The sequence below is a fragment of the Myxine glutinosa genome, chromosome 2, assembly GCF_964187855.1.
Source record: "Myxine glutinosa chromosome 2, kmMyxGlut1.1, whole genome shotgun sequence".
Taxonomy (NCBI): Eukaryota; Metazoa; Chordata; class Myxini; order Myxiniformes; family Myxinidae; genus Myxine; species Myxine glutinosa.
In genome coordinates, this window is record NC_136262.1 from 213,960,470 (window position 1) to 214,032,558 (window position 72,089).

Sequence of the window (72,089 nt, forward strand, 5' to 3'; positions counted from 1 at the left end):
ATGGCATTAAGAAAATCGAGGTCGAAGAGGGTCCACGAGGCATTGCCCCCAAAAATAGGTATTTGCTTTATTCTCAGAAACTGCACTTACCTTGTATGGTTACCTGCACTTACCGATGAAACTTGACAACAACGTTCTGTTCATCACCCGTGATGTATCGACATTTGTTCACATCAGAAAAATTGGGGTCGAAGGGTATGTACAGAGGTGAGTTGGAGTGGGGGGAGGGAGGTTGGCCCCCCAAAATAGGAATTTGCTTTTTTTCTCTGAAATTACACACACTATTTCGATGTAACTTGACCGCAACCTTCATCACCCATGATGTACCAAAGTTTGTACCAAAGATGTACCAAACCCATGATGTACCAAAGAGGGAGGGAGAGGCCTTCATCTCCTAAGTCACCGCCAACTGCCAGGTTTCGGGATGAAATTGGAAATGAAAATATTATCCACTGGATAATTGGCGTTCAAAACGTTATTGGAACGTGATACTCACGATAGTTGAAGAAACGCCTTTTAATTTTATCTTTCAATATACCCGACGAGTACTGTACATATAATTAGTACTAAAAAAAAAAACTAATTTATACACTTATTTATTGAAAGATTAAAAACATAGTTTCTTGGACTATTGTGACTATGTCGTGAAGTTTTGAAAGCCCTTCATAACTTTATTGTTGAAATTCAACATAAATCTGTTTCATCTTCAGTCTTACGTGTAGTGGGGCGGCTTAGCCCAAATATTCAAAAGAATTGTGCATTTTGTGATACAAGCACCAAATTTGGCACACTAGTAGACTATCATATTATGAAAAGATCTGGATATTGGGCCATCTCAGATTCAGAGATTTGATTTTTGCAAGATTTGCAGATTTTGCAAGCTGAGATTGCAACGCGAGGGACGGCCGACTCCTTCCTACGAGCTGCCCACGTCACCCGCACAAGAAGAGCTCATCAAATCACTGCAGCGGCACTGCACATCCTGCAACACCGTGCGTATGAACGCCACTGTATGACATATGCTGATGATGCAGAAGACCTGCCTGAGTTCGAAGACTGGTGTCACCAGAGAGGAGAAGACATTCCCAACTTTCAGTACTGGGCAACTGTGCTGGAACTAGAGATGTTGGTACTGGTCTACGTGCGTTCTCTGCGGCAGGCTTCATTCACGACGTACCTTGATGCCCTGACGGAACTGGTCCCATGGTTCCATGCCTTAGACCACACACACTATGCCAGGTGGGTCCCTGTTCACCTGAGGGACACGGTTGCACTCCCAATGAAGCACCCAGATGTAGCCAGAGAATTCAGGGCTGGCAACTTCACTGTACAGAAGACGAAGAAGGTGTTCTCTTCGATCCCAATCGAATCGAAATCTTGCAAAAATCAAATCTCTGAATCTGAGATGGCCCAATATCCAGATCTTTTCATAATATGATAGTCTACTAGTGTACCAAATTTGGTGCTTGTATCACAAAATGCACAACAGGATTGCTATGCTGCTACACTAGTGCCCCCTTTAAGCTTTCCCAGTTTTAAGTGTTTCAGCTAAATACTGTTTGCAAGATTTATCTTTAAACAAATTCCGAATGTTTGGAAATCGGGATATTTTTCTGGACATGCTTCATATGGTAAAGTCCTCAATGTACAATGTGCGCTGAGTGGGTTCATCAAAAATGTAGTGGTCTGAGAGGGTCATTAACCAGTGTGGCAGTTACATTCAAATGTAAGGTGTGCACAGAGGGAGCTGCAGATGGAGGAAATGTTGAGTTGGATCTTGGAGACGGCGTGAAGCTGGAAGGTGTGAAAACATTTTGCTACCTCGGAGACATGCTGGATGGAGAAGGTGGATCAGACTCGGCAACGGTTGCTAGAGTGAGATGTGCATGGAAGAAGTTTCAGGAACTGAGTGGCGTGCTGACGAGGAGGGGAGTGTCGTTGAAACTGAAGGGAAAGGTGTATGCTGCATGTGTGAGAAGTGTTATGATTTATGGGAGCGAGACATGGGTAATGAACGAAGAGCAGCAACGAAGGCTGGAAATGCGAATGGTTCGGTGGATGTGTGGAGTATCGTTGAGAGAGAGGAAGACAAATGATGAATTGCGAAAGATGATGGGAATAGAGCCTGTGATTGATGCTGTGAAGAGGAACAGGTTGAGATGGTTTGGTCATGTGTTGAGGAAGGATGAAAGTGACTGGTTGAGAAGAGTGATGGAAATGAATGTAGAAGGAAGTAGAAGACGGGGAAGACCGAGAAAGACTTGGCTAAAGATGGTGGAAGAAGAAATGCGAGCAAGGGGGTTAACACGGAGAGATGCAGAAAATAGGGCAAAATGGAGAAGATTGTCATGGGGACCGCAAGGCTAACCCCCGCTCCAGCAGGGAAAATGGCCTTTAAAATGCATGTTGTTGTTGTTGTTGTTGTATGCGTCCCGAATAAAATTACAAAGCTTGAAAACTATGGTCTCGTGTCAATGAGACCTGCAAGAGAAACTTCTGCAGACAGCTGCAAAAAGCAACCTTAAAAAAACTTCCCCACTTGTGTATGCAAGTTTATGAGCTAATTACATATATAATAATGAAAAAAACCAACATATAATGAGAAGTCAAAAGCAGCTGTCAAGATACGCGAATATGAAGATTTAAAATACCATCACGTGCCTTGTGCTCAGGAAATAAGATGAAATGTAACTCAGAAAAGCCGCAGCCGTGAGATGTGGGGACAAGTCACAACCGAAGAGATTTGAACCAAGACAAATGCTAACGGTTCGAAACTCCTCAAAGTTCTTCCAGCAGCCTTCTCCTATTCTCCACACGTATCCAGGGCAGCTAAAGAGTCACCAATTCATGATGGAGTGGCGGTTGAGGGTCATGAAGTACACCTGACTGCTTCCTCCAGAACGGACAGACACAAAGAAAACCTGTATGGGAGAGGGTGAAGAATGATAAGTTGGAGTTGGAAGAGCTTCATTGTCACCACTTCGTGTTTTTATTCATCTGGCAATGATATAACAATTTCAAATAAACAAATAAATAACAGATGAGGGGTGCACATATATTCGGCCTGACAAGATGAACTGGAGGTAAGCACACCCACCTCTAAGCCATCTAGCCTGGATTTGAATCTCAGCCCAGCTATAAACTGTCATCCTGGTGTCTCGCAGGCAGGGCAAAGCATCCTTGTGTGTATATCCCTTGGATGGACGTCGAACGTGAGTCCCATCTGCAGGGATTATCCTGGAGGATTTTGGCAATGGGAGAAAAAAAAATGTTCAAAACAATGTACAAACAAAAATGCTGTGTACAAAACAATGAGATTTTTTCCAAACACGATGGGATTATACAAAATTGTTTTGAGATAAAATTTTACTCGCGCTCGTCAAATCATTATTCTCGGGGTATTAATTAAAAATAAATATGGTGAAGAAAACAAAGACGTGTGTTTCTTTCTGTATTCAAATCGACTATCTCACTCCCTGTGGCTTTTATTGCGTAAATCAGTGGTTCTCAAACTTTTTTGGACTACCGCCCCCTTCTGCCCTCTTGGACCGGCCCAATGACCCCCTTGTCCTATCGTTCGTGGTCGGCCACCCAGAATGTATGTAGATAGGAAGCAAAAATAACAGAAGCCAAATATTTTCTGAATAATATTTTACTTTATTTTACTTTACTTTTTATTTTATTTTGCACGACCTCCAATGTTACAGCAGAACAGGCCCAGGTGAGGCAAACTGGGAATCTGTTATCACAGGCCCAAATACCGTTAGTGTGAAGAGTGGGCCTGGTGACTCGCTGCGAGATTACGAACGTCTGGCTCCATCTCAGTGAGGTAGAGACGCAGATCACCCCTCTTGGTAATGTCAAGGCGGTTTCGATACTTGGTCAGCAGCACCTTCACGGCGCTGAACCCTCTTTCAACGAGGTATGATGTGGGGACCGCCATCAGCAAAAGTTCTGCCTCTGTCCACATTGCGGGGTATTTGCCCCGCTCCAGAATCCAGAATTTGCCGTATTCATGCTGCGACAATCTTGCCTTCGCCTCTTCATCATTGTGGAGGTTGATAATTTTGTCCTGTAATTCGCGCTTCACATCTTGAATGTCACATTTGAATGGGTTGATCATCCATGCTGGCACCGACAGTTCTAGCATGTCTCTGAAACGCTGCTCCATATCTCCACGAATCTTCTCAAGGTGATTGCAATAAACGAGCAGCTCTTCATCAGAAACAGCAGTTTCCTTTGCCAACTGGGGAAAGTGGTGCATATCTCTGCGGCCGAGGATTTCCCTGTGCAGAGTCGCCTTGGTTAGGAACGCGCCGATCACTTTCTTTGCTTTAATCAGTGTCATATGGTCACCCTGGAGTTGTTTGTTGACATCATTCAGGATACTGAATATGTCCGTGAGGTAAGCCACATCATGCTCAATCGCATTCACTTTCTCCGATAGCTCCGTATCAATTTCCGACAGAAACTCGACCACTGTTGAGGAAACGGGTCAAACAAGCGCCTTTGGACAACCATCGAACTTCGGTGTGCAAGAGGAGCCGCTCGAATGCCTCATCGTTCTCCTGGCAAAGCTGACGAAACAGCCGATCATGCAGAGATGACACCTTGATTTTATTCACTGCTTTGATTACTGTTTGGAGTGATGTATGAAGTCTGGTGCTGAGAGCTTTTTCTACAAGATGCTGGCGGTGCACGACACAGTGAATGGCGAACACGGACGGTACCTGGTTCTTCAGAAGCGCAATAATAGCACGCTGGCGGCCAACCATCGCTGGTGCCCCGTCCGTCGCGCAAGCGAGAATGTTCTCCATCGGTATGTTCTTATCAGTAAAGTACTTCTCCAATGTTTGGAAGATGGAAGAACCCTTCGTATCGGTCTGGAGAGAGCGGGCAAACAACATTTCTTCCACCATTTCCTGATCATGGATGAAGCGAACGTAGCAGAGTAACAGAGCTACACTGTCACGCAAAGTTGACTCATCCAGCTGGATGGCGAAGTGTGTGCTTCTCAGCTCACGACACAGCTTATCTTCTACATCTGATGACATTTCATCAATCCGCCTGGCCACGGAATCATTGCTGAGCGCAATCGACGAGAGAACTGGATTCGGATCCTGGCCCATAACGGTTTTTATCACTTCCCCAACAGCTGGTTTGATCAACTGTTCGCCGATTGAATACGGTTTTCCAGATCTGGGGATGAGTAATGACAGCTTATACGACGCTTCCAGTCCTTTATCCACGAGCTTTTGGCTGGCTTTGAACATCGTCGTTACAATGGATCGCTTCTCAAATTTCTCTTTCAGCGATTGGAAATAGCTGACCTCTGCGCGAGCGTTATCACTGTGCTTTTTACTCAGGTGCTCGCTCAGTCGAGATGGTTTCATTGCTTCATTGGACAGCGTGATACCCCACCAGAAACACATCGGTAACTGTTTGTTCGTCGGAGATGGAATGAATCCATACTTGATGTATTCAACGGAATACTGACGACACTTTTTCTTTGAGGCCGACATCTTGAAGCCGACCGGACGTGAAGCTTTTTTGAATAACGAAATCAACACGCCAAAATGTCGAAAGACTAACACCAGCACTAACACTGACTGTTCATACCTTGCCCAATGTCTGTGCTGGCAAGGCCAGGCTGTAAAGTTGAACCAGGCACGTTGAATAGTCCAGCACGAATAGAGTGTATTATATCCCACATAAAAAGATTCTTTCAAGCCGATTGGTTGAAATGGCACCACGTGACAAAAATTAGTGTTGTAATATTGGCCGCATTGGCGGCCAATAGTATTTCGCTGGTTTCATACACTATCATGTTTGTTGCATGAGCATGTATGGACAACAAAATACCTACACGACATCAGCGAATATGTGATCATAAAAACCATGCGAAGGGGGAAAGAATCTGGTCGTTGATTGGATGGCCAATTTGCCGAATGGTGCTGGGTAACCTGTTCAGACTGCAGGAAGCCCAATGAGCGCTCCAAATCGCCGCTGCTCCTCTAAATCGCCAGTGCCCCCCCAAATCATTGCCAGCGCCCCCCTACCGCCCATGGACTCTCGAGCACCCCCCTGAAAGTTCCCAGCGCCCACTGGCGGGCGGTAGGGACCACTATGAGAACCTGTAGCGTAAATGATGAACCATGCCACACATAAGTTTAACACATAAGTTGCCATGAATTAGCACAATTGATCACATTTAATAATACTGATTGAAAACATCAAAAGTCATGTTTGATCACATGACAATGTCCGCCTCCCTGAAGATAGATTATCATAAGACAAGAAACAATGTTCTTAACCTTAGACAGTAAATCATCAGCTTTGCTGAAAAATCATGTCAATCACAATGTCCTTGGTGATGGTGTTATCAAAACCAAGAATGTTCAGTTCTGAATAAATATTGCTCTCTGCTTTGCCCTCCTCGACTCCTGTAGGACAGAGACAAAGTCGAACTGCTGTCGTACAGGACCCTGCTGCATGACTCGCATCAGTTGGTCACAGTGCTCAGCAGAGAGTCTGTTCCTCAATGGAGTGGTGACCCGATTTTGAGAAGAGAAGGCCCTCTCACAGTCTGATGTATGAACGGGATGGGTCAGGATAAACCCTGCTGGTTTTAGCAGTTTGGGAAACTGGGTTGCATGGTACTCATGTATTAGAGACCATAGGGCTGCTGTTGAATTTCTGGGGTAACCTTGAGTCCTAACAACCTGCTTCAACTGCTTCCACTCTTCTATGGTTTCCTCCCAGTTAACAATAGTATCACTTGTAGAGGTCTTCTGTTCCCCTGAAGATGTATCTCTGTAGGTATGATTCTGTGGAACAGAAAAGTGGTCCAGAATCACAGAGAGGGACTGGTCACCCCACACCCTCAGCTCCTCCTCTGGCAGGAGAGAGACTGGTCTCATACCAAAAATGCACATACTTGTCATCAGTTGTTTGTCTGGAAATCTGAAGGAAAACAAAACATTAAACAATATGAAGGATTTATCATTTCTGTAATAAATTAATATATCATGAATATGTTGGTACCTGACTCCGATGTACCTGTAACCATCTGGTGTTGATTGTGCTGTGAGCGGCAGAGTAAGATTGATTTGACTCATTCATTTATTTATTGGGTTGATTAATTTATTGGATTGATTGGTTGTTTTTTTGCCATTGGTAATCTGGTCACAGGTGAGTAAATTCACCTATGGAGATGGTTACTAGCACCATAAATTGAATATAATAATATAAATAAGCTCATTCTAAACTGAACTGTTTCATTACCTCTTGCTCACATTTTCTATGAGAGCTGTGATAAAATCGACCCTGGCCTTTTCAAAGCTGCAGCAAGACTTGGTGATCGCATGGTTCCCCTTGAATATACCATCTTTCAGATCTGCCTTCAGTTGCTTGTCATCATGTTCGTCCAAGAGTTCTCTCAGTTCACCGATACATGAATCAACAACTGTCTGAACAGTGAAGTAAACGTTACATATAAATTATTATCAACTGGGTATGTGAATTTAATGCTGGTTCATTATTTCACACAAATCATAATTACTACAACATGTATTCAATAATAATTATAAAAATCATATATATTGTTGCGAATATGGAATTTGGCCTCCATATCCGCTTGTAAATATTCCCCTATTTCCCCAATACTCCCCAACTATCCCCAATCCCCCATTCCCTAGTCCCATTGTCTGTAAACAACACTCTGTAGAACCGACCTTCCCCTTTTTCCCCCATTAAATGTCGTGCCCAGGTCCACCGCATCACACGTAGACAACTTTCGGACATCTTGCTAGTTATTCTTAGTCTATGTCAGTTAAGGACTCGTTTCCATTAATTATGACTCTTCGTTGCACCAGAATGTGATTATATGGCACCAGTAGTGAGTTTAGGACCTTTCCCATGCCTCCTCCCATCTTCTTCCCCAAACAACAACAACAACAACAGAGGGGCACGGCGCTGCGCGGGGGGGAGTGTGCGTCCTGACACAGGCTCGGTTAGCCGCCATTGACAATGCGCTCCGGACCATGCGCTCCACGGGGTTACCACAAAGGGGCTGGCTGTCAGCTCCTCGTCAAGGGCGGAGCCTGGTAAACCCCCCGCACGCACCCAATGAGAAGCAACGTGCCGATTCCACGAGGCGGAGCTAACGAGCCGAGGGCGTGTCACTCCCCGCCGGATATACGCGGCCCCGTACCGGACGTGACGTCAGATGCGCCCCCAGCTTGAGCAGACAAGTCACCATCTCCGAGCGCTGTGACCTTCCCGCATCTCTGGACCGGACCGAGTCGATTCTGCCTCGAGCCCAGGTGCACCTGGAGCCATCGCTACCTGCTTTTCCTTGCCATCAATCCCCGTGTGAGTCAGCCTTTTGTCCCGTTTATCTGTCGTCTGTTGGGAATAATATAAGAGTGTGTCTAAGTGCTTGTCTTTCTATGCTGTACCTCTCGTCCCTGTAATCTAACCTTCCGTAACAATATAACCTCCTCCGGAGGTCTTGAGAACTGAACCCTGGGTGTCGTGTCATTTTAATCCAGCCGTGTGTCTTTTCCTTCAATTGATCTAGCGTAGCGCGATTAGTCAACGTTCGGGTATAATCGGGTAACTTGTGCGGACACGGCGGCCATTCCGCTCGGCCCACCTTAACATCAAAGTCGTGTCTGTAACAATTGGTGTCGAGGAGTGGAATTCGAACCCGGGACTAAATTTATTAGGCCCAAATTTGGAGAAGAATCGATTCGGAGCGCGTTTCCCGCGCGTTGTTAGGCCCAAACCTTGGGAGGTAGAATCGATTCGGAGCGCGTTTACTGCGCTCGACGAAATTATAACGGCCGAAATTTGATTTTGTTATACGAAAATAAAAACCCGAATTTTGAAAGTCGCGCTATGGCGGATCAAGACAGCTGGGGTCCGGTAGGGGAGAGTGAGGCAGGGTCGGTCCAGGACCAAATTGAGGGACATGAGGGACAGGAGGAGAGCGAAGCAGTGAGGGCGGCAGGGTCGCAAAATAGCGTGGTCGCGCACGTGGGTGTAGCGGCACCAAATTTAGCCGCGGCCGTGGTCGCGGTAGCCGAACCCGAGATGCCAATGGATTGGAACCTGTTTATGAAACAGATGATGGCCTTTATGGTAAAAACAGACGATAATTTCAAAGGGATGGAAAACAGGATGGGAAACCAAATGGGGGTAATGGGAAACGAAATGGGGGTAATGAGGGACGAAGCGAGGGGTACCAGTGAGGGATTAGACAATAATTTTAAGGGATTAGACATGAAATTTGGGAAATTAGACGATAGATTAGGGGAAATACAGGAGGGGTTAACGGGGGTAGAAAACAGAATGGCCGCTCAAGAGAATCAAATGGAAGGGATGCAAAAAGGGTTAGAGGGGTTAGAAAACACCATGGAAGGCAAATTGAGGGACATGAGGGACCAAGCGGAAAGGGAAGTTAACCAAATGGGGCAGCAGATAGAGGGGGTCAGAAAGGGGGTAGAAACCAAACTGGATGCTCACAGGGAGGAAATGGAGCAGATGAGGGTGGCATCTGGGCAGGAGATGCAAGTGATGGGAGAGGAGATCAGAAGAGGTGTGAGTGAGGAGGTCGGAGGAGTGCGCGAGGAGGTGAGGCACTGTAAGGAGCGCATGGAGAAAGAGGTGAGAAAGGGGACTGTAAAGTTACAAGGGGGCATAGAGGACCTGACGCAGGAGGTGGAGCAGCTGACGGTGGGACAAACGGAGTTAGTGGAGCAGGTTCAAAGGAACACAGCGGTAATAGAGGGATTAAAATCGACACAGAAGGAGATGAAAAAGGACGTAGGGGTAATTAAAAAAGAGTGTCAGACGGTACATGAGGACCTGACGAGGAAAATGGACAACGTGGTAGAGGTGATGGAGGTTAAAGAGCAGGAGGTGCGGGAGCACATAGAAAAAAATAAAGTGGAGTTAGAGGAAGAACTAAAAGGGGCGCACGAAGAGATGAAGGAGATGAAGCAAAAATTAGAAGAAGTGGAAGAAGGGATGAGCGAAATTAAGAAGCGACGGAGAGGGGAAAAGAAAGAGATAAAAGAGGAGATAAAAGAATTGGTCCAAAGTCTGTGTTTGGATCGTGATGATGTGCTCATTAACCGGATGAGGGATTCGCAGGTGATGGAGGAGAAGCGAAGAGGAAGAGGACCCGGTGTAAGTGGTGACCAATATGGTCGTGCGTATGATGCGCCAGGGGATTTAAGAAGCTTGGGGGTCGAGATAGACCCGGGTGTTCGTGAGAGGCCGTGGGTGAAGTGTGCGACAGGTCTGGTGTGCGAAAAAGGAGGTGTGCAAGAAAGTCCGACTCTGGGGTGTGTGAGGAAAAAGTGCGTGCCAAGGAGTGAGGGTGCTGGCGAGAGTGAGTCGGTCGTAGCGCGTGTGCGAGGGAGCGCATGGAAGCGCGGTGTGGTAAGTGTTACAGAGGGTGTGACGGGAGAGTGTGCGCAGGAGTGTGCGCGAGAAAGGTGTGTGATGGACAGGTGCATGAGGAAAGAGTGCGCTGTCAGAAGTAAGGAAGAGTGTCCACCTGTGGTGAGTGTTACAGAGGGTGTGACGGGAGAGTGTGCGCAGGAGTGTGCGCGAGAAAGGTGTGTGATGGACAGGTGCATGAGGAAAGAGTGCGCTGTCAGAAGTAAGGAAGAGTGTCCACCTGTGGTGAGTGTTACAGAGGGTGTAACGGGAGAGTGTGCGCGAGAAAGGTGTGTGACGGACAGGGGCACGAGGAAAGAGTGCGCTGTCAAGAGTAAGGGTGAGTGCGCTGTCAAGAATGGAGGTGAGAGTAGTGAGAGTGACAAGGAGAGTGAGTTGGTTGTGACAGGTGAGCGAGGATGTACACCTGGGATGGAAGGATGCACACCTGGAATGGTAGAGCGTGAGTGGGAATGCACGCTGGAGTTGGTGGTGAGGCACGTGGTTGGGTGTGTGAATGAGGGCACACCTGTGATTGTCACAGAGGAGGTGACCGAGGAGGGGGCGCGAAGAGGTGTATTGGTGAGGTGTGCGAACAACGAATGTGTGCCAAAGTGTTCGGTGGTCAGGTGTGTGACCAAGGCTGTGAGTGGAATGGGTGTACCTGGGTGTGTAAGGAAAGGTACGAGGAGCATGGGCACGGCGGGATGTGTGAGCAAGGAACGGGCTGCGGGGTGTAAGCGTCCAGGTGAAGCATCGACGTTAGACGGGATAGAGTTTAGAACGACTTATAGCCGAATCGGGCCCTCGGTGCGTGCTGGGCCTCGCTTTGAACGGCCGCGTCCGTGCTCCACTAGGCGGAGCGGGCAGCCCGATAGGAAGGGTCGTTATGGCGACCACGTTTTGTTGAGACGTGCCGGCAGGTCGAGATCGGGACATTGGATGGCTCCACGCCGAGGTGATGCGTGGGATCTCGGCCCGGGTAAACCTCCGTCCCTGCACCGAGTGCCGGACGCATCCAGCCGCTGGCACAGAACAACCCGCATTCATGGCTTGGCTTTACGAAGCCTGGCTTTGGACAGGGATTGGCGCACCGAGAGGTATTAGTGAGTAGACTGGGTGATGAGCTTAGTGTTTTGGCCCCAAAATTAGAGAAAAACAAAATTTGATGATTGGCAAGGGATTGGCAGTAGTGATTGGCAGATGATGGGCAGTGATTGGCCAAATTTTTGATTTGTTGAAATTTGATGTGCAAAATTGGTAGTGAGCGATGGGCCCGATGGGTAAGGGGGGCATCCCTGCCACCCTTCCCATAATGGGGGCAAAGGAGCAATAGTTTATGGGGTGTATGGCAGTGAAAACTAGCCCGGGTGGGTTAGGTTATATTGTAGGGATCTAGCCATAGAAGATGACATTAGGTGACGTTAAGGTTAGTTAGTGACTGATACCTGTAGTGGGGACGCAGGTAGATTAGTATGGATGATAATGACGAGGGAGCGCAATAGTTTAAAGGGACGACTGGGAAGCGCAAGTTTCAGAAGGGAGTAGTTAGCTGAGATGATGCCGTGTGTGTGAGAATTGAACAGGTATGATTGCACAGGTGTGCAACTGGACAGGTGTGTGGAACAGTGTGTGAGTAGTGAGTGTGTGGATCAGCGCTAATGCGCTTGGGGAGAGAAGGGTGCAGGTGGCACCAGGTGTGAGAGCACAGGTGTGCAAGTACAGGTGTGTGGAGAGAGTTGGAGTAAGTGGTACGGAGTGGTGTGCATGGTGCGAAGGTGTGAATGGGGGAAGAGTGGACCCCTTTCACGAGTACCCGGGGTGGGTAGTGTAAGTGTTAGGTAGAGGGTATAGGTAAATTGTGGTTGGATATTGGCATTTGTGGTGCGGTTGCAGAATGGTATTGTGAATGGGTGCATTAGTGTTGTGGAAATGGCTGGGCGTGTAGCCTGTTAGTGTGTGTAGTTGGTTGGGCACTCCACCACTGTGAGGATGTCGGCCAGGTGAGGCCGCAGGTGGGCTCTGGGAGCCGGTAGTTGTGAGTGGGTGCCTGAGGATCCCGGGTGTGGATCGGGCAGCCCAGTGCCAGAGAGGGCACCGAGTGGGGAGAGCGCCAGAGGGCCTGCCCCAGGTAGTTAGGTTAGAGTAAGGAGCAGGTAAGCTCGGAGGCAACTGCAGTGGTGGAGGTGTGCAGGTGGGTAGACCCGCTGGGAGAGGTACACGTCGCAGCCCAGAAATTGTACGAGGGCACCGGGAGATGAATCGGGGGAGTGAGACCCCAAATTGAAAAGCACCACAGTTTGGCCAATGGGAATTGGTTTTTAGAACCCATAGTGTAAGAGGGCCAATGGTTTGGCCGGAGAAAGACCCCGGGTAGTGTAAAGTTGTTAAAGTCATTTAGGAAATAGTTAGGATTGATGAACCTGTCGCACCATACGCAGCCACTTACCTGTGGTGATGATGATGACTCCACACCTGTGTTTTCTTTGTTTTGGTGCAGGAAATGAGAATTGCTGTGAGGATTTGTGAGACGCATCACGACGTGGATGAGACATTGGGGTGATTCCATCTCTCCCTCCTTAGGAGGGACTGATGATGAATTGGTAATGGCAAATTATGATGTTGAGTTGGAGATGGCAAATTTTGAGGAAAGTTGGAAATAGCAAATTTGATTGGTTAGGAGGGAGAGAAGACGAATTTGGTTTATGGGAGGAACGGGGAAGACAGTAGGGATGTTTGTTGATTTGTAAAGTAGATGTTTATGGGTAGTGTTGTGTTTTGTGGATACAGTAAGGGGTAAGGGAGGGGCCATGTAGGTTACCTGGTGGGGGGGGGGGCGTACGGTAGGAACGTACCTGTCTCACCTGGTTCCCATGTGCCCCCAGTGTGCATCACCTTGTATTGCGTGCACTTTTGCGCCCTTACCACCTTACTCACTTGTCTGCTTCTTTTGTCTCCCACCTCCGAGGATCTGGCTTTGGGGTAGAGAGAGAGGAGAGAGAGGAGAGAGAGGTGCTGGCTACGCAGTTGTGGGCCTGCACTTTCGCTGCTTGCTGCTTGGATCGATACACCATATGGACCGCAATGTTTGTGGCCACCCACAATGGACCGCAGTTCTTTTGCGGCCAAGCACCACCCGTGGATGGACCTATGGGTCAACGTGGCACCTATGCCATACAAGGTGAACCACTAACAGTTGGCCCCCTGATGGCCACAATAAAGAAATGGACGCGGTTGGCGCCTTTCTTTATTTTTCTAAGGAAGTAAGAACACCAAGTGCACCACACGAAGGCAAGACCAGCGGCAGAACATCGGCCGGCTGCGACACCACACAATGATTCATAAACACTTTATTGGTGCACCGGATGGTGCTCACTGTGTGATGGGGTGGTGCTTTTCGTGCTGGGAAAGGGTGCTCTGCACGTTATTAAAGGCCGTAGGCCACAGAGCACTCGTGGGTTGGTGTATCGATGCTGGCATGCGTGCTCTCTCTATGCATAACATCTGCATGTGTTCCTCCAAAAACAGGTCCTGGATCGTAGTGTAAATATCAGCGTAGTCTTGTAAATAATGCTCCCTACCGGCTGTATGTTTAGTTTGAGGATTCTTTCCGGATTCGGTTATCCTGTGGGTGTGTTTCTGTGAGGAGAAGGGTGCAACGTCGCAGGGGGACATATTTACTCATTTGTGAATATCTGTAAAACTGTCGCACTCAGGGTAGAGTTAATAGTAGAGGGAACTACATTGCGTGCCACACTAAAGTAGGTAAAAATTTATCGGGTCGGGACGCCCCGAGGGTAGAGAAGGGTGCAATGTTGCGAATATGGAATTTGGCCTCCATATCCGCTTGTAAATATTCCCCTATTTCCCCAATACTCCCCAACTATCCCCAATCCCCCATTCCCTAGTCCCATTGTCTGTAAACAACACTCTGTAGAACCGACCTTCCCCTTTTTCCCCCATTAAATGTCGTGCCCAGGTCCACCGCATCACACGTAGACAACTTTCGGACATCTTGCTAGTTATTCTTAGTCTATGTCAGTTAAGGACTCGTTTCCATTAATTATGACTTCGTTGCACCAGAATGTGATTATATGGCACCAGTAGTGAGTTTAGGACCTTTCCCATGCCTCCTCCCATCTTCTTCCCCAAACAACAACAACAACAACAACAGAGGGGCACGGCGCTGTGCGGGGGGGAGTGTGCGTCCTGACACCGGCTCGGTTAGCCGCCATTGACAATGCGCTCCGGACCATGCGCTCCACGGGGTTACCACAAAGGGGCTGGCTGTCAGCTCCTCGTCAAGGGCGGAGCCTGGTAAACCCCCCGCACGCACCCAATGAGAAGCAACGTGCCGATTCCACGAGGCGGAGCTAACGAGCCGAGGGCGTGTCACTCCCCGCCGGATATACGCGGCCCCGTACCGGACGTGACGTCAGATGCGCCCCCAGCTTGAGCAGACAAGTCACCATCTCCGAGCGCTGTGACCTTCCCGCATCTCTGGACCGGACCGAGTCGATTCTGCCTCGAGCCCAGGTGCACCTGGAGCCATCGCTACCTGCTTTTCCTTGCCATCAATCCCCGTGTGAGTCAGCCTTTTGTCCCGTTTATCTGTCGTCTGTTGGGAATAATATAAGAGTGTGTCTAAGTGCTTGTCTTTCTATGCTGTACCTCTCGTCCCTGTAATCTAACCTTCCGTAACAATATAACCTCCTCCGGAGGTCTTGAGAACTGAACCCTGGGTGTCGTGTCATTTTAATCCAGCCGTGTGTCTTTTCCTTCAATTGATCTAGCGTAGCGCGATTAGTCAACGTTCGGGTATAATCGGGTAACTTGTGCGGACACGGCGGCCATTCCGCTCGGCCCACCTTAACATCAAAGTCGTGTCTGTAACAATATATATATATATATTGCTGCTTTTGCATCCTACACAGCTATTACTGTTGCTTCACAAGAAAGTTCCATTGAATCCAATTTTCAATGAAGCTTGCATATTTATTTTATTAACTATAACTATTTAGTATTATGTTACTTTTTATTACTGAACACATTTTGATCAGAGCAATACCTGAACACTTCCGATGTCAATGTCTTTCCTCTAAAAGAAGAGGCTGATCTTCATGATAGGTTTCAAGATGTGAATTAAGGCATATGTCATGTATAGTCTTCACCAAGAAGTCTTCACCAAGTTTCTTTTTCAATCCTTTAGCCTTTGTGTCCGAAGCGCTGTTACTGCTAAACAAGGTCAAAAGTGAGTCCAGGGTCCGATGGATTGTCTCCATAGCTTGATAGAAACTGAGCCACCTCACTTGGTGAACTTCCCTACACTTCAGTGTGGGTTCTTCCAAAAGTTTCTGAACTTCTATCAAGCTGTCATTTCTCTTTGGAGACTTCTTGAAGTAGTCGAACAGGGATTCTAATACACCTTGGTAATACTTCATACCTGTAACAGTTGAAATAGAAGCATGTGTTGGAAATATCAATACTAACTGTACATAATACAATTACTTTTTTACATTCATAAATTTTATCAGAAACAAAACATTTTTTCCAACATCTACTGACTTTTATATTGAGTTCTAGTAAAGTATGCAAGACAAAAGCAATTCAAGTTACATTTGAGTTTTTGAGAAATTTAAACAAAACAACAAAAATAGATTTTATTTATTTCTTACCTGGGACTTTCTCAGCTGCCTGCTCTGAACATAGGGCAACTCGGTGAGCCGAGCAGTGTGTGTTGATCAGATGTGGATTGTGCTGTCAGGGAATAAATATTCTTCTTGACAATATTGCTAGAATATATCTCAATGTGATCTTGTGTAAAGTGGAATATGTTTTACTTTACAAATGAGCCAAGAGCATGGGACTAGAGCAATATAATTAAAGACAGCATGTGTGCAGTTCCAAATAGACTCTGTTCCATTTATGGAGTCAGAACAGAAGTGTGCTATTGATAGAAATAGCTTTTCTCATCTTTGACAAACCCAAATGCTGGGCAAATTCTCCCTCAAACAGGTCATAGGAATTGACCTCTTGAACAGAAATAATGTAGTGCTCTCAGTCTCCCAACATAGAAAGCTGGCCAAAGGAGCCAAATAAGGCTTTTGGAAAAAAAGTTTGTTCCTATATAACCAAGAGAAGTGTGCAACTGAGAGAGAGTGGACTGGGAGAGTGACTGAAGAGGAGTAAACAACTGAAGACCAGTTGACCTGATCAACCAACTGGAGACTGGTCAACAACTGAACGAGGTTCAACAAAGACCTACAGAAGGAGCTACAGCCACGACCGGCAGAACAACGTCATTAATATCTAATTAGCACGTTCATTAATACAGCAAAACTCTCAAAAGTCAATAAAACATTGATTTTGCTAAAACGAGTTTCTTGAAGTTTGTCGTAGAACAGTAGAAATTATTTTTCTACAGTGCCTCAGGAACTGACCAGTTAGACCTTCCTTCCTTCCAGTCATCACAGAAGCTCCATCAGTACCCAACGCAATATCAAAATCAAAAGGGAAACCCATGCATATACTTAACATGAATTGGCTGGTGTATATATGAAACGGTAACACATTGACTTTTAGAGTATATCACTATCAGTGTTTAGTTTTTAACACTAAACACTAACAGTCAGCACGTTTTCTTTACAAAATAGTAAATATTCATTTTTTGTTTTCTAAACAGTAATTACTTTTGACAGAAAAGATCGTCTCTGATTATGCACGAACATTGAAACCATTTAACTGATAATCGAAAGGAAAAAAAAGTTTAAAGTTTTTACCTGATACTTGGGCCACGGTAATCTTCCTCTCTGACAGATGTTGTTGGATGGCTTTAAATATGCCACTTCCTGTTGTCGAGGTGATATGCAGATCCGTCAAAAATAGAGTGGAGGGCGTCATAGTTTTCGGATCCAAAACTCTGGCTGTTACACACAGCTTGTGATGTACAGCAATGTCTGTACTCTCGTCTGTCATAATTGTAATGGCAGATGACTTGTGGAGCTTCTCGCTGACGGATTTGTCAATTGTTGTGGAAATGGCATCCAGAAAAGCACAGGCTGATTTATAACTCGCATATGGCACATGTTTGTTCACTTTTAAATTCTCCAGATTTGGGGTATTAAGCTCTGACAACAAGGTCAGCAAGTTGTTATACTTAGACAGGGGAATTGCTTCCTTCGACATCCAATTCACCACTTTCAGACACCACATCAAAATACTTTCCTCTTCTTTTGATTTAGTCCCCTCAACCGTGAGTTGAAGATTTCTTCTCGCCAGTGGTGCTGCAATCGCTCGTTGGTGATCAGATGACGATGTGTCGGGTTATTGTAGTCGTTTTGAAATTATTTGTGCCTTGACTTAGACTGTTGACTAACTTCTCCGATCTACACAGTGAACAATACATTTTGTTCTGATCGGCATCATATCTCAGCCAGTCTCCGAATTTAAGGACCCAGCTGTCTTGAAACGTTATTAAAGTTTTGCCGGAAGTAGCTGTCTGCACTGTGGCAGCGCTGGCCACTGTCCTGCTTTCGCCCTGCATACGGTCACCAGCTGGATCATCCTGGTTGTCCTCAGTGTTAGAACTACTGCTGGTACCTATAAAGAATCGTTTTATACTTTGCCCATCAGGCTGTGGTTGCAGAGGTCTCTTTTTCGGCAGCATTTTCAGAAAAAGCGTAATCCAGAAACTACTGCAGACAGCGAACACGTGCTTGCCGAAAAGCCGTCGTTTAATGCCGCAAAACATTGTCACGGCTACCATAAAGCGTGAAAGCGAAATTAAAATGGCTACGGTCTGTTTACAGTTCAGAATAGCTTCATCTTTGACAACTTCCAGACCTGACAAAAGCAGTGGTAAGTACACGATTTGAAACCGTTTCGCCTGAAAACTATACCGCGACTACTGACATGCTCTATGCGATTTTTTTTATCACTCTGGCCAAAATTGTATGCGATATTTTCCAACTTTATGCGAGAATATCGCGGAATCGTGGCCAAAGTCAATCCCTGCGTCTGTCGGCATTCGTTGGTGGTTGACACAGATTAAACATTCAGAAGCGATTAAACTTGCCCCATCGCCCTCATCATTCCTCCCCTATTAGTCTCAGTTTTCCTTTGTATTCCGTCATAGGTGATGTTTCTTTTGTAAATTGTTCTTCAGTTTTGTAAACTTGCAAATAAATATAATTTAACTAATCACTTTTGTCTGTTGTTTTGGTCCCATTTCATTATTTGGAGTGTGAAAGCCTCACGGTGCAAGATAACCATCACAGCTCAGCATTAAACCCCACGATAATCAAATCCATACAAAGAGGTTGCCACGGTGGATCAATACCCACAATACTGAACTGTTGCTTGTGCTCGCTTTTCCCTTAATTCCCTGTGGAATTATCATTGCTCGTTTTCCCGCCATTTCTCGCCTTGCTTGCTCAATCCTATATGGTATAAAGGATTGTGTCTTGACTTGTACTGTTCGAGTTTCATCAGAGATAGTGCTCTTTGGGGTAATTGCTCTGAGACAGTTGGGTGTGGGACACAATGCTGGTTCGCTCGGCCAAGTAACAAACTTTGCGCAGCCACTGGCACAGTTCCCCAGCTGCTTCATTCAATTCACAGGTATGGTAAACCAACCCTGGGCATGAATATTTGGCAAATTGGTGAGTGTTGTAGATGGCGTCATAGTCTTTTTATATACACAGCGGCCTTAAAGTGATTTGGGTCACATCCATCACAGTGAGTTAGAAAGACAGAATTTGAACCTGCATCCCTCACTTTGACCATATACTCTTCAACCCAATAAACCAAACAACCTCAAACCGAACTTTGCCACCAGAAGTAATAAATAATCTTCAAACGAGAAAGATGTCACAGCAAACACTTGCAAAATCCAAATAAACAATAGCTGCCATTGAAAAAGCAATTTGATAATTTGAAAAACTTGATTCATCAAGTGTTTTACGTTATTGAATATTGTGCACAACAAATTTGGTTGATACATTTTCTAATTGCAGCCGAACAGGTGTTTTACATGTTTTGGATTGTAATGACAAGTAAATGACTAAATAATTATACTTGCATGATGACGAAGATATTGTTGTGGATATGAGAATGGTTTTTTTTGTTGTTGTTGTGTAAATTGTTGTAAAATATCGCCCTCCTTGCTCCAGTTATGTATAAAGGTCAAAGTGCGTCCCGTAATTAGTTCATAAACACCACACGTTAGCCAATTTTAGATTTCCCCCCTTGTTGACAGTTATATCCTTATTATGTGTATTAGTGTAAGGCTGTGTCTTCCATTAATTGAAATACTCCATTGCACCAAGTGAAATAAGGTAGATTCCCTTCCAACCCCCCTTTCGTCAATTGCCAACTGCATTTGGCTGTTGTCTGCAATTGCCGCCATTAAGCATGTGCTCTGTTCGGGGAAGAAAGGCGTGGCACCTCATCGTCATCAAAAGTTGGAGTCAGAGTGCCCTTAACCACCAATCAGCACCGCGGTGAGCGAACCGGTAGGCGTGCCCTCGTAGCCCGCGGCTTGATTCCGGGGAGGGCAATAAAAGAAGGAGTGAGGGACTGCTTAGCCAATTGAGTAAGGGATCCCCAAGAGCAGGTGCGTCAGGGAGAGAACCCGTCACGCAAGGCCCCCACGAGATACGAGAGAGAAGGCAGATGAACCGGTGGAGAGCACGCGGCGCATGAGGCGGAGGAATCCCTGAAAGAGCAGCGGCACGCAGCAGCTTCAGCCACAGCAGCTTCAGCCACAGCAGCTTCGGGGCCTTGACGGCAGTTTCGAGCGGGGCCGCGAAGGAACGGCGGCTGCTAAACGCGCCAATCGAGAAAGGGCGGTGGCTGCTCATCCCCGACCCGACCGTGTTGCGGTTCCAGCTGAACCTTCCGCTCCCTCCAGCCATCCACCTCCTGCCATTCCTGTCATCATCCCCCGTGTAAGTGTGCTTGTAGTCTGTCTTTTGTCTTGTCCCTGGGTATAAGTAAGCTTGTATAAGTTAATATTTGCACTGTGTCTCCTTGATTCCTTCTGTCTTTATTTTATTATCCTTCCTTCTCCTTGGTTTCTTTTGGTTGTAAATAGTAAATAAATTATATTTGTATTCCTTACCCTTTGTCTTTCTTCTTCTTCACATCCTTCACTTTAGTCTTTTCCCCATTGAATATCTGTGGCGCGATTTTGGCCAACGTTCAGGAATCGGGTTAGTCGGGGTAACTGTTAGGGCCGCGGCGCCATCCGCTCGGCAAAACAACATCTTATCCGCGGTCCGTAACAATTGGTGTCGGGAGCGAGATTGGACCCGAAGCGCGCTTAACGCGCTCAAAATTACGAGCTGCCGAAATTTGTTTTGTTTTAAAAAAAAATCCAAAATTTGAAATCGCGCCATGGCTAGTCAAGGCGAAGGGATGCCGGTGGGGGAACTAGAAGAGGGGTTAGGGGTAACCCAGGATCAGAGGGAGGAGAACAATGAGGAGGTGGTTGAGGAGGTTTCAGGCGCGCAAAATGGCGCCCACGCGCACGTGGTTGCAGAGGAACAAAATGGCGGCGCCGCGGGGGTCGGGCCCGCGGTGGCGGCTGGAGCCGCTGTGCCAGTCGGGTTTGATTTTAGGTTATTCCTGACCCAAATGGATGCATAGATGGATAGAATGAGGGACGAAGCAACGGGTACTAGTGAGCAATTAAGAGACGGGTTAAACAATATGGGAAATAAATTTGAGGGTAAATTTGAGGGGTTAGACAATAATTTAAAGGGGTTGGACAATAAATTTGAAGGGTTAGACAACGGGATAAAAGAGGTGAAGAATGGGTTAATGGGGTTGGAAAATACAATGGACGACAAATTGCAGGAAGTTGGGGAGCAATCCGCCCGGGAAATCAAACGGATGGGGAACCAGATAGAGGAGGTGAAAATCGGGTTGGAAGGTAAACTGGATGCTCAGAGGGATGAATTGGGACAGATGAGGGCGGCATCTACTAAAGAGATGGAGGAGATGGGGGAGGAAATATGACGAGGTGTAAGCGAGGAGGTCTCGGGGGTACGCGAGGAGGTAAAGCGAGGTGAGAAGCGATTGGAGAAAGAGGTGAGGAATAATACGGCTAGGTTACAGGGGGGAATAGAGGGTCTGACGAAGGGAGTAGAACAGCTGACAGTGGGACAAAAGGAACTCGTGGACCAAGTGGAAAAGAACACTGCAATAATCGGGGGGTTAAAAGCGACACAAAAAGACATCAAGAACGAATTAATAGCGACACAGAAGGAATGTCAGATGGTACATGAGGGGTTGACGAAGAGGTTGGAAGAGGTGACAGAAGTAATGGAGACGAAGGACCGAGAGGTGAGGACGCACATAGAAACGGTTAAGGTGGCGTTAGAGGAAGAAATAGAGGGGGCGCACCGGGAAATGAAGGAGGTAAAGGAAAAATTAGAGGAGGTGGAAGAGGGGGTGAGTGAAATTAAGAAGAGACGGAGGGAAACTAAAAAGGAGAGAAGGGAGGAAGTGATGGAGTATGTGCAAGGTCTGTGTTCAAATCATGAAGATGTGCTCACTGACCAAATAAAGAGTTTACAGGTGGCGAAGGAGGTGCGGAGACGAGGTGCCAAGGTGAGTGGCGATATATTCGGAAATGTATATGATGTGAGGGAAGCTTCAGTCGGCTTGGGGGTTGATTTGGATCCGGGTGTTCGTGAGAGGCCGTTGGTGAAGTGTGCGACAGGTACGGAGTGCGAAGGAGGAGGTCTGCAAGAATGTCCGACTCTGGGGTGTGTGAGGAAAAAGTGCGCGCCGAGGAGTGAGTGTGCTGTCGAGAGTGAGTTGGTCGTAGCGCGTGTGCGGGGGGGCACATGGAAGCACGTCGTAGGGAGTGTTACAGGGGATGTAACGGAAGCATGCATGCCTGTGGTGAGTGTTACGGAGGAAGTAACGGGAGAGTGTGCACAAGAGGATGCGCGAGAAAGGTGTGTAACGAACGGGTGCATGAGGAAAGAGTGCGCTGTCAAAAGTAAGGGAGAATGCACACCTGTGGTGAGTGTTACGGAGGATGTAACGGGAGAGTGTGCGCAAGAGGATGCACGAGAAAGGTGTGTAACAGACGGGTACATGAGGAAAGAGTGCGCTGGCGAGAGTAAGGGTGAGTGCGCGACCGAGTGTGGTGGTAAAAGTAGTGAGAGTGACACGGAGCGTGAGTTGGTTGTGGCAGGTGAGAGAGGATGTACACCTGGAATGGAAGGATGCACACCTGGAATGGTAGAGCGCGTATGGGAATGCACACTGGAATTGGTAGTGAAGCACGTGATTGGGTGTGCAAGTGAGAGCACACCTGTGGTTGTCACAGAGGAGGTGACCGAGGAGGGGGCGCGAAGAGGTGTGTTGGTGAGGTGTGCGAACGACGAGTGTGTACAAAGGTGTGCGGTGGTCAGGTGTGTGACAAAGTCGGTAAGCGGAATGAGTACCTGGGTGTGCCAGGGGAGGTGCAATGACAAAGAGCATGGAGACGGCTGGATGTATGAGCAAGGAACGGGCTGCGGGGTGTGAGCATGCGAATGGAGCATCGACGCTAACCGGGTTAGCGGTTAGAGCGACGTATAGCCGAATCGGGCCTTCGGTGCGCGCCGGGCAGCTTTGCGAGCCGCGGGGATCTGCGGCGGTTTCGAAAGAACCGCCGTGCGAGATCCACGCCGGGCCGCGCTTTGAACGGCCGCGTCCGTGCTCCACTAGGCGGAGCGGGCAGCCCGATAGGAAGGGTCGTCATGGCGACCCCTTTTTGTTGAGGCGTTCCGGCAGGTCGAGATCGGGCCATTGGACGGCTCTGTGCCGAGATGGTGCGTGGGATCTCGGCCCGGGTAAGCGTCCTTCCCTGCACCGAATGCCGGACGTATCCAACCGCCGGCACCAAGCAACCCGCATTCATTGCTCGGCTTTACGAAGCCGGGCTTTGGAGATGAATTGGCGCACCGAGAGGCACTAGTGAGTAGACTGTGATGATGAGGATAGTGTTTTGGCCCCGAAATTAAAAAAACTAAAATTTGATGATTGGCAAAGGATTGGCAGAGTGATTGGTAATGGTAGAGTGATTGGCAGATGATTGGCAAAACTCCCCCCAATGCCCCCCCCCCCCCCCCAACACCCTCTCACCCCACTACTCCCCCCAACACCCTCCCACCCCACCTCCCCGCTACTCCCCCCAATGCCCACCCCTCCCACCCATCCAACACCCTCCCACCCCACATCCCCTCTACTCCCCCCAAAGCCCACCCCCCCCCCCCAACACCCTCCCACCCCACCTCCCCACTACTCCCCCCAATGCCCACCCCTCCAACACCCTCCCACCCCACCTCCCCTCTACTCTACTCCCCCCAATGCCCACCCCTCCCACCCATCCAACACCCTCCCACCCCACCTCCCCTCTACTCCCCCCAATGCCCACCCCTCCCAACCATCCAACACCCTCTTGCCCCACCCCACCCCCAACATCCTCCCACCCCACCCCACCCCCAACATCCTCCCACCTCACCCCACCCCCAACATCCTCCCACCTCACCCCCAACATCCTCCCACCCCACCCCCAACATCCTCCCACCCCACCCCCAACATCCTCCGACCCCACCCCCAACATCCTCCCACCCCAACATCCTCCCACCCTACCCCCACGATCCTCCCACCCTACCCCACCCCCAACATCCTCCCACCCTACCCCACCCCCAACATCCTCCCACCCTACCCCACCCCCAACATCCTCCCCCCCCACCCCACCCACATCCTCCCGCCCTACCGCACCCCCAACATCCTCCCGCCCTACCCCACCCCCAACATCCTCCCGCCCTACCCCACCCCCAACATCCTCCCGCCCTACCCCACCCCCAACATCCTCCCGCCCTACCCCACCCCCAACATCCTCCCGCCCTACCCCACCCCCAACATCCTCCCGCCCTACCCCACCCCCAACATCCTCCCGCCCTACCCCACCCCCAACATCCTCCCGCCCTACCCCACCCCCAACACCCTCCCGCCCCACCCCACCCCCAACACCCTCCCGCCCCACCCCACCCCCAACACCCTCCCGCCCCACCCCACCCCCAACACCCTCCCGCCCCACCCCACCCCCAACATCCTCCCGCCCCACCCCACCCCCAACACCCTCTCCCCGACAACCACCCAACTCGTTTTATCCTCCCTCTTTTATAAATTTAGATCCACCCCTTGCGAGTATATAATAACTAGATACTCCCAACGGCATTTTGCTCAGATTATACAGAAAGAGAGAACGCAAAGACATTGGCAAGTCAGACGAACTCTACACCTGGCGGACACCTGCACACACCTCGATACCCCCCTTGCCCCACCCACAGTAGTTCTCGTCCATTTCAGACACACACAGTGGTGTTGCAAACATGTCACTCACACCTGCCTGTTAAAGTAGCCATGTTCTACCGCCTCTCGTTTCCTAATTACATGCAACATGAGTCACGGGAAAATTAATGCGATGTACAACTACAAGTTACTCGTTTGTTAAACACTCCATGCAATGTCGCAGACAAGACCTTCTGTACCGTATAAACTCAGACAGCAGCATCCATTCGGCCCTGCAAGCTTGAGCCACGTCTTAGCAGACAAATAGATGGACGATGTTTGAATCATAGGGGGATAGCGTCTATCTATTATGTACGCACGGATGGGGAAGGGTCAGACATAATAAACAATTGCGTACCCGGTACGTATTAAATAGATAGCCGTGAACGGTAAACAGGCTCAGAAGTCAACTTCGACAAGGAGGCCCGAAAATGAAAAACAATTAAGCACAACTTACCTACAAACGAATCCTTTTCGATTGTCCAATCAAAGCGATCAATCCCAAAGGTAAGCTCAGATTAAGCAGGTTTTCCTCACGCAACTTCAATCCAAAGAATGGATGATCGAAAACTGTAATGTAATAACGTGAAACGATCCCAATTAGAGCAACCTCGGCGCGAGCCTGGAACGTGCAGGTATGAGGAAGTCACCCCAGAAGGTTCCTGCACGCCTAGGTGAACGTGAGCCAATCACTGCGACGCTACCTGTACGGGGTTTTCCACGCCCTTCACTTCATTTGACCAGCCAATTTAGTCCACCACAGGACGAGACCTCCCTCAACATTGTCCATTATGGTCTATTCGATACCATTGCACTCCATTAAAATTGTCAATTTAATCTCCATCTGATTTTTGGTCTACCTGTGCTGCTTCCAATAAACCTTCTCCCGGTTGCCAGTTTGTAATTGCTGTTCACCAGCACTACTACCACTACCATGACTGCTGATTATTTCCACGCTCACATGGGGGAGAACCAATCACGGAGACGCCACCTGCAGGTCGTTTCCACGCCCATCTGGAGGAAAACCAATCACGATGACGCCACCTGCAGGTCGTTTCCACGCCCATCTGGAGGGAAACCAATCACGGAGACGCCACCTGCAGGTCGTTTCCACGCCCATCTGGAGGAAAACCAATCATGGAGACGCCACCTGCAGGTCGTTTCCACGCCCATCTGGAGGAAAACCAATCACGATGACGCCACCTGCAGGTCGCTCGAGCGGACAGACGAAAGATTCACATCTACCTTGAGGAATTCAACCTTGGAAAATCATTGATTCGGTTTTTTATTTATTTAAGTTAATAAAGATTTGTACCTTGGCTTAAATTCATGGCACCCACTCTTCCATGCAGGATGCTCACTCAGGTCTTCTCGGTTTCTTTCCTTTTATTGAATCTTGACCGGTAAAACATGTATCGCTGTAATCGGCGTCAGAGAGCTTCCATTCATTCAACCAATCACGTGACCGGATTCTGTGCAGTTTTTTTGTCGATATTTTATGACGTCATGGACGGTTGCTCCTGATACAGATGAGCTTCAGGACCCGTGGTCCTCTTTGTGTTAATGACTCCACATTATGTAGAACAGTAACTGTACTGTACCCCCCATCCCACTGATAGTAGGTAACAGATACGTTGATATGGAATCGACTCGATGTAGGAATATGTCTGATAAATACAACGCGTCCTTCTATCCCGGAAAATGACAGTCCTACAAGCACGACAAGGAATAATTATTTATTTGTCATAACATTAATACTAGTACCCGACTGCAAAGCTGCAATGAGCCGGCGAAGCCAAAGCCGCAATGAGCCGGCGAAGCCAAAGCCGCAATGAGCCGGCGAAGCCAAAGCCGCAATGAGCCGGCGAAGCCAAAGCCGCAATGAGCCGGCGAAGCCAAAGCCGCAATGAACCGGCGAAGCCAAAGCCGCAATGAGCCGGCGAAGCCAAAGCCGCAATGAGTCGGCGAAGCCAAAGCCGCAATGAGCCGGCGAAGCCAAAGCCGCAATGAGCCGGCGAAGCCAAAGCCGCAATGGGCCGGTGAAGCCAAAGCCGCAATGGGCCGGTGAAGCCAAAGCCGCAATGAGCCGGTGAAGCCAAAGCCGCAATGAGCCGGTGAAGCCAAAGCCTCTCGCCACTATTTTACCCATCACTATGGCATCAGTAGGTTAGGAAGTTGGTAGTAGGTAGGTGTAGTAGGTACCGTACCTAGTTCAAAATGACACCATTTGCATTCTGGATGAGATTAAAATTTATTAAATTTTCATTTTCATTAATTCGGTGAATTCCGTCTCAATTTCGGATATTTCCGGCTGTGAAAAACTATCCCCTACGGCCGCGAGATTTCTAAAAAAATAATTCTTCGTCAATTTTAGAATATTTGACGCCGTGTTCACCCTCGGAAACGCGTAATAAGCTTTTTTGAAATATTTTTTCAAATGCTCGAATCTCATTGGTTCCAGTGTTTGGTGACGATTTTCGTTGAAGATAACCAGGGCCCATGCGGGCCCGGGGAACGAGGTTGGTCTTAAAGTATTTTAATTATAAATTAGAGGTGCATTAGATTGTGAATCAAACAAAGACGGGTGAAACAAACTCCTATTGAACTTTTTTCAATTTGTTATGCATACTTCCGCATCCGCAAGATGGCGGCCTCCATTGGGCGATTTGTTGCGTCAAAGCTTCGAAATTCTCAAGGGATCCAGCAAAATCTGGCTTTTCAACATAATACGTACGCGTTCATTGACAACACCGGCTTCGCCGGCTATTATGCTACTAGTACCCTACTGCAAAGCCGCAACGAGCCGGCGAAGCCAAAGCCTCTTGCCACTATTTTACCCATCACTATGGCATAAGTAGGTTAGGTAGTTGTTTCAGACGCTCGTATAAAAGGACACGGAGCCGTTAGTAGTTAGTAAAAGGACACATCCCTTGAGAATTTCGAAGCTTTGACGCACCAAATCGCCCAATGGAGGCCGCCATCTTGCGGATGTGGAAGTATGCATAACAAATTGAAAAAAGTTCAATAGGAGTTTGTTTCACCCGTCTTTTTTTTATTCACAATCTTATGCACCTCTAATTTGTAATTAAAATACTTTAAGACCGACCTCGACCCGCACGGGCCTGGTTATCTTCAACGAAAATCGTCACCAAACACCGGAACCAATGAGATTCGAGCATTTGAAAAAATATTTCAAAAACCAAATCACTCAATGGAGGCCGCCATCTTCCGGATGCGGAAATAAGCATTAAAAAATTGCGAAAAAGTTCAATAGGAGTTTGTTTCACCCGTCTTTGTTTGATTCACAATCTTATGCACCTCTAATTTGTAATTAAAATACTTTAAGACCAACCTCGTTCCCAGGGCCCTGGTTGTCTTCAACGAAAATCGTCACCAAACACCGGAACCAATGAGATTCGAGCATTTGAAAAAATATTTCAAAAAAGTTTATTACCGCGTTTCGGAGGCTGAAAACGGCGTCAAATATTCTAAAATTGACGAAGAATTATTTTTTAGAAATGTCGCGGCCGTAGGGGATAGTTTTTCACAGCCGGAAATATCCGAAATTGAGACGGAATTCACCGAATTAATGAAGATGAAAATTTAATAAATTTTAATCTCATCCAGAATGCAAATGGTGTCATTTTGAACTAGGTACGGTACCTACTACCAACTACCTAACCTACTGATGCCAGAGTGATGGGTAAAATAGTGGCAAGAGGCTTTGGCTTCGCCGGCTCATTGCAGCTTTGCAGTCGGGTACTAGTAGGGGGGTTTGAGCATAGCGATGGAACTTCCCCCGCCGTAGGGACGGCCTTGATACCCGAGCAGCCATGGGATCGATTAATTAGGAAGACTGAGGGAATGGAGGAGAAAATGAATAACAACATGAGGGAAATAAATAGCAAAATGGATGCTCAGAGTGAGCGATTAAATAGCAAAATGGATGCTCAGAGTGAGCAATTGAATAGCAAAATGGATGCTCAGAGTGAGCAATTGAATAGCAAAATGGATTCTCAGAGTGAGCGATTAGAAAAAATGGACTCCCGAAGGAATGAATTAAGGGGGATAATAAGGGGATGTGGTGAAAGATTGGATGCGCAGATTAAGGAAACGGAAACCCCATGTGAGCAAACGAATGAGATAAAGAAAGAACAAAAGAATGATTCACAAGGGGCTCAGGAGCCGGGAATGGCAATTGAAATAGTTGGAGAAGTTAGGGAAGGAAATTTGGAAGGGAATGGGGAAGGTAGAAATTTAATTAGAAAATGTTTGTTACATGCTGGCCTGGAGGTTTATCGGGCCGGGTGGATGTCAACATCCCAACCGGGGGATGAATTCGGAATGGTGCAGCACCAGGGCGGTGGTTCAGAGCAAGAGGGGATAACAATAGTGGGGTCCGAGTAATGGAGCTGGACCATGTATTTATTGGGGAAGAAGGCCTGATGGGGCCAGAAATGATTGATAATGATGGGGATGTAAATGATGTGAAACAGCGGCTGGGGACCTGGCACAGTCCCATGGAGGTAGAGTTTGTTCAGGCCCAAAGGAGTCTGGGTGATGAGGTGAGCCGGTCCGAGGAGGTGGTTGAAGTGACCGAGGGGACCCTCACCATACACTGCAATTTGGCAACGGAGGCTCCGAAATTGAATACCCAGTTGGGGGAGTGTGTTGGCTCCAGGCTGGATTCGGACAGAGAGGGATCAGGAGATCGAGCCTCAGGAAATTTGGTCCCCGTAGGGAATTTGTAACAGTTGCAGGGAGGAGCAGAACAACCTGAGGGGGTTGTTACCTGCAGCTGCGGTTTGGCACAAATAGGGATAAAAAATTTTAAAAGGAAAAATAAATTTAGATTTAAATGGGAGTTGGATTTGGAACAGCCATGGTCATTTGGTTCTTGGTTACGTCCCTGACGAAGGTCCTTCTTGCCCAGTTGCTCAGTTCAGTTGGATCACCAGCTCAAGCAAGAGTCTGGGTAGTTCCATATTCTAGCAGTTCAGTATGCACACTGCACCCTTCCTCATCGGGCTCAGTCAGCTGCAAAGACAGGATCCAACCTTTCATGGTATCCTTTTGTTTGCTTTTCTCTAAATCCTGTCATAGATTGTCCTGTGGAGCACTTGGCAAAACCATGCTTTAAGCTGGAGTGCAACAGGACTTATTTGTTGTGCCTTCAAAATTCTGCCACATTATGCTGCAAGCTCTGATGAGAAGAGAAGAGAAGAGAAGAGAAGAGAAGATGAGAGAAGAGCAGAGAAGAGAACTTTCCTGACTTTTTGTCCCCGAGTGATGACATATTGTGAAAGACAATATTGTCTGTTTCTAAAAAAACCCAATATTTGTTTCTGAAAATGGAGCACAGAAAAATAACATTCCTTTTGTTTTATGATATCATTGAGGTGTTTATTGTTCCCCGTCGCACCGCGGAGCGAAAGGGGGACTATGGTTTTGCAGGCGTGCGTACACCCGTGCATGCGTACATGCGTAAGCGAAGGACCGCATTCGAATTTGGTGTGTGGGTGCAACCCACGTCAAAATCCAAGATGGCCGCCGCCATGTATGTCTGATGCCATGTATGTCTGAACCTTGTGAGTGGAATATCTTGAAAAATAAGCAAAGTACCAACTTCTAATCTGGTGTGTGGGTGTATCTTGGCATAAGGAAGAACGCTATTGAAAATTGGGTCGCCACGTCAAAATCCAAGATGGCTGCCACCATATATATATCTGAACCTTGTGAGAGAAATATCTTGAAAAATAAACGAACTACTAACTTCTAATCTGGTGTGTGGGTGTATCTACGCATAAGGAAGACCGATATTGAAAATTGGGTCGCCACGTCAAAATCCAAGATGGCCGCCTCCATGTATGTCTGAACTTTGTGAGCGAAATATCATATCATAGCATGTTTTCTGCGTCTTCCACTTTGTCAACTCACATCACTTCCCCGACGGGGGACCTAGGCGTAACGCTTGTTTTAATTGGAATCGATTGATGTCTGTCATATTTAGCTGTCATGTCATGCCCCTCTGGATTGCATAACAGCCTTCAGGATATATATATATATATTTATATTTATATATACTAGGGCATGCCCGTACTATATCTATATCTAAAATTATATCCCCCCCTCTATTTACATGAAATGGTTTGGTTCATGAAATGTTTTGGTCCATTCGCAACGCCAAAGCGAACGGCGAACGCTTTACATGAAATGGTTTGGTTCATGAAAGGTTTTGGTCCATTCGCAACGCCAAAGCGAACGGCGAACGGCTTGCGAGTACAGTGACAATCCCCCCCCCCCCCCCTCTATTTACATGAAACATGACATGAAATTTGTCCGTTTAATTAGTTTTAAAACAGTTTAACGCCAACATATGGCATGCACGTACCCGTACGATCCGAAATGGCGCACGCTCTCACAGGAGCTCCGGAAGGTCGTATATCGCAGTTACGATGAATCGCAAATTCGTTTTTATTAGTTTTATTATTAGTTTTAAAACATAGTTTAACGCCAACATAGCGCCAACATAGTTTGCAAACGTGAAATAAATGAATACGCTCTCAAATGTGCCATCCGAGGCAGAGTGTGTTCGGCACACGCGATAGCTCGCTGCTCTCTGATTGGTTGAATCGTTTTTTGGACATAGCTCGGTAAGTAATTGTCCGATTAATATGAAACCTTGAAAAGGCACATCCTCGGGTCCCCAGCAATATACCTGGCAAGTTTAAAGTATATCGGACCCGTGGTTGTCGAGAAACAGCGGTCACAGACAAACAAACAAACGTACAAACGTACAAACAAACACACAGAGATTACTGGAATTATAGATATATATATATATATATATATATATATATATATATATATATATATATATATATATATATATATATATATACATATATATATATATATATATATATATATATATGTATATATATATGTATTTATATATATATATATTGTTACAGATCGCGGTTTAGATGTTACGATGGGCCGAGCGGATGGTCCAACCGTGACCTAACAGGATCCCCAATTGGCCCGACTCCCCCAACGTTGACCAGATCGCCCCACAGATATTCAATCGGGAAACCTCTAAAGCGACCGAAAGAGAAGGAAAAGAGAAGAAGACAGAGTACGGAGGAAGAACAGATTTATTATACACACACAAGCAAAAAGAAAGAGCGACCAAAATTATTTACAGCAATGGATGGAAGAAGCAGTCACACAGTGCATCGTTAGCTTAAACTATTCAATTTACTTAACCCCAGGACAACGATTAGGACAGATGACGTTCACACTTACACGGGGGATATTGCAGGCAGGTATGGATTGAGGTGGATTGCTGGAGAAGGAGGCAGGGTCGGAGGCAGCAGCTCTCAATTCCTTGCGTTTTTGGCGGGAAAACCCTCCGTCGCGTATCCGCTGCCGATGCTGTAGACGTCACGCGCCGGCTCGGGCACACCTGCTCCTCTCCTTCTGGTGGAGCCGTCTCCCTCCTTTCAGCGCGTCTCTCCAAAGCTGGTTTCCTCTCCGAGTACCTCTCCTCTTTGGCTTGGAGCGTCTCGCATCTCACTGCTTACCGCTCCTCTCGTATGTCACCTCTTCGCTCATCTGCTGAAGCAGTCCCTTCCAGTCGCTTTTATCACTCGGGGCGGAATCAAGCCGCCGGCTGCGAGGGCACGCCTACCGGGTCGCTCACCGCGGTGCTGATTGGCTGTTAGGGCTGTCCGATTTCCCCCTTCGATCATGACGACGTGCCACGCCTGTGAGTTGGCGGCTCCTACCCCCCCCCCCCCTCTTCTCCGAGATGAGCACATGGGCAATGGCTTATTTCGTTTGATACAATGCAGAGTCAATCTAGTGGGAAACACATATTTAACCTACTAGTCTAGTAGGAAGACTAGGTCCCCCTGCACCCCCCGGAGATATACTTCTAATCAGTGTTTCTAGATTGGAAAAAATGTGTAGAAAATGACTAGCTATGGCCCCAAGCTGAAAGAATGTCCCACATACCATTTTTATGCAAATTACTGCTGCCATTATCAAAAAAACGATTTTTGACATATCTCAGCCAATATTGCAGATAATTGAAAAATGAAGGTGTCTAGACCCATGTTTTGAAGGGCATAGATCATGATAGAACTATTCATAACATGATTACATGTGTCTATGGTATACTAGTATGCATATTAATGCTGTAATTACAAAATAATCAGTTTTACAAATGATAAGGATACGTTAATACTGCAGATAACTTAACATGGTACATAAGGGGTCTAAACCCAGGTATTTTCAAGGTTAAATGTCAACAAGATGCTCCTGAGTCTTGCATAGGGGCGGGACATTGGCAGTAACATTGGTACCACTCAACTTTTCTTCCCACCATTGACTTTGTATTGCGAGAGATTTTCACTTGCTTATTTAAAGGTTTCTCACCCAGCCCACGTAAAATCTACCAACTCCTGCTGTTAACTCCCAAACATATTTTTTTATGTTATCCAATCACAGTGCAGAAATGACAGACTAGAGATCCAAATTAGTGCTGCTATAGCTGCCATTTTACATTTCCATCCATGTAACATGCGCGCTCGCGCGCTCGTATCAATTGGTAATGTCGCGCGCTCGTATCAATTGGTAACGTTGATGTTATTGAATACCTCAGTTGAAAGTTCAGTCTTCCATTCCATCTGTGTGTTGTTCTTGGTATTCATCCTCCAATCTAGCCAGGTAAGATGCTAACTATAATGTTACTCACACTCTTGACTTCAGTTTCTGCATGAAATCATAAACAGGCAGAATAACAGCTGAGCCAGCTAGCACCATGTTAGCTAACGTTAAAGCTAGCCTCATCTATGTACAGTATGTTCCTAATGTCGGTGTAACTTAAACTTTTGTTAATGCCAAACATGAGACATATCTGTTGACTTCTGTATATGAATTGAACCAGAAAGAGGCACGACAGCTGAGCTAGCTACAGTAACTTAGCACAATGTTTCATTGGCCTAGATAGCTAACGTTAGTGTGGAAGAATTTAGATGTTTTAGCTATTAGCACTTTTGATGCCACTAAACATGGTTTAGTCAGCTAAAAAGTACCCTAGTGTAGAACATGACTCAGAACCTCTGTTACCTCACTGAAAACTCAGAGCCTCCTTTCACAGGCACTTTTAACATCATTCGTGATTTCTTATTTGTCATTTAACAGTGATGGTAGACATCGACAGCAAGCATGCCCAAAAGAAAACGGAGTGTAGAACCTGCAGCCCAAAGCTCTCCTCCTACATGCATCCTTCATGTACCATCCATGTCTGATCATGGGGATTTCACGCCCCTCCGTAAAATTAAAGGATCTGCTTCAGAAAAACTGCAACTGCTTCAAAAGATCCGGGATAGACGTCTCAACCAACCGCATGACTCCCCATGTCGTATGCAATCAGTATGTGATCAGATCCCGGCAACTCTTCCTGATGACCTAGAAAGAGTAGGATATCACAGCAAGTGTTATAAGCACTTTGTCCGCCACTTTCATCGTCTGGGAGATGATACAGAACCAGGGCCATCAACCTCATCATGGCATCACTCTCCTCGTAAACCAGGAGGTTCTGCTGAACCCATCTTCCCGCCAGAGTGTATATTTTGTGAGAAAGTTGAGACCAAAGATGCTCATCGCAATACTGAGAGGCCTACAACCTTCCCATCCTTTAAAAACAAAGAAAATGCATGGGAGCAAATCGAAACACGGGCTGAGAAAATGGGTCTCTATCGACTCCATCGAAAGGTGAAAAACAAAGACCTCTTTGCATGTGAGGCCAAACACCATCCGTCATGTTTTAAAGCTTTCCGCACAGCATTCTACAACTATGAGCGTGCAAAGCAACCTTGCATTCCTGCTCCTTGTCAAGTCTCAGAGTCAAGATGAGCCATTAGACCTGGGAGAACTCATGAAGTACTGCCTGATGCCAGTGCCTCCTAGCCTTGGGACACCAGATGGGTTCTTCTGCAAAACCAACAAAGCCTCCATTCTGCACTACCTTTTAGAGGACACCACACCACAAGATCTGCAATACCCCAAGGATGCCCTGTTCATCCAGGATGGAATGGCGCTGCTGCATACCCTTGCCAACCTTCCCCCAACATGTGGTGAGATATGCTTGCAGGTGCTTGATCAGATGGTGGCCAAGCAGCACTTTCTGTTCTCCACTGACAGTTACCATCCTGAGTCAATCAAAGCGCAGGAAAGGCTGAGGCGGGGCAGCTCAGAGAAGATCATTCTGGCTGGACCAGCAACCAGGAAGCCATATGACTTCAAAATGTTCCTTGCAAATGACGACAACAAAAAGCAGATGTGCCAGCTTCTTCTGAAAGTGTGGAGTGGACAAGAGGCAGCTACCAGGCTGGAGAGAACAGAGATGGCTGTGCTGATCGTGGAGGGGAAGGCCCACCAACTTGCCTCAACGAATGGCAAGGTAAAATTGAAAGCCCTTCGTGAATGGCGATTCAATTTGTAATTTTTCCTGAAAAAAAGGTGATTACCTGTGATGTTTGTCTAGATCTGAAACTGGCAGTGACTGGTGATTGAAATGCGGTGCCTTTTTGTGTTTCAGGTCGAGGTACGTGAACTCCCCACGATCTACAGCAACCAGGAAGAGACTGATACCAGGGTGGTTCTGTACCTCCATCATGCTGCTACCATCGGATACAAGAACGCTGTAGTCAGAACACCGGACACAGACATCCTCCTGATCCTGCTCCACCATGCCCACAACATCAAGCTGACGGTGTACCTGGATACAGGGTCAGGGAAGCATCGCCAACTTGTCAACGTCCCTGAGCTGGCAGAATCCCTGGGAGAGGACTACTGTGCCACTCTCCTGGGGTACTATGTGTTCAGCGGAGAAGACTGCACCAGTGCCTTCAAAGGGAAGGGAAAAGTCGGGCCCTTGAAAAAGCTGGAGAAGAATCCCAGGTTTCACAGGGCATTCGGTGAACTGGGTGACAACTGGGATGCCAACCCTGAGGTGGAGAGGCAGTTAGAAAAATTCACCTGTGTGATGTACGGCCAGAGTCGCGAGTCATCAGTGGACATTGTCCGTGCCAAGCTGCTACGAAAAATGGTGGGAGAGGACAAGACCCTCACATCCAAGTCCAAGGTTGATCTGGCTCGCCTTCCTCCATGCCAGTCTGCCCTGAAGCCGCACATCCAGCGTGTGAACCACCGCGTAGCATTGTACAAAAGAGCCGATCAACCTATCATCGAAAAGCCAAAACCTTATGAGGAGCAAGGATGGATAAGGACTGATGAAGGACTGTTGAAACCAATGTGGTCCAGTGGTCCCATCCTACCAACCTCACTGGTGGATCTTCTGAACACAGGAGAGCACGAAGAGGAGGAGGAAGAGGAAGGAGAAGAAGAGTTTGACTCTGACGATTTCGATGAAAATGATGATGACTGACTCAGTGTAGAATCACTAATGCTAATGATGTTTATCTAAAACAAGCAAGAGAAGAGTGGTCACATTGAGTGCTAGGACTATTTTGACAGTTGTAATATTTAGAAAAATAAAACTTTGTGTTAACGTCTGTGTAGACGGACCTTAATATGAGTCTATTATTTCGTAAAACTGTGATTATTTTGTAAATAAAGCACTAATTAGCATACTAGTATACCATAGACACATGTAATCATGTTATGAATAGTTCTATCATGATCTATGCCCTTCAAAACATGGGTCTAGACACCTTCATTTTTCAATTATCTGCAATATTGGCTGAGATATGTCAAAAATCGTTTTTTTGATAATGGCAGCAGTAATTTGCATACAAATGGTATGTGGGACATTTTTTCAGCTTGGGGCCATAGCTAGTCATTTTCTACACATTTTTTCCAATCTAGAAACACTGATTAGAAGTATATCTCCGGGGGGTGCAGGGGGACCTAGTCTTCCTACTAGACTATACATAGAATAAGGAAATAAACTATTTAAAAAGATATATCGTGGCCTGTGTGTAAGTTTCATGGAATTAACTAGGAGGACGGCTGCGACCATTATTTACACTAGGGCATGCCCGTACTATATATAAGCTAGGACGTGACCGTACGTGGGTGCCCGTTCCTTGCCAAAAAAAAAAAAAAAAAAATTTGTGTAGGGGTGTGTGTGTGTAAACATCCTAGGGCGTGCCCGTACGTGGGTGCAAAAAAACATGCGTGCAAACAACAACAACAAAAAAAAACTTTGAAACCACGTGGCAGTAACGACCACAGAACCCCCCCCCCTCTATTTACATGAATGGTTTGGTCCATTCGCAACGACCACAGAACCCCCCCCCTCTATTTACATGCAATGGTTTGGTCCATTCGCAACGCCAAAGCGAACGGCGAACGGCTAAATCGCCATAGCTCGGTAAGTACTTGTCCGATTAATTTAAAACCTTGAAAAGGCACATCCTCGGGTCCCCAGCAATATACCTGGCAAGTTGCAAGTATATCGGACCCGTGGTTGTCGAGAAACAGCGGTCACAGACAAACAAACGTACAAACGTACAAACGTACAAACGTACAGAGATTACTGGAATTATAGATAGATTACGAGGGTGTTACACATAACAAAACCATACTTTTCACATTCGTTACACTTCCTCCAAAATTGTTACACTTCTCAAAAATCGTTACACTTCTCAAATTCGTTACACTTCTCAAAACCGTTACAATATATATATATATATATATATATATATATATATATATATATATATATATAATGTTACAGACGCGGGTTTTAGATGTTATATTGACCGAGCGGTGGTGTATTTAACCGCGTCCGAACAGTTACTCCCCGATTAAAACCCGATTTCACCCGACGTTGACCAGATCACCCCACAGATATTCAATCGGGAAATCTCTAAAGCGACCGAAAGAGAAAGAAAAGAAGAAGAAGAAGAATACGGAGGAAGAACAGATTTTATTATACACACACAAGCAATGGATGGAAGAAGCAGTAACACAGCGAATCGTTAACTTACACTATTCATTTTTACTTAGCCCCAAGACAACGAGCAGGACAGGACGTTCACACTTACACAGGGGATAATGCAGGCAGGTAAGGCTTGAGGTGGATTGCTTGAGAGGGAGGCAAAGTCGGGAGGCCGCAGTTCGCAATTCCTCGCGGTTTTGGCGGGAAACCCTCCGTCGTGTATCCACTGCGGTAGACGTCACGCGCTGGTTCGGCACACCTGCTCCTCTTCTTGGGGTGGAGCCGTCTCCCTCCTTTCAGCGCGTCTCTCCAAAGCTGGTTTCCTTGCCGAGTACCTCTCCTCTTTGGCTTGGAGCGTTTCGCATCTCACCTCTTGGTGCAGCCTCTTTGCTCATCTCCCAAGGCCTCTCCAAGTCATCTCTCAAAGCAGTCCCTTACAGTCGCTTTTATCACCTCGGGCGAAATCAAGCCGCCGGCTCCGAGGGCACGCCTACCGGGTCGCTCACCGCGGTGTTGATTGGCTGTTAGGGCTGGTTCACTCCTTCCCTCTTATGACGAGGTGGAGACACGCCTTTCTTCCCCAAACCTACCTCGTGGCCAATGGTGGTTTGAAGAAAACCGCCCAAAATGCGGAAGGCAATTGGAAGGGAGGTTTTGGGGAAATTGGAAGGGCCTACGCTTATTTTGTTTGATACAATGCAAAGTCAATCTAGTAGGAAAACACATATTTAGCCTACATGGAATAAGGAAATACACTATTTAAAAGATATATCGTGACCTGCGTGTAAGTTTCATGGAATTAACTAGGACGCCGACTGCGACCATTATTTACATTAACAGGGTGTTACCGTACTTTTGTAACGTTCACATTGTAACGTTTCCACATTCGTTACAGGGCACCCTCCTTTCTTCAGGCCCGTCCTCGGGCCTATTAAACTTTAACTTAGTGTGACACGTAGGTGTAATTCCCTCTACAATTAACCTGACCCTGAGTGTGACAATCTTAAAACACAAATAAGTATGTCCCCCTATTGCATTGCATCCTGTCTAACAGACTCAAGCCCACAGCTAACCGAATTACGGAATTATTCTCAAACTATACATTTACGGTGGGGAGCATTATTTACAACTAGGACGTGCCCGTACGTGGGTGCCCGTACGTGCGTGCAAAAAAGCATGCGTGCAAACAACAACAACAAAAAAAAACTTTGAAACCACGTGGCAGTAACGACCACAGAACCCCCCCCCCCCTCTATTTACATGAAATGGTTTGGTCCATTCGCAACGACCACAGAACCCCCCCCCTCTATTTACATGAAATGGTTTGGTTCATTCGCAAAGCCAAAGCGAACGGCGAACGGCTAAATCGCCATAGCTCGGTAACTACTTCTCCGATTAATATGAAACCTTGAAAAGGCACATCCTCGGGTCCCCAGCAATATACCTGGCAAGTTTAAAGTATATCGGACCAGTGGTTGTCGAGAAACAGCGGTCACAGACAAACGACAAACACACAGACATACACACAGACATACAGAGATTACTGGAATTATAGATAGACTAGGGCATGCCCGTACGTGGGTGCCCGTTCCTTGCCAAAAAAAAAAAAAAACGCTACCCGTACGCTCTACCCCGCCCGTACGCCCGTAAACAAAAAAAACAACGCTCTTCGCTTCCGCCCTTCGCTCTGACTGAATTGGGAGAAATAATGCGCATAAGAAATCGAGAAATTATTATTTTCTCCGGAAGAAATCGAATTACGAACCGTAATGGCGCACGCGCTCGGCTCGGCTCGCTCTCACATCGGCCACGCCTACGCAACAAAGCGTTCTGTGATTGGCTGCCGGAAGTGAAGTCTTCACTGTCCGGAAGGTCGCAAATCGCAGTTACGATGAATCGCAAATTAGTTTTAATTAGTTTTAAAACATAGTTTAACGGCAACATAGTTTTCCAACGTGAAATAAATGAATACGCTCTCAAATGTGCCGTCCGAGGCAGAGTCTGTTCGCCACGTTCGGCACACGTGATAGCTCGCTGCTCTCTGATTGGTTGAATCGTTTTTTGGACATAGCTCGGTAACTACTTCTCCGATTAATATGAAACCTTGAAAAGGCACATCCTCGGGTCCCCAGCAATATACCTGGCAAGTTTAAAGTATATCGGACCGGTAGTTGTCGAGAAACAGCGGTCACAGACAAACATACATACATACATACATACATACATACATACAAACATACAAACATACAAACATACAAACATACACACAGAGATTACTGGAATTATAGATAGATGACGTGATTTCTTATTTACAACGCAACCCAGGACCTGTGTTTTTTTTTCTTTTTTTTTCTTTTTAGGGAACAAGAGAAAGAAATTCCTGTTGGGAGGGAGGAGACAGCACGCATTGCATCGATGCACCAGTACCAATACCACCAAAGCACCCAAAAGCACCAAAGCACCACAAAGCACCAAAAACACCACTCGGTGCGCAGTCACCATGGTTCATAATAAACACAACAAAACAACTGGTGGTGGTCTTCTCTTTCTCTGCTGGGCCGATGTTCTTCCCGACGTCTTCTGGCTTCATGCGGCCTAGTTGGAAATAATAAAAAGCACAACTTGTGTCCATTTTTATTTAGGGCCTCAGGGGCCAACTAAGGGTGGTCCACCTGTTTGGCATAGGTGCCACCTTACCGAGGTCCGCAAGCAAGATTCCCTGGCCACTATGGCCGGTCTCCAACAGAGGTGCCCTGCCCCAGAACCTGGGGTCCATCAAGTGGTACTTGGCCGCAGAACAGCGGTCCATACAGTGGTACATCAACGCAATGCATGCTGGTTCTGGGAATCTCGGGCGCACAATGGCCACCTCACGCACGCCCCCATCGGCACCCAATGGCGCACAGGTCATGTGGGAGACAAAAGAAAGACAATTGAGTGAGGGGTAAGGTCACAAGGGTACACGTCAATAAGGCAATGCAAGGCAAAATGCGTACGGAGGGCGAAGTGAGAAAGCTCGTCCCTACCGTACGTCACCCCCCTGTCACCTACCCTACCCTTACCCCATATGTACAAAAATCTACCCATTTACAAATTCATCACGACTGTCACGTCTTCCCCATATTTCCCCTATACCAAATTCGTCTCCACAATCCCTTTAGTTCAAAATTTGCCATCACCAATTCATCATCAATCCTCATAAGGAGGGAGAGATGGAATTACGCACAATGTCACACCCACGTCATGATGCGTCTCACAATCCAAACATTTGCATCATAAAAAATAATCAAAACATGGCATGGTGTGGAGTACCTGTCACCTCAGGTGAGTGGATGCAGATGGTGCGAGGAGATCCTTCATCCTAACTATCCTCTAAATGACTTTAACACACTTACACTACCCGGGGTCTCTCCCTGCCAATCCATTGGCCAACTTACCCTATGGGTTCTAAAAACCAATTCCCATTGACCAAACTGTGGTGCCTCTCATTTGGGGTCTCACTCCCCCGATTCATCTCACGGTGCTCCCGCACAATTTCGGGGCTGCGACGTCTAGCTCTCCCAACAGGTCTACCCACCTGCACACCTCCACCACTGTAGTTGCCACCCGAGCTTACCTAGCTCCTCACCCTAACCTAACTAACTGGGGACAGCCCCTCTCCTGGCTCTGTCACCCCATGGTGCCCTCTGGCACTGGGCTACCCGGGTCCGTCCTCCGGATCCTCGGGCCCCATCCACAACAACTACTACCGGCTCCCAGAGCCCACCTGCGGCCTCACCTGGCCGACATCCTCACAGTGGTGGAGTGCCCAAACCAACTACACACACTAACAGGCTACACGCCCAGCCATTTCCACAACACTAATGCACCCATCCAAATACCATTCTGTCACCCGCACCACAGATGCCAATATCCAACCACAATTTACCTGTACCCTCTACCTAACACTTACACTACCCGCCCCGGGTATCCGTGATGGGGGTCCACTCTTCCCCCATTCACACCTTCGCACCATCCACTCCACTCCACCATTTCCACCATTCTCACTCCACGACCATCCATTCCAATACTCCAGATATTCCACACTACCATTTATTCCACACAGCCACATACACCTGTTGTTGCACACCTGTGCCCTCACACCTGGTGCCACCTGCACCCTCCTTTCTTCCTGGACCATTTGGTCAACACAACACGCAATCACCACTACTCCCTCATACACGGCTCCACACACCTGTTCAGTTGCACACCTGTGCAATCACACCTGTTCCATTCTCACCTGTTCAATCCTCACACACACGGCATCATCTCAGCTAACTACTCCCCTCTGAAACTTGCGCTTCCCAGTCGTCCCTTTAAACTATTGCGCTCCCACGTCATTATAATCCACACTAATCTACCTGCGTCCCCACTACAGGTATCAGTCACTAACTAAACTTAACGTTACCTAATGTCATCTTCGCTAGGGCCCTATCAATATCCTAACCCACCCGGGCTAGTTTTCACTGCCATACACCCCATAGACTATAGCTCCTTTGCCCCACGTCTGTGAGGGATGGTGGATTTGCCATCCCACCACATCGGGGGTCTCTCACTATCAATTTTGTTCGTCCAGATTCCAACCAATTCAAAAATTTTCCATTTACTGCCAATTCTACCCACCTTTCGAAATTTCGTATCAATTCACTATCACTATCACCATCACCCGTCTACTTATTACATCCTCTCGGTGCGCCAATTCACATCTACAGCCCGGCTTCGTACAGCCGAGCAATGAACGCGGATTCTTTTGTGCCGGCGGCTGGATGCGTCCCGCATTCGGGGCAGGGGCGGGGGCTTACCCGGGCCGAGATCCCACGCACCACCTCGGCGTGGAGCCATCCAATGTCCCGATCTCGACCTGCCGGCACGTCTCAACAAAACGTGGTCGCCATGACTACCCTTCCTATCCAGCTGCCCGCTCCGCCTAGTGGAGCCCGGACGCGGCTGTTCCAAGCGAGGCACAGCGTGGATCGCGTACGGCGGTTCTTTCGAAACCGCCGTGGTCCGGATCCCCGCTGGTCCTCGCGGCACGCGAAGCTGCCCGACGCGCACCGAGGGCCCGATTCGGCTATAAGTCGTTCTAACCTCTAACCTGGTTACCATCGACGCTTCACCTGGATTCTTACAAGCATACGCTACCCCTTTCTTGCTCATACATGCAGCTGTTCCCATTCTCCTCGTACCTTTCCTTACACACCTCGGTACACTCATTCCGCTCGCCGACTTGGTCACACACCTGACCACCGAACACTTTGGCACACATTCGTTGGTCGCACACCTCACCAACACACCTCTTCGCGCCCCCTCCTCGGTCACTTCCTCTGTGACAATCACAGGTGTGCTCTCATTCGCACACCCAACCACGTGCCTCACTACCAACTCAAATGTGCCTTCCCACACACGCTCTACCATTCCAGGTGTGCATCCTTCCATTCCAGGTGTACATCCTCGCTCACCTGTCACAACCAACTCACGCTCTACCATTCCAGGTGTGCATCCTTCCATTCCAGGTGTACATCCTCGCTCACCTGTCACAACCAACTCACGCTCCGTTTCACTCTCACTACTCTCACCTCCACTCTTGACAACGCACTCACCCTTCCTCTCGACAGCGCACTCTTTCCTCATGCCCCCGTCCGTTACACACCTTTCTCGCGCACACCCTCCCGTTACATCCTCTGTAACACTCACCACAGGCGCACACTTCCTCGTTACATCCTCTGTAACACTCACCACAGGTGTACACTCTCTCGTTACATCCTCTGTAACACTCACCACAGGTGTACACTCTCTCGTTACTTCCTCCGTAACACTCCCCACACCGCGCTTCCATGTACCCCCTCGCACACGCGCTTCGACCAACTCACTCTTGACGGCACACTCACTCCTCGGCGTGCACTTTTTCCTCACACACCCCATGGTCGGACATTCTCGCACACCTCTTTTTTCGCACACCTGACCTGTCACACACTTCACCAACGGCCTTTCACGAACACCCGGATCCAAACCAATCCCCAAGCCGACTGAAGCTTTCCTCACATCATATACATTGCCACTCACCTCCGTACTTCGTCTCCGCACCTCCTTTGCCACCTGCAAACTCTTTATTTGGTCAGTGAGCATCACATTATGAGTTGAGCACCGACCTTGCACATATTCCGCTATCTCCTCCTTTATTTCTCTCTTAGTTTCTGTCCGTCTCTTCTTAATTTCACTCACCTCTTCTTCCACTTCCTCTAATTTTTGTTTAACCTCTTTTATTTCTCGGTGCGTCTCCTCAAGTTCGTCCTCTAAGGCTACCTTAACCGTTTCGATGTGCGTCCTCACCTCTCGGTCCTTTGTCTCCATTATCTCTGTCACCTCGTCCACCCGCATTGTCAGTTCCTCACGTACCATCTGACATTGCCTCTGTGTCGCTATTAATTCGTTTTTAATTTCTTTTTGTGTCGCCTTTAACCCTCCTAGTACCGCAGTGTTCTTTTGAACCTGCTCCACTAGTTCTTTTTGTCCCTCCGTCAGCTGTTCCACCTCCTCCGTCAGATCTTCTATTCCCCCTTGTAACTTAGCCGTATTATTCCTCACTTCTTTCTCCATACGCTTCTCACCTCGCTTTACCTCCTCGCGCAGCCCCGAAACCTCCTCACTTACCCCTCGTCGTATTTCCTCCATGTCTTTCGTAGATGCCACCCTCATCTGTCCCAATTCATCCCTCTGAGCATCCAGTTTGGTTTCTACCCCGATTTTCACCTCCTCTATCTGCTCTCCCATTTGTTTAATTTCTCGGGCGGATTGCTCCCCTATCTCCCGTAATTTGTCCTCCATCCTATTTTCTAACCCCATTAAACCATTTTTCACCCCCTCTAACTGATTCTCCTGGGCAGCCATTCTGTTTTCCACCCCCGTTAACCCATTCTTTACCTCTTTTATCCCGTTGTCTAACCCCTCAAAATTATTGTCTAACTTCCCAAATTTCTTGTCTAACTCCTCAAAATTATTGTCGAACTTCCCAAGTTTCTTGTCTAACTCCTCACCGGTACCCCTCGCTTCGTCCCTCATTACCCCCATTTGGTTTCCCATTATCCCCATTTGGCCCTCCAATCGCTCACCCTGAGCATCCATCCGGTTCCCCATTTGCCCCATAAGGGCCCCCATCATTCTGCTTTCCATTTGTTCCATACTGTCGTTTTTTTTCTGCATTTCCACCATGAATTGGGCCATAAAGGCTTGTATTTGGGCCGCGCTCATTGGTTCCACGACCGCCTCAACCACGTGCGCGAGAGCGCCATTTTGTGCGTCTGAAACCTCCGCAACCACATTGCCATTTTTCTTCTCCTCCCTATCCTCCACATACATTTCCCCGAGGTCCTGGGTCGATTCCACCCTGTCTATCTCTCCCACCGACATCCGATCGCCTTGATTGTCCATGGCGTGATCTCAAAATTCGGGTTTTGCTTTATAAAACAAAATAAATTTCGGCAGCTTGTAATTTTGAGCGCGTTAAGCGCGCTTCGGGTTCGATTTCGGGTCCGATCTCCCTCCTCGACACCAATTGTTACTCTAATAGTACAATTGGTGTTCCAAAATTTGGGCCTAACAAATTTAGTCCCAGGTCCGAATCCAACTCCTCGACACCAATTGTTACCGACGCGGGTTTTAGATGTTATATTGACCGAGCGGTGGTGTATTTAACCGCGTCCGAACAGTTACTCCCCGATTAAAACCCGATTTCACCCGACGTTGACCAGATCGCCCCACAGATATTCAATCGGGAAATCTCTAAAGCGACCGAAAGAGAAAGAAAAGAAGAAGAAGAAGAATACGGAGGAAGAACAGATTTTATTATACACACACAAGCAATGGATGGAAGAAGCAGTAACACAGCGAATCGTTAACTTACACTATTCATTTTTACTTAGCCCCAAGACAACGAGCAGGACAGGACGTTCACACTTACACAGGGGATAATGCAGGCAGGTAAGGCTTGAGGTGGATTGCTTGAGAGGGAGGCAAAGTCGGGAGGCCGCAGTTCGCAATTCCTCGCGGTTTTGGTGGGAAACCCTCCGTCGTGTATCCACTGCGGTAGACGTCACGCGCTGGTTCGGCACACCTGCTCCTCTTCTTGGGGTGGAGCCGTCTCCCTCCTTTCAGCGCGTCTCTCCAAAGCTGGTTTCCTTGCCGAGTACCTCTCCTCTTTGGCTTGGAGCGTTTTGCATCTCACCTCTTGGTGCAGCCTCTTTGCTCATCTCCCAAGGCCTCTCCAAGTCATCTCTCAAAGCAGTCCCTTACAGTCGCTTTTATCACCTCGGGCGAAATCAAGCCGCCGGCTCCGAGGGCACGCCTACCAGGTCGCTCACCGCGGTGTTGATTGGCTGTTAGGGCTGGTTCACTCCTTCCCTCTTATGACGAGGTGGAGACACGCCTTTCTTCCCCAAACCTACCTCGTGGCCAATGGTGGTTTGAAGAAAACCGCCCAAAATGCGGAAGGCAATTGGAAGGGAGGTTTTGGGGAAATTGGAAGGGCCTACGCTTATTTTGTTTGATACAATTGTTACATATTTATGTGAATGTATGTGGATTACCATTCAGGTCTTTGCTTATCTGTGTGTAGTATATTAAGGGTTGTTGTGATTGGAGGGTCAGGAGCCCTTCTGAACCAGTGGCCGGAAACGGAAGTGACCGAAAACGGAAGAAGAAAAGACACGAGGAGAAAAAAGGATGGTGATTCTTCTTCCTCGCCCCGCGACGACCAAAGGTGGAATCGACCTTGCGCTGCCGGGAAAACCGAGGCGTTCCGAAACCTGTCAGGCGAGAGGAATTCTCGGGGACGTGTACCTGCCCGGTGGAGACGTCAAGTTGACGTGGGGCCGTGCATCGACCCCGCGTCTGGAATCGGTCGCGGCACCGTCCAAACAGACGCGTGCGGGTCGCACGTTGGGGCCTAACGCGCCTTGCAAGCGGCGTGGGGTTTGGCTTGCTCTACCGTATCCGCTGCGCGAGGCCACGAGGGGCTGCCGCCACGGTGCCTGGTACGATACCTGCCCGGTGGAGAAACGTCCACCCGGGGTTCGTTCTACCGCCCGAGTGCGGTGACGGTGACCATCCTCTTGGTCAAGAGGGGCCCAGAGACATTGTGCGGGACCGAGACCAAAAGGGTTTCGTGAGTACTCACCGGGACACACATGTATAAGATGGCCATCTTAATCATAGGGAATTGATTGGGAATTGGGAATTGGTGAGGATTATGTATTGTTGATTGCTCGGGGAAAATCTCCGTGGTTGTGTCATTGAAATATTGTTGATGGTTGTGTCATTGAAATTGTTTGGTATCATTACCCTTGAAATATATCCTTGAACGTCAGTTGTCTCTTGGGTGAAATTCATATGGCTTGCGTGGCGAAAGCGCATATATAATACAGCTTTCTGGCGAAGTTCCTCTCACGGTCCGGGGGTCACTGAGACCAGGTATTCACCGAGGGGACCACGTAACAGAATTGGGGGCTCGTCCAAATTACGATTTGCGGTTTCGCAATTGGGTCTACGTCCGGGATTTAAAATTGTATAAAATAATAAAATAATAATTTTTATTAATTAAAATTTATTTATTAATTATTAATTGGTAAATTTTTTTTTGGAGAAATTGGGGTAAAATCTTGGGTGAAGGTTAACAGGTGTTAACGATAGGCACCATGGCGTTTGTGGCACAGAACTTTGGGGTAACACCGAGTGAGGCACAGTTCCGAGCGTTGCTAAAGTCGGACCTCTTGAAATTGGCCAAACATTTTAACTTGGAGGTCCGAACTAATTTGAGGAAGGCAGAGTTGCAGGCCACGGTGATACAATCTATGGTGGGATTAGGAACATGGGACGAGTTAGCCTGGGAGTGGCTACCCGAAGAACCGGAAGACGTTGAGCTCCGGAAACTGGAGTTGCAATTACGGAGCCAGGAACGGATTAAAGAAGAAGAAAGGAAAGCAGAAGAGAGGAGAGAAGAGAAGCAAGCAGAGGAAAGGAGAGTGGAAAGAGAACTCCAGGAAAGCTTAAAAGAAGAAGAAAGGAAAGCAGAAAAGGAAAGAGCAGAAGAAGAAAGGAAAGCAGAAAAGGAAAGAGCAGAAGAAGAAAGGAAAGCAGAAAAGGAAAGAGCAGAAGAAGAAAGGAAAGCAGAAAAGGAAAGAGCAGAAGAAGAAAGGAAAGCAGAAGAGAGGAGAGAAGAGAAACAAGCAGAGGAAAGGAGAGTGGAACGAGAACTCCAGGAAAGGTTAAAAGAAGAAGAAAGGAAAGCAGAAAAGGAAAGAGCAGAAGAAGAAAGGAAAGCAGAAGAGAGGAGGGAAGAGAAACAAGCGGAGGAAAGGAGAGTGGAACGAGAACTCCAGGAAAGGTTAGAAGACAAAAAAGCAGAGGAGAGGAGAGCTGCAAGGGACCTCGAAGCAGAGGAGAGAAAAGCGGAAAGGGAATTAAAGGAACGTGACATGGAGCTTCAGCAAGAAATCAAATTCAAGGAGCTGGAGTTAATGAGAGAACGGGGAGAGGCACCACCCTTGCTGACGGGGTCGACACCTAACCAGAAAACCTGGGATGTGGGCAGACATGTGAGGCTGGTTCCACCGTTCAGTGAAAAAGAAGTCGCGAAATTTTTCCCACACTTTGAGAAAGTGGCTCGACAATTAAACTGGCCGGAGGAGGCCTGGACCATACTCGTGCAAAGTGTGCTGGTGGGGAAAGCTCAGGAAATTTATTCGGCGCTACCAATGGACCAATGTGCAGATTATGAGGTACTGAAGAAGCACATCCTCAAGGCCTATGAGTTGGTTCCGGAAGCTTACAGGCAAAAATTCAGGAATGCCAGGAAGAGGGAGAGTGAGACCCATGTGGAGTTTGCCAGAGTGAAAGAAAACATGTTTGATCGGTGGTGTGAGTCAAAAGGAGTCGGGAAAGACTTCGAGGCATTGCGGGACTTGATCCTGGTGGAGGAATTCCAGCAGTGTGTCCACGAGGACATCAAAGTGTACCTGCAGGAAAAGAAGGTACCAAAGTTGTGGGACGCAGCCACCATGGCAGATGATTATGCCTTAACCCACCGAATAGGGGTCCACGAACCTAACTCCTCGCCTAGATCTCCGCAGGGGAGGTGGGGAACAGCAGGTGCGGAGAACGACCATACATGGCGGCGGCCTCGAGATGAGTATGGGGACAACTATGATACCCCACCGGTTCGAAATCAGAGGGATGCGGGCCCAAGACAAACTTATAGTTCGGGGGGCCCGAGGCAGACCCCGAGTTTTTCCTCCGGACCTACTTGCGCGTTTTGCAAGAAACCTGGACACTTGATGTCCAGTTGTTACCTCATGAAAAGGGACAACCCAGAGCGGAGTCCGACTATTACAACTCCGAATGCGATGGCTAGCGTAAGAAATCGCCATCAAAAGGGTTACCAACCATTTATTTCAGAGGGGTTTGTGTCACTGGATGGAGCCTCGAATAACCGGAGACCGGTTAGGATATTGAGGGACACAGGGGCCCATCAATCTTTAATGCTTGAAGGCATTTTGCCATGGTCCGAGGAGACGGCAACGGGGGATAGTGTTCGTTTACAGGGAATCGGGGGCGGTGTTAGTGCTCCCCTTCAGGTCATCCAGTTGGAGTCCGATTTGGTGTCAGGACCGGTCACCGTCGGTTTACAAGCCACGCTTCCTGTAGAGGGTGTATCTGTGGTTATCGGGAATGATTTGGCCGGGGGTCAAGTTTATGGTAACCTGAGGGTTGGTAAAGAGCCCAGCAGGGAAAATAACACCACACCAGCTCGGGATGGCGACAAAAGTGCCAAGTTATTTGTAGGGGGACTGAACTTCAAAACAGAGGAAGATGTTCTGACCTCTGTCTTCAACAGATATGGGCCGCTGGTGGAAGTGCGGTTGGTAAGAGACTGGGAAACGCAACAGTCAAGAGGGTTTGGCTTTGTCACGTTTGCCAGCACAAAAGACGCCAGAGAGGCAGAGAAGAATTGGAATGGCAAGGATTTGGAGGGTCGGACCATAACAGTAGGGAAGGCATTTCGTAGGCGTCGAGAGGTCTACAGGAGAGGACAACTGGGCGGTAGTTTTGGTGGTGGCCGCAATCAATATTATTATGGAGGCTCCCTGAGTTATGGCCGCTCCCGAAGGAAGGATTGGAAAAATGGTGGCCGAGAAGGAGACCGCTATTCATGGGACTACAGGGACCAGTGGTCCCACCCTAATTATTAGGGAAGTTCTGAGAAGTTGAAGCACTGAAGGCGGCGGAGCCGCCGAGCCAAGATTCCTACACGAATTAACCGTGAACGCCGTTCCTAAAGGCGTCCATGTAGTGAACTTTCATGCACGGACTAACCGTGAACTCCACGTTCCTCAAGGCGCCCATGTAGAGAACTTTCCTGCACGGACTAACCGTGAACTCCGCGTTCCTAAAGGCATCCATGTAGTGAATACTCGGCTTGGCCTCCCGGAAAAAGTGCTATCGAGTTGCTTAACTTTGGATCTTTGATCAACCCCTTAACCTTCATTCCCAAGATACGGACGGTCAAAGTCAGAGGGTCATGAGATGGAGTTTGATTTGGCAGGGACAATGTCGTTGTTGGTACTTAGTCCAGAGGGAGTAATCTGGAGGGGTTGTGGTGAAATTTTGGTTGCTTTATTTTTAAGTGATAACTGTGCCCGGGGGGAACTGATAATGTGGGGGGGGGGGGGGGGGGGGGTTGAGTTATCTGGTTTGTTTCTCCAAATTGGCCGGCAAAGAAAGTTTTCGCTGGGTTCAAACTTTCTTTCTTGAAGGGGGGGAGTGTTACATATTTATGTGAATGTATGTGGATTACCATTCAGGTCTTTGCTTATCCGTGTGTAGTATATTAAGGGTTGTTGTGATTGGAGGGTCAGGAGCCCTTCTGAACCAGTGGCCGGAAACGGAAGTGACCGAAAACGGAAGAAGAAAAGACACGAGGAGAAAAAAGGACGGTGATTCTTCTTCCTCGCCCCGCGACGACCAAAGGTGGAATCGACCTTGCGCTGCCGGGAAAACCGAGGCGTTCCGAAACCTGTCAGGCGAGAGGAATTCCCGGGGACGTGTACCTGCCCGGTGGAGACGTCAAGTTGACGTGGGGCCGTGCATCGACCCCGCGTCTGGAATCGGTCGCGGCACCGTCCAAACAGACGCGTGCGGGTCGCACGTTGGGGCCTAACGCGCCTTGCAAGCGGCGTGGGGTTTGGCTTGCTCTACCGTATCCGCTGCGCGAGGCCACGAGGGGCTGCCGCCACGGTGCCTGGTACGATACCTGCCCGGTGGAGAAACGTCCACCCGGGGTTCGTTCTACCGCCCGAGTGCGGTGACGGTGACCATCCTCTTGGTCAAGAGGGGCCCAGAGACATTGTGCGGGACCGAGACCAAAAGGGTTTCGTGAGTACTCACCGGGACACACATGTATAAGATGGCCATCTTAATCATAGGGAATTGATTGGGAATTGGGAATTGGTGAGGATTATGTATTGTTGATTGCTCGGGGAAAATCTCCGTGGTTGTGTCATTGAAATATTGTTGATGGTTGTGTCATTGAAATTGTTTGGTATCATTACCCTTGAAATATATCCTTGAACGTCAGTTGTCTCTTGGGTGAAATTCATATGGCTTGCGTGGCGAAAGCGCATATATAATACAGCTTTCTGGCGAAGTTCCTCTCACGGTCCGGGGGTCACTGAGACCAGGTATTCACCGAAGGGACCACGTAACACAATGCAAAGTCAATCTAGTGGGAAAACACATACTTAGCCTACATGGAATAAGGAAATACACTATTTAAAAGATATATCGTGACCTGCGTGTAAGTTTCATGGAATTAACTAGGACGCCGACTGCGACCATTATTTACATTAACAGGGTGTTACCGTACTTTTGTAACGTTCACATTGTAACGTTTCCACATTCGTTACAATATATATATATATATATATATATATATATATATATATATATATATATATATATATATATATATATATATATCTGCACTATTCCAGAGTGTCTCAGCTTCCAAACGGTTGAACAGGGTGTTAAGGGACAAGCACCTCGACCTATCTTTGTTCACAGACTAATTGGGCACGATCAAGACTCGGTCAAGCACATTGCGTGACAACAACTTGAAGCTCCATGAGCAAGTCTTGGTGCCTCTGTTTGAGAATCTAAAATTGATTGGTAAATGCCCTTTGATCATCACCTGGGAAATAATGAACTCTGCTGAGGTTTTGTGAATGGAATATATTTTTCAAAAGTTATTGACGGCGTGTGATGTATCATTGTTATGGTGTCTGGAGGTGGTGACATTTGAATGCTCGTTCGTTAAAAATGATGTTTGTAATTGATTTCTCTGCTGTTTTTCCTTATTTATTTATTTTCAGTTTTATTTCAACGTCACAAAGGACAAACTGGGAAGAAGTTGAACACTTGTTCGTTGTGTCGTGAGGATTTTGCACACTCGTCCACATTGAGACAAAATTGGTGAATAAAATCAGCACAAGCGTTGTGAGGATTTTGTGTTTATCAAGTCAAAAGGATCAAATGGAGGTGGATACATCAAGTAGTGGGAGTGCCCCGTTGCACCTGCTGAAATCTGCGAATGAAGATAACAACCAACGGGGGAAGTCGCACAAGTGTTCTCAGGTTTTTAATCAGTTATCAAATTTTAATACACACACTCATTCACACAGGGGAGAAACCGTACAAGTGTTCTGTGTGTTCGAAGGTTTTCCATCATTCATCAACCTTAAATACACACACTCATTCACACGGGGGGAGAAACCGTACAAGTGTTCTGTGTGTTCGAAGGTTTTTAATCAGTTATCAAATTTAAATAGACACAAACTGATTCACACGGGGGAGAAACCGTACAAGTGTTCTGTTTGTTCGAAGGTTTTTAATCAGTTATCAAATTTAAATAAACACAAACTGATTCACATGGGGGAGAAACCGTACAAGTGTTCTGTGTGTTCGAAGGTTTTTAATCAGTTATCAAATTTAAATCGACACAAACTGATTCACATGGGGGAGAAACCGTACAAGTGTTCTGTGTGTTCGAAGGTTTTTAATCAGTTATCAAATTTAAATAAACACAAACTGATTCACACGGGGGAGAAACCGTACAAGTGTTCTGTGTGTTCGAAGGTTTTAAATCAGTTATCAAATTTAAATCGACACAAACTGATTCACACGGGGGAGAAACCGTACAAGTGTTCTGTGTGTTCGAAGGTTTTAAATCAGTTATCAAATTTAAATCGACACAAACTGATTCACATGGGGGAGAAACCGTACAAGTGTTCTGTGTTCGAAGGTTTTTAATCAGTTATCAAATTTAAATAAACACAAACTGATTCAGATGGGGGAGAAACCGTTCAAGTGTTCTCTGTGTTCGAAGGTTTTTAATCAGTTATCAAATTTAAATAAACACAAACTGATTCAGATGGGGGAGAAACCGTTCAAGTGTTCTCTGTGTTCGAAGGTTTTTAATCAGTCATCAAATTTAAATCGACACAAACTGATTCACATGGGGGACAAACCGTCCAAGTGTTCTGTGTGTTTGAAGGTTTTTAATCAGTTATCAAATTTAAATAAACACAAACTGATTCACACGGGGGAGAAACCGTTCAAGTGTTCTGTGTGTTCGAAGGTTTTTAATCAGTTATCAAATTTAAATCGACACAAACTGATTCACACGGGGGAGAAACCATACAAGTGTTCTGTGTGTTCGAAGGTTTTTAATCAGTTATCAAATTAAAATAAACACAAACTGATTCACACGGGGGAGAAACCGTTCAAGTGTTCTGTGTGTTTGAAGGTTTTTAATCAGTTATCAAATTAAAATAAACACAAACTGATTCACACGGGGGAGAAACCGTACAAGTGTTCTGTGTGTTTGAAGGTTTTTAATCAGTTATCAAATTTAAATAGACACAAACTGATTCACACGGGGGAGAAACCGTACAAGTGTTCTGTGTGTTTGAAGGTTTTTAATCAGTTATCAAATTAAAATAAACACAAACTGATTCACACGGGGGAGAAACCGTACAAGTGTTCTGTGTGTTTGAAGGTTTTTAATCAGTTATCAAATTTAAATCGACACAAACTGATTCACACGGGGGAGAAACCGTTCAAGTGTTCTGTGTGTTTGAAGGTTTTTAATCAGTTATCAACATTAAATAAACACAAACTGATTCACATGGGGGAGAAACCGTACAAGTGTTCTGTGTGTTCGAAGGTTTTTAATCAGTTATCAAATTTAAATAAACACAAACTGATTACCACGGGGGAGAAACCGTACAAGTGTTCTGTGTGTTCGAAGGTTTTTAATCAGTTATCAACATTAAATAAACACAAACTGATTCACATGGGGGAGAAACCGTACAAGTGTTCTGTGTGTTCGAAGGTTTTTAATCAGTTATCAAATTTAAATCGACACAAACTCATTCACACGGGGGAGAAACCGTACAAGTGTTCTGTGTGTTCGCAGGTTTTTAATCAGTTATCAACATTAAATAAACACAAACTGATTCACATGGGGGAGAAACCGTACAAGTGTTCTGTGTGTTCGAAGGTTTTTAATCAGTTGTCAAATTTAAATCGACACAAACTGATTCACATGGGGGAGAAACCATACAAGTGTTCTGTGTGTTTGAAGGTTTTTAATCAGTTATCAAATTTAAATAGACACAAACTCATTCACACAGGGGAGAAACCGTACAAGTGTTCTGTTTGTTCAAAGGTTTTTAATCAGTTATCAAATTTAAATAAACACAAACTGATTCACACAGGGGAGAAACCGTACAAGTGTTCTGTTTGTTCGAAGGTTTTTAATCAGTTATCAAATTTAAATAGACACAAACTCATTCACACAGGGGAGAAACCGTACAAGTGTTCTGTGTGTTCAAAGGTTTTTAATCAGTTATCAAATTTAAATAAACACAAACTGATTCACACAGGGGAGAAACCGTACAAGTGTTCTGTGTGTTCAAAGGTTTTTAATCAGTTATCAAATTTAAATAAACACAAACTGATTCACACAGGGGAGAAACCGTACAAGTGTTCTGTGTGTTCGAAGGTTTTCCGTCATGCATCAAATTTAAATAGACACAAACCGATTCACACGGGGGAGAAACCTTACAAGTGTTCTGTGTGTTCGAAGGTTTTTAATCAGTTATCAAATTTAAATCGACACAAACTGATTCACACGGGGGAGAAACCGTACAAGTGTTCTGTGTGTTCGAAGGTTTTTAATCAGTTATCAAATTTAAATCGACACAAACTGATTCACACGGGGGAGAAACCGTACAAGAAGTGTTCTGTGTGTTCGAAGGTTTTTAATCAGTTATCAAATTTAAATAAACACAAACCGATTCACACGGGGGAGAAACCGTACAAGTGTTCTGTGTGTTCGAAGGTTTTTAATCAGTTATCAAATTTAAATCGACACAAACTGATTCACACGGGGGAGAAACCTTACAAGTGTTCTGTGTGTTTGAAGGTTTTTAATCAGTTATCAAATTTAAATCGACACAAACTGATTCACACGGGGGAGAAACCGTACAAGTGTTCTGTGTGTTCGAAGGTTTTTAATCAGTTATCAAATTTAAATAGACACAAACTGATTCACACGGGGGAGAAACCGTTCAAGTGTTCTGTGTGTTTGAAGGTTTTTAATCAGTTGTCAAATTTAAATCGACACAAACTGATTCACATGGGGGAGAAACCGTTCAAGTGTTCTGTGTGTTTGAAGGTTTTTAATCAGTTATCAAATTTAAATAAACACAAACTGATTACCACGGGGGAGAAACCTTACAAGTGTTCTGTGTGTTTGAAGGTTTTTAATCAGTTATCAAATTTAAATAGACACAAACTCATTCACACAGGGGAGAAACCGTACAAGTGTTCTGTGTGTTCGAAGGTTTTTAATCAGTTATCAACATTAAATAAACACAAACTGATTCACACGGGGGAGAAACCGTACAAGTGTTCTGTGTGTTCGAAGGTTTTTAATCAGTTATCAACATTAAATAAACACAAACTGATTCACATGGGGGAGAAACCGTACAAGTATTCTGTGTGTTCGAAGGTTTTTAATCAGTTATCAAATTTAAATAGACACAAACTCATTCACACAGGGGAGAAACCGTACAAGTGTTCTGTGTGTTCGAAGGTTTTTAATCAGTTATCAAATTTAAATAGACACAAACTCATTCACACGGGGGAGAAACCGTACAAGTGTTCTGTGTGTTCGAAGGTTTTTAATCAGTTATCAAATTTAAATAGACACAAACTGATTCACACGGGGGAGAAACCGTACAAGTGTTCTGTGTGTTCGAAGGTTTTTAATCAGTTATCAAATTTAAATAAACACAAAGTGATTCACACGGGGGAGAAACCGTACAAGTGTTCTGTGTGTTCGAAGGTTTTTAATCAGTTATCAAATTTAAATAGACACAAACTGATTCACACGGGGGAGAAACCGTACAAGTGTTCTGTGTGTTCGAAGGTTTTTAATCAGTTATCAAATCTAAATAAACACAAACTGATTCACATGGGGGAGAACCCGTACAAGTGTTCTGTGTGTTTGAAGGTTTTTAATCAGTTATCAAATTTAAATAAACACAAACTGATTCACACGGGGGAGAAACCGTACAAGTGTTCTGTGTGTTCGAAGGTTTTTAATCAGTTATCAAATTTAAATCGACACAAACTGATTCACACAGGGGAGAAACCGTTCAAGTGTTCTGTGTGTTCGAAGGTTTTTAATCAGTTATCAAATTTAAATAAACACAAACTGATTCACACGGGGGAGAAACCGTTCAAGTGTTCTGTGTGTTCGAAGGTTTTTAATCAGTTATCAAATTTAAATCGACACAAACTGATTCACACGGGGGAGAAACCATACAAGTGTTCTGTGTGTTTGAAGGTTTTTAATCAGTTGTCAAATTTAAATCGACACAAACTGATTCACATGGGGGAGAAACCGTTCAAGTGTTCTGTGTGTTTGAAGGTTTTTAATCAGTTATCAAATTTAAATAAACACAAACTGATTACCACGGGGGAGAACCATACAAGTGTTCTGTGTGTTTGAAGGTTTTTAATCAGTTATCAAATTTAAATAAACACAAACTGATTCACACGGGGGAGAAACCGTACAAGTGTTCTGTGTGTTTGAAGGTTTTTAATCAGTTATCAAATTTAAATCGACACAAACTGATTCACACGGGGGAGAAACCTTACAAGTGTTCTGTGTGTTTGAAGGTTTTTAATCAGTTATCAAATTTAAATAAACACAAACTGATTACCACGGGGGAGAAACCTTACAAGTGTTCTGTGTGTTTGAAGGTTTTTAATCAGTTATCAACATTAAATAAACACAAACTGATTCACACGGGGGAGAAACCGTACAAGTGTTCTGTGTGTTCGAAGGTTTTTAATCAGTTATCAACATTAAATAAACACAAACTGATTCACACGGGGGAGAAACCGTACAAGTGTTCTGTGTGTTCGATGGTTTTTAATCAGTTATCAACATTAAATAAACACAAACTGATTCACACGGGGGAGAAACCGTACAAGTGTTCTGTGTGTTCGAAGGTTTTTAATCAGTTATCAACATTAAATAAACACAAACTGATTCACACGGGGGAGAAACCGTACAAGTGTTCTGTGTGTTCGAAGGTTTTTAATCAGTTATCAACATTAAATAAACACAAACTGATTCACACGGGGGAGAAACCGTACAAGTGTTCTGTGTGTTCGAAGGTTTTTAATCAGTTATCAACATTAAATAAACACAAACTGATTCACATGGGGGAGACACCGTACAAGTGTTCTGTGTGTTCGAAGGTTTTTAATCAGTTATCAAATTTAAATAGACACAAACTGATTCACACGGGGGAGAAACCGTACAAGTGTTCTGTGTGTTCGAAGGTTTTTAATCAGTTATCAAATTTAAATAGACACAAACTGATTCACACGGGGGAGAAACCTTTCAAGTGTTCTGTGTGTTCGAAGGTTTTTAATCAGTTATCAAATCTAAATAAACACAAACTGATTCACATGGGGGAGAACCCGTACAAGTGTTCTGTGTGTTTGAAGGTTTTTAATCAGTTATCAAATTTAAATAAACACAAACTGATTCACACGGGGGAGAAACCGTACAAGTGTTCTGTGTGTTCGAAGGTTTTTAATCAGTTATCAAATTTAAATCGACACAAACTGATTCACACAGGGGAGAAACCGTTCAAGTGTTCTGTGTGTTCGAAGGTTTTTAATCAGTTATCAAATTTAAATAAACACAAACTGATTCACACGGGGGAGAAACCGTTCAAGTGTTCTGTGTGTTCGAAGGTTTTTAATCAGTTATCAAATTTAAATCGACACAAACTGATTCACACGGGGGAGAAACCATACAAGTGTTCTGTGTGTTTGAAGGTTTTTAATCAGTTGTCAAATTTAAATCGACACAAACTGATTCACATGGGGGAGAAACCGTTCAAGTGTTCTGTGTGTTTGAAGGTTTTTAATCAGTTATCAAATTTAAATAAACACAAACTGATTACCACGGGGGAGAACCATACAAGTGTTCTGTGTGTTTGAAGGTTTTTAATCAGTTATCAAATTTAAATAAACACAAACTGATTCACACGGGGGAGAAACAGTACAAGTGTTCTGTGTGTTTGAAGGTTTTTAATCAGTTATCAAATTTAAATCGACACAAACTGATTCACACGGGGGAGAAACCTTACAAGTGTTCTGTGTGTTTGAAGGTTTTTAATCAGTTATCAAATTTAAATAAACACAAACTGATTACCACGGGGGAGAAACCTTACAAGTGTTCTGTGTGTTTGAAGGTTTTTAATCAGTTATCAACATTAAATAAACACAAACTGATTCACACGGGGGAGAAACCGTACAAGTGTTCTGTGTGTTCGAAGGTTTTTAATCAGTTATCAACATTAAATAAACACAAACTGATTCACACGGGGGAGAAACCGTACAAGTGTTCTGTGTGTTCGATGGTTTTTAATCAGTTATCAACATTAAATAAACACAAACTGATTCACACGGGGGAGAAACCGTACAAGTGTTCTGTGTGTTCGAAGGTTTTTAATCAGTTATCAACATTAAATAAACACAAACTGATTCACACGGGGGAGAAACCGTACAAGTGTTCTGTGTGTTCGAAGGTTTTTAATCAGTTATCAACATTAAATAAACACAAACTGATTCACACGGGGGAGAAACCGTACAAGTGTTCTGTGTGTTCGAAGGTTTTTAATCAGTTATCAACATTAAATAAACACAAACTGATTCACATGGGGGAGACACCGTACAAGTGTTCTGTGTGTTCGAAGGTTTTTAATCAGTTATCAAATTTAAATAGACACAAACTGATTCACACGGGGGAGAAACCGTACAAGTGTTCTGTGTGTTCGAAGGTTTTTAATCAGTTATCAAATTTAAATAAACACAAACTGATTCACACGGGGGAGAAACCGTACAAGTGTTCTGTGTGTTCGAAGGTTTTTAATCAGTTATCAAATTTAAATAGACACAAACTGATTCACACGGGGGAGAAACCGTACAAGTGTTCTGTGTGTTCGAAGGTTTTTAATCAGTTATCAAATTTAAATAAACACAAACTGATTCACACGGGGGAGAAACCGTACAAGTGTTCTGTGTGTTCGAAGGTTTTTAATCAGTTATCAAATTTAAATAGACACAAACTGATTCACACAGGGGAGAAACCTTTCAAGTGTTCTGTGTGTTCGAAGGTTTTTAATCAGTTATCAAATCTAAATAAACACAAACTGATTCACACGGGGGAGAAACCTTTCAAGTGTTCTGTGTGTTCGAAGGTTTTTAATCAGTTATCAAATCTAAATAAACACAAACTGATTCACATGGGGGAGAACCCGTACAAGTGTTCTGTGTGTTTGAAGGTTTTTAATCAGTTATCAAATTTAAATAAACACAAACTGATTCACACGGGGGAGAAACCGTACAAGTGTTCTGTGTGTTCGAAGGTTTTTAATCAGTTATCAAATTTAAATCGACACAAACTGATTCACACAGGGGAGAAACCGTACAAGTGTTCTGTGTGTTCGAAGGTTTTTAATCAGTTATCAAATTTAAATAAACACAAACTGATTCACACGGGGGAGAAACCGTACAAGTGTTCTGTGTGTTCGAAGGTTTTTAATCAGTTATCAAATTTAAATAGACACAAACTGATTCACACGGGGGAGAAACCTTTCAAGTGTTCTGTGTGTTCGAAGGTTTTTAATCAGTTATCAAATCTAAATAAACACAAACTGATTCACATGGGGGAGAACCCGTACAAGTGTTCTGTGTGTTTGAAGGTTTTTAATCAGTTATCAAATTTAAATAAACACAAACTGATTCACACGGGGGAGAAACCGTACAAGTGTTCTGTGTGTTCGAAGGTTTTTAATCAGTTATCAAATTTAAATCGACACAAACTGATTCACACAGGGGAGAAACCGTTCAAGTGTTCTGTGTGTTCGAAGGTTTTTAATCAGTTATCAAATTTAAATAGACACAAACTCATTCACACGGGGGAGAAACCGTACAAGTGTTCTGTGTGTTCGAAGGTTTTTAATCAGTTGTCAAATTTAAATCGACACAAACTGATTCACATGGAGGAGAAACCTTACAAGTGTTCTGTGTGTTTGAAGGTTTTTAATCAGTTATCAAATTTAAATAAACACAAACTGATTACCACGGGGGAGAAACCGTACAAGTGTTCTGTGTGTTCGAAGGTTTTTAATCAGTTATCAAATTTAAATCGACACAAACTGATTCACACAGGGGAGAAACCGTTCAAGTGTTCTGTGTGTTCGAAGGTTTTTAATCAGTTATCAAATTTAAATAGACACAAACTCATTCACACGGGGGAGAAACCGTACAAGTGTTCTGTGTGTTCGAAGGTTTTTAATCAGTTGTCAAATTTAAATCGACACAAACTGATTCACATGGAGGAGAAACCTTACAAGTGTTCTGTGTGTTTGAAGGTTTTTAATCAGTTATCAAATTTAAATAAACACAAACTGATTACCACGGGGGAGAAACCTTACAAGTGTTCTGTGTGTTTGAAGGTTTTTAATCAGTTATCAACATTAAATAAACACAAACTGATTCACACGGGGGAGAAACCGTACAAGTGTTCTGTGTGTTCGATGGTTTTTAATCAGTTATCAACATTAAATAAACACAAACTGATTCACACGGGGGAGAAACCGTACAAGTGTTCTGTGTGTTCGAAGGTTTTTAATCAGTTATCAACATTAAATAAACACAAACTGATTCACACGGGGGAGAACCGTACAAGTGTTCTGTGTGTTCGAAGGTTTTTAATCAGTTATCAACATTAAATAAACACAAACTGATTCACACGGGGGAGAAACCGTACAAGTGTTCTGTGTGTTCGAAGGTTTTTAATCAGTTATCAACATTAAATAAACACAAACTGATTCACATGGGGGAGGACCGTACAAGTGTTCTGTGTGTTCGAAGGTTTTTAATCAGTTATCAAATTTAAATAGACACAAACTCATTCACACAGGGGAGAAACCGTACAAGTGTTCTGTGTGTTCGAAGGTTTTTAATCAGTTATCAAATTTAAATAGACACAAACTCATTCACACGGGGGAGAAACCGTACAAGTGTTCTGTGTGTTCGAAGGTTTTTAATCAGTTATCAAATTTAAATAGACACAAACTGATTCACACGGGGGAGAAACCGTACAAGTGTTCTGTGTGTTCGAAGGTTTTTAATCAGTTATCAAATTTAAATAAACACAAAGTGATTCACACGGGGGAGAAACCGTACAAGTGTTCTGTGTGTTCGAAGGTTTTTAATCAGTTATCAAATTTAAATAGACACAAACTGATTCACACGGGGGAGAAACCTTTCAAGTGTTCTGTGTGTTCGAAGGTTTTTAATCAGTTATCAAATCTAAATAAACACAAACTGATTCACATGGGGGAGAACCCGTACAAGTGTTCTGTGTGTTTGAAGGTTTTTAATCAGTTATCAAATTTAAATAAACACAAACTGATTCACACGGGGGAGAAACCGTACAAGTGTTCTGTGTGTTCGAAGGTTTTTAATCAGTTATCAAATTTAAATAAACACAAACTGATTCACACGGGGGAGAAACCGTTCAAGTGTTCTGTGTGTTCGAAGGTTTTTAATCAGTTATCAAATTTAAATAAACACAAACTGATTCACACAGGGGAGAAACCGTACAAGTGTTCTGTTTGTTCAAAGGTTTTTAATCAGTTATCAAATTTAAATAAACACAAACTGATTCACACAGGGGAGAAACCGTACAAGTGTTCTGTTTGTTCGAAGGTTTTTAATCAGTTATCAAATTTAAATAGACACAAACTCATTCACACAGGGGAGAAACCGTACAAGTGTTCTGTGTGTTCGAAGGTTTTCCGTCATTCATCAAATTTAAATAGACACAAACCGATTCACACGGGGGAGAAACCTTACAAGTGTTCTGTGTGTTCGAAGGTTTTTAATCAGTTATCAAATTTAAATCGACACAAACTGATTCACACGGGGGAGAAACCGTACAAGTGTTCTGTGTGTTCGAAGGTTTTTAATCAGTTATCAAATTTAAATCGACACAAACTGATTCACACGTGGGAGAAACCGTACAAGAAGTGTTCTGTGTGTTCGAAGGTTTTTAATCAGTTATCAAATTTAAATAAACACAAACCGATTCACACGGGGGAGAAACCGTACAAGTGTTCTGTGTGTTCGAAGGTTTTTAATCAGTTATCAAATTTAAATCGACACAAACTGATTCACACGGGGGAGAAACCTTACAAGTGTTCTGTGTGTTTGAAGGTTTTTAATCAGTTATCAAATTTAAATCGACACAAACTGATTCACACGGGGGAGAAACCGTACAAGTGTTCTGTGTGTTCGAAGGTTTTTAATCAGTTATCAAATTTAAATAGACACAAACTGATTCACACGGGGGAGAAACCGTACAAGTGTTCTGTGTGTTTGAAGGTTTTTAATCAGTTGTCAAATTTAAATCGACACAAACTGATTCACATGGGGGAGAAACCGTTCAAGTGTTCTGTGTGTTTGAAGGTTTTTAATCAGTTATCAAATTTAAATAAACACAAACTGATTACCACGGGGGAGAAACCTTACAAGTGTTCTGTGTGTTTGAAGGTTTTTAATCAGTTATCAAATTTAAATAGACACAAACTCATTCACACAGGGGAGAAACCGTACAAGTGTTCTGTGTGTTCGAAGGTTTTTAATCAGTTATCAACATTAAATAAACACAAACTGATTCACACGGGGGAGAAACCGTACAAGTGTTCTGTGTGTTCGAAGGTTTTTAATCAGTTATCAACATTAAATAAACACAAACTGATTCACATGGGGGAGAAACCGTACAAGTGTTCTGTGTGTTCGAAGGTTTTTAATCAGTTATCAAATTTAAATAGACACAAACTCATTCACACAGGGGAGAAACCGTACAAGTGTTCTGTGTGTTCGAAGGTTTTTAATCAGTTATCAAATTTAAATAGACACAAACTCATTCACACGGGGGAGAAACCGTACAAGTGTTCTGTGTGTTCGAAGGTTTTTAATCAGTTATCAAATTTAAATAGACACAAACTGATTCACACGGGGGAGAAACCGTACAAGTGTTCTGTGTGTTCGAAGGTTTTTAATCAGTTATCAAATTTAAATAAACACAAAGTGATTCACACGGGGGAGAAACCGTACAAGTGTTCTGTGTGTTCGAAGGTTTTTAATCAGTTATCAAATTTAAATAGACACAAACTGATTCACACGGGGGAGAAACCTTTCAAGTGTTCTGTGTGTTCGAAGGTTTTTAATCAGTTATCAAATCTAAATAAACACAAACTGATTCACATGGGGGAGAACCCGTACAAGTGTTCTGTGTGTTTGAAGGTTTTTAATCAGTTATCAAATTTAAATAAACACAAACTGATTCACACGGGGGAGAAACCGTACAAGTGTTCTGTGTGTTCGAAGGTTTTTAATCAGTTATCAAATTTAAATAAACACAAACTGATTCACACGGGGGAGAAACCGTTCAAGTGTTCTGTGTGTTCGAAGGTTTTTAATCAGTTATCAAATTAAAATCGACACAAACTGATTCACACGGGGGAGAAACCATACAAGTGTTCTGTGTGTTTGAAGGTTTTTAATCAGTTGTCAAATTTAAATCGACACAAACTGATTCACATGGGGGAGAAACCGTTCAAGTGTTCTGTGTGTTTGAAGGTTTTTAATCAGTTATCAAATTTAAATAAACACAAACTGATTACCACGGGGGAGAAACCATACAAGTGTTCTGTGTATTTGAAGGTTTTTAATCAGTTATCAAATTTAAATAAACACAAACTGATTCACACGGGGGAGAAACCGTACAAGTGTTCTGTGTGTTTGAAGGTATTTAATCAGTTATCAAATTTAAATCGACACAAACTGATTCACACGGGGGAGAAACCGTTCAAGTGTTCTGTGTGTTTGAAGGTTTTTAATCAGTTATCAAATTTAAATAAACACAAACTGATTACCACGGGGGAGAAACCTTACAAGTGTTCTGTGTGTTTGAAGGTTTTTAATCAGTTATCAACATTAAATAAACACAAACTGATTCACACGGGGGAGAAACCGTACAAGTGTTCTGTGTGTTCGAAGGTTTTTAATCAGTTATCAACATTAAATAAACACAAACTGATTCACACGGGGGAGAAACCGTACAAGTGTTCTGTGTGTTCGAAGGTTTTTAATCAGTTATCAAATTTAAATCGACACAAACTGATTCACACAGGGGAGAAACCGTTCAAGTGTTCTGTGTGTTCGAAGGTTTTTAATCAGTTATCAAATTTAAATAGACACAAACTCATTCACACGGGGGAGAAACCGTACAAGTGTTCTGTGTGTTCGAAGGTTTTTAATCAGTTGTCAAATTTAAATCGACACAAACTGATTCACATGGAGGAGAAACCATACAAGTGTTCTGTGTGTTTGAAGGTTTTTAATCAGTTATCAAATTTAAATAGACACAAACTCATTCACACAGGGGAGAAACCGTACAAGTGTTCTGTTTGTTCAAAGGTTTTTAATCAGTTATCAAATTTAAATAAACACAAACTGATTCACACAGGGGAGAAACCGTACAAGTGTTCTGTTTGTTCGAAGGTTTTTAATCAGTTATCAAATTTAAATAGACACAAACTCATTCACACAGGGAAGAAACCGTACAAGTGTTCTGTGTGTTCGAAGGTTTTCCGTCATTCATCAAATTTAAATAGACACAAACCGATTCACACGGGGGAGAAACCTTACAAGTGTTCTGTGTGTTCGAAGGTTTTTAATCAGTTATCAAATTTAAATAGACACAAACTCATTCACACAGGGGAGAAACCGTACAAGTGTTCTGTGTGTTCGAAGGTTTTCCGTCATTCATCAAATTTAAATAGACACAAACCGATTCACACGGGGGAGAAACCTTACAAGTGTTCTGTTTGTTCGAAGGTTTTTAATCAGTTATCAAATTTAAATCGACACAAACTGATTCACACCGGGGAGAAACCGTACAAGTGTTCTATGTGTTTGAAGGTTTTTAATCAGTTATCAAATTTAAATCGACACAAACTGATTCACACGGGGGAGAAACCGTACAAGTGTTCTGTGTGTTTGAAGGTTTTTAATCAGTTGTCAAATTTAAATCGACACAAACTGATTCACATGGGGGAGAAACCATACAAGTGTTCTGTGTGTTTGAAGGTTTTTAATCAGTTATCAAATTTAAATAAACACAAACTGATTCACACGGGGGAGAAACCGTACAAGTGTTCTGTGTGTTCGAAGGTTTTTAATCAGTTATCAAATTAAAATCGACACAAACTGATTCACACAGGGGAGAAACCGTTCAAGTGTTCTGTGTGTTCGAAGGTTTTTAATCAGTTATCAAATTTAAATAAACACAAACCGATTCACACGGGGGAGAAACCGTACAAGTGTTCTGTGTGTTCGAAGGTTTTTAATCAGTTATCAAATTTAAATCGACACAAACTGATTCACACGGGGGAGAAACCTTACAAGTGTTCTGTGTGTTTGAAGGTTTTTAATCAGTTATCAAATTTAAATCGACACAAACTGATTCACACGGGGGAGAAACCGTACAAGTGTTCTGTGTGTTCGAAGGTTTTTAATCAGTTATCAAATTTAAATAGACACAAACTGATTCACACGGGGGAGAAACCGTACAAGTGTTCTGTGTGTTTGAAGGTTTTTAATCAGTTGTCAAATTTAAATCGACACAAACTGATTCACATGGGGGAGAAACCGTACAAGTGTTCTGTGTGTTTGAAGGTTTTTAATCAGTTATCAAATTTAAATAAACACAAACTGATTACCACGGGGGAGAAACCTTACAAGTGTTCTGTGTGTTCGAAGGTTTTTAATCAGTTATCAAATTTAAATCGACACAAACTGATTCACACGGGGGAGAAACCATACAAGTGTTCTGTGTGTTTGAAGGTTTTTAATCAGTTATCAAATTTAAATGAACACAAACTGATTCACACGGGGGAGAAACCGTACAAGTGTTCTGTGTGTTTGAAGGTTTTTAATCAGTTATCAAATTTAAATCGACACAAACTGATTCACACGGGGGAGACACCGTTCAAGTGTTCTGTGTGTTTGAAGGTTTTTAATCAGTTATCAACATTAAATAAACACAAACTGATTCACATGGGGGAGAAACCGTACAAGTGTTCTGTGTGTTCGAAGGTTTTTAATCAGTTATCAAATTTAAATAAACACAAACTGATTACCACGGGGGAGAAACCGTACAAGTGTTCTGTGTGTTCGAAGGTTTTTAATCAGTTATCAACATTAAATAAACACAAACTGATTCACATGGGGGAGAAACCGTACAAGTGTTCTGTGTGTTCGAAGGTTTTTAATCAGTTATCAAATTTAAATCGACACAAACTCATTCACACAGGGGAGAAACCGTACAAGTGTTCTGTGTGTTCGAAGGTTTTTAATCAGTTATCAACATTAAATAAACACAAACTGATTCACATGGGGGAGACACCGTACAAGTGTTCTGTGTGTTCGAAGGTTTTTAATCAGTTGTCAAATTTAAATCGACACAAACTGATTCACATGGGGGAGAAACCATACAAGTGTTCTGTGTGTTTGAAGGTTTTTAATCAGTTATCAAATTTAAATAGACACAAACTCATTCACACAGGGGAGAAACCGTACAAGTGTTCTGTTTGTTCAAAGGTTTTTAATCAGTTATCAAATTTAAATAAACACAAACTGATTCACACAGGGGAGAAACCGTACAAGTGTTCTGTTTGTTCGAAGGTTTTTAATCAGTTATCAAATTTAAATAGACACAAACTCATTCACACAGGGGAGAAACCGTACAAGTGTTCTGTGTGTTCGAAGGTTTTCCGTCATTCATCAAATTTAAATAGACACAAACCGATTCACACGGGGGAGAAACCTTACAAGTGTTCTGTGTGTTCGAAGGTTTTTAATCAGTTATCAAATTTAAATCGACACAAACTGATTCACACGGGGGAGAAACCGTACAAGTGTTCTGTGTGTTCGAAGGTTTTTAATCAGTTATCAAATTTAAATCGACACAAACTGATTCACACGGGGGAGAAACCGTACAAGAAGTGTTCTGTGTGTTCGAAGGTTTTTAATCAGTTATCAAATTTAAATAAACACAAACCGATTCACACGGGGGAGAAACCGTACAAGTGTTCTGTGTGTTCGAAGGTTTTTAATCAGTTATCAAATTTAAATCGACACAAACTGATTCACACGGGGGAGAAACCTTACAAGTGTTCTGTGTGTTTGAAGGTTTTTAATCAGTTATCAAATTTAAATCGACACAAACTGATTCACACGGGGGAGAAACCGTACAAGTGTTCTGTGTGTTCGAAGGTTTTTAATCAGTTATCAAATTTAAATAGACACAAACTGATTCACACGGGGGAGAAACCGTACAAGTGTTCTGTGTGTTTGAAGGTTTTTAATCAGTTGTCAAATTTAAATCGACACAAACTGATTCACATGGGGGAGAAACCGTTCAAGTGTTCTGTGTGTTTGAAGGTTTTTAATCAGTTATCAAATTTAAATAAACACAAACTGATTACCACGGGGGAGAAACCTTACAAGTGTTCTGTGTGTTTGAAGGTTTTTAATCAGTTATCAAATTTAAATAGACACAAACTCATTCACACAGGGGAGAAACCGTACAAGTGTTCTGTGTGTTCGAAGGTTTTTAATCAGTTATCAACATTAAATAAACACAAACTGATTCACACGGGGGAGAAACCGTACAAGTGTTCTGTGTGTTCGAAGGTTTTTAATCAGTTATCAACATTAAATAAACACAAACTGATTCACATGGGGGAGAAACCGTACAAGTGTTCTGTGTGTTCGAAGGTTTTTAATCAGTTATCAAATTTAAATAGACACAAACTCATTCACACAGGGGAGAAACCGTACAAGTGTTCTGTGTGTTCGAAGGTTTTTAATCAGTTATCAAATTTAAATAGACACAAACTCATTCACACGGGGGAGAAACCGTACAAGTGTTCTGTGTGTTCGAAGGTTTTTAATCAGTTATCAAATTTAAATAGACACAAACTGATTCACACGGGGGAGAAACCGTACAAGTGTTCTGTGTGTTCGAAGGTTTTTAATCAGTTATCAAATTTAAATAAACACAAAGTGATTCACACGGGGGAGAAACCGTACAAGTGTTCTGTGTGTTCGAAGGTTTTTAATCAGTTATCAAATTTAAATAGACACAAACTGATTCACACGGGGGAGAAACCTTTCAAGTGTTCTGTGTGTTCGAAGGTTTTTAATCAGTTATCAAATCTAAATAAACACAAACTGATTCACATGGGGGAGAACCCGTACAAGTGTTCTGTGTGTTTGAAGGTTTTTAATCAGTTATCAAATTTAAATAAACACAAACTGATTCACACGGGGGAGAAACCGTACAAGTGTTCTGTGTGTTCGAAGGTTTTTAATCAGTTATCAAATTTAAATCGACACAAACTGATTCACACAGGGGAGAAACCGTTCAAGTGTTCTGTGTGTTCGAAGGTTTTTAATCAGTTATCAAATTTAAATAAACACAAACTGATTCACACGGGGGAGAAACCGTTCAAGTGTTCTGTGTGTTCGAAGGTTTTTAATCAGTTATCAAATTTAAATCGACACAAACTGATTCACACGGGGGAGAAACCATACAAGTGTTCTGTGTGTTTGAAGGTTTTTAATCAGTTGTCAAATTTAAATCGACACAAACTGATTCACATGGGGGAGGAACCGTTCAAGTGTTCTGTGTGTTTGAAGGTTTTTAATCAGTTATCAAATTTAAATAAACACAAACTGATTACCACGGGGGAGAAACCATACAAGTGTTCTGTGTGTTTGAAGGTTTTTAATCAGTTATCAAATTTAAATAAACACAAACTGATTCACACGGGGGAGAAACCGTACAAGTGTTCTGTGTGTTTGAAGGTATTCAATCAGTTATCAAATTTAAATCGACACAAACTGATTCACACGGGGGAGAAACCGTTCAAGTGTTCTGTGTGTTTGAAGGTTTTTAATCAGTTATCAAATTTAAATAAACACAAACTGATTACCACGGGGGAGAAACCTTACAAGTGTTCTGTGTGTTTGAAGGTTTTTAATCAGTTATCAACATTAAATAAACACAAACTGATTCACACGGGGGAGAAACCGTACAAGTGTTCTGTGTGTTCGAAGGTTTTTAATCAGTTATCAACATTAAATAAACACAAACTGATTCACACGGGGGAGAAACCGTACAAGTGTTCTGTGTGTTCGATGGTTTTTAATCAGTTATCAACATTAAATAAACACAAACTGATTCACACGGGGGAGAAACCGTACAAGTGTTCTGTGTGTTCGAAGGTTTTTAATCAGTTATCAACATTAAATAAACACAAACTGATTCACACGGGGGAGAAACCGTACAAGTGTTCTGTGTGTTCGAAGGTTTTTAATCAGTTATCAACATTAAATAAACACAAACTGATTCACACGGGGGAGAAACCGTACAAGTGTTCTGTGTGTTCGAAGGTTTTTAATCAGTTATCAACATTAAATAAACACAAACTGATTCACATGGGGGAGAAACCGTACAAGTGTTCTGTGTGTTCGAAGGTTTTTAATCAGTTATCAAATTTAAATAGACACAAACTGATTCACACGGGGGAGAAACCGTACAAGTGTTCTGTGTGTTCGAAGGTTTTTAATCAGTTATCAAATTTAAATAAACACAAACTGATTCACACGGGGGAGAAACCGTACAAGTGTTCTGTGTGTTCGAAGGTTTTTAATCAGTTATCAAATTTAAATAGACACAAACTGATTCACACGGGGGAGAAACCGTACAAGTGTTCTGTGTGTTCGAAGGTTTTTAATCAGTTATCAAATTTAAATAAACACAAACTGATTCACACGGGGGAGAAACCGTACAAGTGTTCTGTGTGTTCGAAGGTTTTTAATCAGTTATCAAATTTAAATAGACACAAACTGATTCACACGGGGGAGAAACCTTTCAAGTGTTCTGTGTGTTCGAAGGTTTTTAATCAGTTATCAAATCTAAATAAACACAAACTGATTCACATGGGGGAGAACCCGTACAAGTGTTCTGTGTGTTTGAAGGTTTTTAATCAGTTATCAAATTTAAATAAACACAAACTGATTCACACGGGGGAGAAACCGTACAAGTGTTCTGTGTGTTCGAAGGTTTTTAATCAGTTATCAAATTTAAATCGACACAAACTGATTCACACAGGGGAGAAACCGTTCAAGTGTTCTGTGTGTTCGAAGGTTTTTAATCAGTTATCAAATTTAAATAGACACAAACTCATTCACACGGGGGAGAAACCGTACAAGTGTTCTGTGTGTTCGAAGGTTTTTAATCAGTTGTCAAATTTAAATCGACACAAACTGATTCACATGGAGGAGAAACCATACAAGTGTTCTGTGTGTTTGAAGGTTTTTAATCAGTTATCAAATTTAAATAGACACAAACTCATTCACACAGGGGAGAAACCGTACAAGTGTTCTGTTTGTTCAAAGGTTTTTAATCAGTTATCAAATTTAAATAAACACAAACTGATTCACACAGGGGAGAAACCGTACAAGTGTTCTGTTTGTTCGAAGGTTTTTAATCAGTTATCAAATTTAAATAGACACAAACTCATTCACACAGGGGAGAAACCGTACAAGTGTTCTGTGTGTTCGAAGGTTTTCCGTCATTCATCAAATTTAAATAGACACAAACCGATTCACACGGGGGAGAAACCTTACAAGTGTTCTGTGTGTTCGAAGGTTTTTAATCAGTTATCAAATTTAAATAGACACAAACTCATTCACACAGGGGAGAAACCGTACAAGTGTTCTGTGTGTTCGAAGGTTTTCCGTCATTCATCAAATTTAAATAGACACAAACCGATTCACACGGGGGAGAAACCTTACAAGTGTTCTGTTTGTTCGAAGGTTTTTAATCAGTTATCAAATTTAAATCGACACAAACTGATTCACACCGGGGAGAAACCGTACAAGTGTTCTGTGTGTTCGAAGGTTTTTAATCAGTTATCAAATTTAAATCGACACAAACTGATTCACATGGGGGAGAAACCATACAAGTGTTCTGTGTGTTTGAAGGTTTTTAATCAGTTATCAAATTTAAATAAACACAAACTGATTCACACGGGGGAGAAACCGTTCAAGTGTTCTGTGTGTTTGAAGGTTTTTAATCAGTTATCAAATTTAAATAAACACAAACTGATTACCACGGGGGAGAAACCTTACAAGTGTTCTGTGTGTTTGAAGGTTTTTAATCAGTTATCAAATTTAAATAGACACAAACTCATTCACACAGGGGAGAACTCGTACAAGTGTTCTGTGTGTTTGAAGGTTTTTAATCAGTTATCAAATTTAAATAAACACAAACTGATTCACACGGGGGAGAAACCGTACAAGTGTTCTGTGTGTTCGAAGGTTTTTAATCAGTTATCAAATTAAAATCGACACAAACTGATTCACACAGGGGAGAAACCGTTCAAGTGTTCTGTGTGTTCGAAGGTTTTTAATCAGT

At 44.5% G+C, this 72,089-nt stretch overlaps 2 protein-coding genes across 12 annotated transcripts; one reads left to right on the forward strand and one right to left on the reverse strand.

Moving 5' to 3' along the window:
- Positions 1 to 645: 645 nt before the first annotated feature.
- On the reverse strand, positions 646 to 25,477 carry LOC137417960 (SCAN domain-containing protein 3-like). 11 transcript variants are annotated; one of them, XR_013622465.1, is made up of 7 exons: positions 25,265 to 25,474; positions 17,229 to 17,297; positions 16,125 to 16,206; positions 15,518 to 15,892; positions 7,285 to 7,469; positions 3,098 to 3,237; positions 646 to 2,921 (listed from the first exon to the last, which is right to left on the reverse strand). XR_013622465.1 is itself a non-coding variant. In XM_078772225.1 (2 exons), exon 1 carries the CDS (start codon positions 5,520 to 5,522, stop codon positions 4,455 to 4,457), a length of 1,068 nt encoding a protein of 355 aa, XP_078628351.1. In that variant the 5' UTR covers positions 5,523 to 7,278; the 3' UTR covers positions 646 to 2,921; positions 3,098 to 4,454. The 11 variants fall into 11 exon arrangements, 1 of the variants encoding a protein (XP_078628351.1); XR_013622462.1 differs by having other exon boundaries at positions 16,125 to 17,297; positions 25,265 to 25,477; XR_013622464.1 differs by lacking the exon at positions 17,229 to 17,297.
- Positions 25,478 to 33,514: 8,037 nt separating this feature from the next.
- LOC144890707 (uncharacterized) lies at positions 33,515 to 36,476 on the forward strand. Its single transcript, XM_078772227.1, has 2 exons — positions 33,515 to 35,278; positions 35,417 to 36,476. The coding sequence occupies exons 1-2, from the start codon at positions 34,673 to 34,675 to the stop codon at positions 36,263 to 36,265; spliced, it is 1,455 nt and encodes a 484-aa protein (XP_078628353.1). The 5' UTR covers positions 33,515 to 34,672; the 3' UTR covers positions 36,266 to 36,476.
- The last annotated feature ends 35,613 nt before the right edge of the window (positions 36,477 to 72,089 follow it).

Bases quoted from the DNA above. Each gene is read 5' to 3' on its own strand.
- LOC137417960 (XM_078772225.1), bottom strand. From the start codon at position 5,522: ATGTCGGCCTCAAAGAAAAAGTGTCGTCAGTATTCCGTTGAATACATC.
- LOC144890707 (XM_078772227.1), top strand. From the start codon at position 34,673: ATGAGCGTGCAAAGCAACCTTGCATTCCTGCTCCTTGTCAAGTCTCAG. The intron at 35,279-35,416 runs GTAAAATTGAAA...TTTGTGTTTCAG, and splicing joins TTGCCTCAACGAATGGCAAG to GTCGAGGTACGTGAACTCCC.